A 72089-nucleotide genomic window follows, 5' to 3' on the forward strand; every position below is an offset into this window, starting at 1 on the left:
TCAACAATTAGAATAGTAGCACTCCTCTTCATTAAAATATAATAATTATAAGAAATGACTCTTTTAACCTTGTTGAATTTAATACTGCGCTATACATTGTTGATTTTATACTGCGCCATACATTGTTGGATTTAATATTGCGCCATACCATACACTTTCAAGTTTAATTTCAACTAATAAAAAATAGAGAGTTTATAACACTGCTATAAATAGAATTCTCTAATAAAAAAATACAATATAATCACGCAATTCTCATTAAACAGTAAACCATGATAACATTAAACAATAAACTAAAATAGTATAATAGATCTCAAAATAGCAATAAAAAATAAATTGTTGAACAACACCGGTATTATTGATGATAGTTTCAGTTCGATACATATCGGATACACCGTAACAGTCGCATCACATGCATCACATAAGCACAGATGCCGACACTGAAAAATCAATCTGGTCGTTTCCTTCCGGCACAATCTACACGCAAATGGACCTACTGGCGAATCATCCTGACACGTCGACTGGAACTCATCGGTATCAGCCATTCCCTCGTCTAACACATTCTTGTCATATCCATTTTTGAGAGCATGTTCCCTTTTGGCGTGCAACTTGCTTACAATCGACTCATTGTTCCACAAGTAAATGATGCATTATAGCAATTGGATCTAGATTATCGGGTCACTGGTATGAGTCCTAGGATGAAAGTTGAGGAGAATACTCTATTCTTTATTCTCTAATCCAGCTAATTCTAGATCTGTTCGGTAAGAATAGAGATCTAATTCCCTTCAATTCCTTTATTCTGCACCACCTGAACAGGAAGATTGGCACGCATATAACTCGATACATGCTCATTTAATTTATTTTTATAAAGATACTATTCAGAGCGAATATTAGATATATCTATTCCTAATAAATATTAAAAGAGGAGGGTTCAAATGCCTCCATGTTTTTGTGCCTCCATCATGCCTCCATCTCTCTCTATCATTTTCAAAGTTCAAACAGTCGATCTGAACCGCTCAATCTAACCTCCATACTAAAATATGTTTGGAGACCAAATTTTATATTTTTAGGAATTTTTTTACTATTTTTTTAGATAGGTACAAAAATACTGTTTTTAGATGGTTCAGATTTACTGATTTTGTACCTATCTAAAAAAATAGTAAAAAAATTTCTAAAAATATAAAATTTGGTCTCCAAAAATATTTTAGTATGGAGGTTAGGTTGAGCGGTTCGGATCGACTGTTTGAACTTTAAAAATGATGAAGAGAGATGGAGGCATGATGGAGGCACAAAAACATGGAGGCATTTGAACCCTCCTCATATTAAAATGTGTTGGTTAAACTCAAGAATTTTGTTTTGTGTTTTTTTTTTTTTTAAACTATGACAGAAGCTGTCACTGGGAATGCATCAAACAGTAAATGAGTTTTTTTTACCACACAGCACACATCAATCGATACAGGAGTATAACTGTAACAGAATTAAAAGACTTAACTAGTTCTAGATAGCAATCACATCAACTCAACGTGCGCCTCAAAGCTACAGTGGCATGCAGCACCTCACATTAATTTCTATCTCACTCCATGACCAAATATTGTACAAATTTTGAGATGCTAATAGTTGCTATTAAGAGTGAGACAGACACCGAAAATTCTTCTGCTATATATGCTCCTGTTCATCAATTCCTCTAAAAGAAAACATTGCTATCCATATTTTAACCAAATTAAGCTTCATCTCATGTTCACATCTTAACGCCATAGAATGCGCCTCCAGTCTGTATCCAAATGGGCGGAGCTTTACATTTCCAAATGTAGTCACTACAGCAAAAATGAGCATCAGCTATAAAATATGAAAAATTAATAGATATTAAACTCCCAATCAAGATTCATTGATTTAAAAAAAGTTGAAAGTATAAGTCTTTATACTTAACATATCAAATTATCAAATCATTATAGTTATATACTTTTTAAGTCTTATACTTGAAATTGTAAGTCTAAAAACAAAGTTTTCAAATCTTTATATTTAACATATTAAGTCTTTATAGTTTATACATTGTATATTAAAAAACAGAGAAACAAATATAATAAAAAAAATTAATATAGACCTCATTTGAAAGAGAATTGAGTACAAGACATTCGTAATTTTAAATTTACAAAAACAATTTCAAAAATTGTTTAAAATATGAGCGAGATTGAACGGATGAAAAAAAAAATCTCTTCTTCCTCCTCCTATGAAAATGTGCAAAAAAAAATATAGGTGATGAAAGAAAGGGATAAAGTATAAAAAAAATTGTAATCGATCAAAAAAAAGTTACGTAAGTTAAAAAAAAAAAATTAGAAAATTATTTCGGAGATTGAGATCCAAGGTCCAAGAAGCAGAACATTTCTCTAACTAATAACCACAAAAAAAATAATATAAAGAACGCATTAAATAACTAACGGCTCACGTGGGTCCAGGAATTACTGTGCAGAATTATCTGTGCAGACTGGTGTACACAGAACCAAGTCTTTGGAGGCGGGAGAAACTTCCCGGTGGTCAAAAATGGCGTCCGTACAGTAATTTTACAGCGTCTCACAAAATGGACCAATTAGAAGTTCTAGCTTTCAAAAAAAATATTTAAGTTCTATGTATAAATTTGAGATAAAAATATACTCTTCTAGAGGGGTAACGGGGTGTCCGATGGGCATCGGACCAAATCCTGTTCGATGGGTTGTTGGAACCGTCGGATCTGCTTTAGGATTCGCGTCCGCAATTTTGCGTCTGCTTTAAAATCCGTACACACAAATCCTAAAGCAGATCCGACGGTTCCAACAGCCCATCGAACAGGATTTGGTCCGATGCCCATCGGAAACACCCCTCTCCCCTTCTAGAGATGACTCCTGCCACAAAAAAAATATTTGAGTTCATGTTAGCTGATATTTTTATGTGAATTATAAATTTAATTATATCTTTTTAACCTTGACCCAAAATTGTGTAAAATTGTTAAAGTTGATAGATTAAGAACCTGTTCGGCTTTTACTTTTTTTGTGGGGAAAGAAAAAAAATTCAATCATAGTTTATTTTTTTTTTCCCACGAAAACAATGTTGATCATTTTAATTGGATTCAAATCCAAATCCATTTTTGTTTCCGACTGGCAGCCGAACAGGCCCTGAGAGAGATATATTATTCCAAATTAATCTCTGTACATTAAGCATATAACAAGTTGTAGTCAGTTAAAATATGGCAGGCAATATTGCCCATTTCTAGAGCATAGAAATCCAACTTTTACCTTTCCATATATAGGTACCGGACCAATGAAATTTGAAATGTCTAATTTGTAATCTTCTATTGGAGTCAAGCTACATGCATGCTGATGCAATGTATGATGGATCGAATTCTTTGGTCGTTTGAACCCAAGAGAAACAAATGTAAATATAATCAGTGGCGGACTAAGGATTTTTGTGGAGGCAAAAAAATATCGAATCGGATTTAAATAGTTTATCGGATTTAAACTCATTAACTAATTGTGTACTCGATAAAAAAAATAATACTTTAATTTATATTTTTCTATGCATGCTCTGACTTATAATTTCCGATACTTTAACTTATAGTTCTAATTACCAATCATAATTTAAGAAATTTATTTTAATTTTAACACTAAATTTAACCCGAATTGTGAATCAAACATTCAGAGGGGGGCAAAAAAATTTCCAAGGAGGGACAAAAGTCGATCGGTATCTATAGATCACCACTAAAACTCAAAATCCAAGGGGACGACTGCCCTGTTCTACTCTGAGTCCGCCCCTAACTATAATGCGTTTAACTCTTTTAAACAATGAGTTTGAAAATAAGGAAATTCCTTCTCTTCTGTTGCTTTTACATTTTTGAAATTTTAATAATTTATAATTTTAATGTTAAAATAAAATCTTAAAAATGATATGTGATATTTATCATTCTCTCTAATTCTCTATACATATAAGATATTGTAACATTTCTTATTACCAAAAATTTGTAAAAATACACTGATTTATATAATTTTTGAACGTTAATTTTTGAAATTATTAATTTATGTAAAAACAAATTCGAAAGGTGATAATTAATATTTTATATAGAGAACATAATATAAACACATCTAACAAATATATAATTTTCAAAATTTTGTTAATAAATAGATCAAGAGGGTTCAAATGCCTCCATTTTTGGTACCTCCATCATGTCTCCATTTTTAAAAACTTAAATAACTCAAAATTTGAAACTTGAAAGTCAAAATAAAACCGTTGGATATGATCTACATCATTTAATCTACGCACATGTAAAATATTATGACATTTCAACTTTGTTTTGGTTGTCATCAATAGATTGTAAAAAACTGTACTAATGTGGATAGTTTCTAGACGTTGATTTTTCAACTTATTAATTCACATAAAAACAAAATTAAAATATGGTAATATTTTATGAGCATATAAAGAAAATAACATAGATCACATCTAACGGTTTTATTTTGATATTTATAATTTAAATTTTGAGTTTTTGAGTAAAAGTTGGAGGTCAAGCCACCCAACTATTTAATACCCTTGTAATACAACAAATGATTTCCCCCATCCGGATTTCGAACTCATGACCTCTCATATAGAGACCATATGCTTTTGCCACTAGACCAAAGATTATTTCTTAATTTAAATTTTGAGTTATTTAAGTTTTTAAAAATAGAGACATGATGGAGGCACAAAAAATGAAGGCATTTGAACCCTCCTCTGATAAATATTAGAGAATAAAAAAACGGAAGTATAATAAAAAAAATAAAGACATTTAAAGTTTAAACCATTCTCTTGAGAATAAATATTAATTGGTACATCGAGTTTTGCTTAATTCAATTACTTAGGTTTCCGGGTACAAACTTGAAAAGTAAGCATAAATTTGGTAGGTTCAAATAATTGGATGGTCAAGCATGCATTCGGATTGCCTTGAGCTTGAATCATCCAGATTCTTCCAATTTCAATTAAATTTTCACAACCTGACCACAGGTCAAACTGCTTATTGTTGCCAGCTACCTAATTCTGAAATTAGTCCCCATCAGCTAAAAAATAAATGATCAGACAAGCAAATATATATTTGCTTAATATTTTGATACTAAAAGGTTTTGAACAATTAAACTAATTTAAATGTCTCTATTTTGTTTGTCTCTATTATATATACTTTCATTTTAAAATGACAATAACATAAAATTTAAAACTTAATGATAAAATAAAATAATAAAATTTGATCTATATTATTATTTCTGTGTACACATAAAAATTAAAATATTTTAATTAGTATCAAAGCTAAAATTCATACTCCTTTTGCCTCTTGTAGAGGTTGATGCCGACTAAAGGAAGTGATTTGACAATAAAAATTATAAATATAATAAAAAGACTGAGTCTATGGTACTATGCATATCACGGGTTGGTCCGTAATATGGCTCAATATTCGACTTTTCAAAATTCTAATGGTCGATCCGAACCGTTCATCTTGTTCTCCATATTAATTAATATGTGTTTGGAGACCAAATTTTATATTTTTTGAATTTTTTTTTACTATTTTTTTAGATATATAGAAAATCACTTGATCTGAAAATTCTGGACCATCCAAAAACAATGATTTTCAATGAATCTAAACAAATAGTAAATTTTTTTAAAAAGATGTAAAATTTGGTATCCAAACATATATTAATATGGAGAACAAGATGAACGGTTCGGATCGACCGTCAGAATTTTGAAAAGTTAAATATTAAACCGTATTTCGGACAAAATCGTAATATGCATAGTACCATAGACTCACTCTGAGAAAAAAAACAGCCTATTTTGTTTTGGTGGCAACCTATTTCCCCACGCTTACAGATCACACCGCACTTGTATTATTGTCTCATCCATCTTTTGACCCTTGAAAATCTTGACCACCTCCACAAGTCAATATCTCTCTCTCACTCTCTCGTGCGCCACATTTCATCGTAGAAATTATGAAAAAGTCAGACATCACAAACCATGATCTGATAATCTCTTCTTTACCAAACTATTAAGATGTCAACCCCTCCTATGGTTGACTCCATTACCTATATATATCCCCATGCATTTCAACCCCTCTCGTTCTCACTTCAAATTTAAAGAAAAATATAAAACTCAGAAGAAAATTAAAGAAGCTGAATCACATGAGCACCGAGAAGAAGTACAAGGGAGTACGACGAAGGCAATGGGGGAAATGGGTTTCTGAGATCCGCGTACCCGGATCCAAAAACCGCTTATGGCTTGGTTCTTACACAACACCCGAAGCGGCAGCTGTGGCCCACGACACAGCTGTGTTTTTCCTCAAGGGATCCGGCCCGCTTCCGGCTGAGAATTTCAATTTCCCAGATAGAGTGGAGGCGGCGTACGCATGGGCCCCGCTCTCTCCGCATTCTGTGCAGAGAGTGGCTTCTGATGCTGGGATGTCGGCAGATGCCCGTTTAGTTGACAGGCAGCAGCGCAGTCAAGGCATGTCTCCGGTGGGTCCTGCAGAGGGTAGCGGGCTGGCGCCGGGTGGCAGGTTTGTTAATCAGTTTGAGAACTTTGAAAGAGGAGAATTTTGCATGGATCAAGATTTCTGTGTTGATGATATGGAGATTTATATGTAGTATATATATTGAGATCAGGTGTTTTATGATTTAAAAAAATGTTGTTGGATATATCGATGCTGATCATCGCCATTACAGGTCTGAACTATCCAATATGGATTTGATGGAGGAGATGCATGCCATGTCAGCGTAACAGCAAAGCTGTTCGAATGAAAACAGAAACTAGCTAGAATAGGAGTTTGGAATTTGGATTGTTTTGAGGTTGCTATCCAGGAATAGTTTTGGTATAATATGTCCATGTCAATGATGTCATAGCGCAAGTGACCAGCAGCAGTGCTGTTTATACAGCGTGAACAATAATAAGATTATATGACTTAAAAAGTCTAGAGATCATAATTTTGACTCGTTTTCATTGAGTGGAGCATTATTATTGTGTTATCAACAATTAATGCTACAAACACTACAAACGCGTGGTTGCAATTGTACAAGGGCTGCAAATGAATTAAACCAAATCAAACTTATCTCAGTTTGAATTTGAGTTTGAATAAAATTTGAACAGAACTGATTTGATTTGCTTTAGAACAAACTTCAATCGAACGAATTAATTGTGATTTTTTTTCGATTCGATTTGAAGTCAATTGAATCATGATATACGGATTTTTTGGCAGCCACCTGTAATTTGTGCATTAGTTTTCTTCATGCGGAACAAAATTCACGCATTTTTTTTACCTTTAACGAATTAACACTGATAAATTATGGACTAGTCCAAAATTATCTTACCTTTTACGCTGTTGGATTGATTAAAATCACGTCATGGACCTAGTCAAATGAAACTTATCATTGTTAATTTGTTAAGCTCCTAATTAATGCATTTTTCTATTATAAGTTACGAGTAGAACTAGGGTGTTTTTAAGTTCACCAAGTCCTTTGTGAACTCAAGTTTTAACTCATCGGATCAGTTTCAAACGACAAATCTAAACCGTTGAAACCCGTCAATGTTATGAGTGATGCGTTTACTTGCAAAAATTTAAAATTTTGAAACTAATTTTACATAGAGTCAACTGGTAAAAAAACATCAAAAAATTAATGCATTAAAATTAATTTATTAACTTTTTAATTTTAACCGCTTTACTTTATACTAAATAAATTTGAAAGTTTAAAATTTTTATATGTAGACATATCACTCGTAAGATAGACGGATTTCAATAGTTCGGATTCGTCATTTGAAGACGATTCAATGAGTTTTACACTTGAGTTCACCAAGAGACTTGGTGAACTTAAACTTAAGAAACCCTAGTTCTACTCACAAGTTAACCATTATATTAATAATTTTGAGTTCTGATATAAGTTTGGTTCTTACATTAAAGATTTATGATTGAAGCCATTAGTTGCATTATTTGAAATTTGAATCTTAATAGTTAACGAACCAATTTCGAACGAACTATATCCAATTTGAATTTGAATAAGATTTGAACCGAACGAATTTGATTTATTTCAGAACAAACTAATTTCAAATCAAATTAATTACTAACTTTTTCCGAATTAAACTCAAATCGAATCTCGATGTGCATCCCTATGTACAAGTGAGGAACCCGTCAGAATTCTATCACACATTCTCATCTCACCTTTCTAGTGTCAATTTTCCATTTTCATCCCTCATTTCTTGATTCTCAGAAGCAGTCAGCGCAATGTCTAAGACAGAAATCAAATCTCATATCACTGGTATTTATGAAAAAAAAAAAAACACAAATTAAGTTTTGAATACAACCTCTATTTTGAAATCGACATAATTCATCAACTGAAAATAGATGCTACTGTTCATAACATAACCTCCTACACACCTTATTTTTAAATCATCTATGTACAACCATTCCACCGAAACAACCTTCCTGTCGATCCCCGTTCAAAATAGAACTAAATACATTTTAAGTCCTGGCTAATCTTGTTTCGGTTCATCTAGTCTTGCTTTCCTACTCAAATCAGCATACTGTCCTCCCAGCATCTCGAGCACCTCCTGCCACATCTGATCCGATGTGCCAGTTACTGCACGGCCAATCACGTGTGTGCTGCATGCGGCCACAATCCAATACCCATTTTTTATCTCATCCAACAGCTGGTCATAAGTCCAACATGAATAACCAGCAAAAAACTTAAAATCATCAGAACTCAAAACACCTCCCTGCACCAGAGCAGCAGCCTCTTGCATTCGTTTTTCACCCCCAAAATGCACCCCTGAAACCACCTGCTGGAAGCCTGATTGAAGCGCAATTCCGATTACGCCCCCTCCGGTTTTTACTAGAAACATGGTGGCATCTGGATGGAGCGGCCCGCCAAAGTGCAACTGGTGGTCCCCAAAGTTGAATTCCGTACTAGGGTACATAATATCTGTTTCTTTTACTTTTTGGTTGAGGGGGCGGTTTAGTATGAGGCCGAACGGGCCATGGCCAAGCGGGTCCGGGGAACCAAGTCCAAGGAGAAGAACGACAGTTCGTTGGAAGTTGTTGATGTTGTCAATCTTTTCAGTGGCAATTAATAAGCAGCCATTTTCAGGCATGGGGATTGGGTGGGCCCACACCGGGCTTATCTGTGAGGACCCTTTTGGTAAGTCTGGGCTGGGGCCCGATTTGGGTTGCTGTTCTGGTTTAAATAGAATGTCCTGCTTGAGACAGGAAGAAACTTTAGTGAGCTGTAGCAATTGCTGGTAACAGTATGTACCGGTGTACCAGTAGACCCCATACGGCCATAATTCATAAGCAAGTATTTAAATTCATGGTCATGTCCAGCTTCTTTAAGAACTCAATTTTCTATCAGTTTCTACTAATTATCGAAATCTAAAAGGGTTCTTCTGATCTCTATAATCTGTAAATCTTTCAAGCCTATGTTGGTGCCAGTACAAGTATGCAAGTGAACTAACCTGTTCTCTGGCAACAAGGTTAGCTCTAAAATCTCGCCAATCTGACACCACACGATATGACTCGGGTTCATATGGTTCTGATTTTTCATGCGGTTTTTTAGGTACCTCTGGGCCATCTCCTCCTGGTACCGATGGATCATTATTTCCTGGAAAAAGAGCATGAAAAAGAATCAATCAAAGTATAAACCATATTCAATTGTGGAATTTTATTGCACAAAATAGTGCAACCAAAATAAATAGATCAAATAAGATATAAATTGTGATTTGCTGTCCGGGGGGGTGGGGGGGTTCAAAATCAAGCAAAAATGTATTAATTTATACGGCATCTTGCTTAATTTGCAGTGCCCAAACTTGGGCCCCGTCATGCTAATTTTATGGATTGTTCCACATGCTAGATTACGCTTACTAATCTACATAGAATGGATGCTATACCAGCAAAATATGTGTTTGCTTTCCTAAGTTGGTTTTGCCAAGAGAAATTTTTTTTTTTTTTTTTTTTCTTTTTAAGTTCTGTTAATTATATCTTTTATTTGTGCGCTTGCTAGTTACACTGGAAGCATTTTTTTTTCCAATAATTATTTAAAAGTTTTATTTAGAAAACCTAGCTGTTCATCCAAAATGAAATGCTAAGCCTTTATCTTTTTTTCTATTTGAGAAGGGATTAAACAAACAAGTTACCAGCACAGAAATTCTTTTTTTTTTCTTTCAATTAGTCATAAACCACCACTCACCCCCAAATTTGAACTGGAGATCAAGGTCAATAAAGGATGTTCCTATCCCCTTCCCTTCCTATTACCTCATTCCATCAATAGATATTAGATCCTCTTAAGTCTTAATTATGATTGGCTTACATACATGTAATGAAAAGACAGCAAACTAAAGAAGGGTCCCATAAATGGCAGTACTGCGTGCATCATTTAGAAAATAGTTGGTTTCTAATTAGTAAACTTAGCTAGACAAAGGACTTAGCTTTCTAATTAGTAAACTTAGCTAGACAAAAACCAACTTTAAAAATAAAAATTCAACAAGAACTAATTGTAGATTCTCCTTTGTATACTGATTAACTTTTATTTTGTAAGAGAAAAGTTTTATTCTGGTTATCGGGTTCTTGATGAATATTAATCAAAGCTAAACTATAGAGTGAGGATTAAGTACTAATTAATTAAAAAAAGTACTCGTTATTAGTCCTAATTTCACAATCTCTACAATCTCAAATAGATGGCAACAAAAGTTAGAAATAGTTGGTTTTGAGGACCTGAAAAAGAGGGATCGTTGCTCTTTTTCTTTCCTGAAGCGCAAACCACAGCTAAGCTTAAAGATCTCGACTTTCTACTCTTTCCAGTCAACCTCCCCCCAATTCTCGTCGACCATTGCCACGTGGCTGTTGGTCGAGGGTTCCGACCAGAAACTGGAGAGAGGCAGCCAGTTTTCAAGTTGAGAGCTAGTACATCCATGGCCACCGCCATGGTTGAGCTGATCTGAATTGGATTTAGAGAGGTGGGGGGCTGGGGATGGGATTAGAGAGATGATTGGAAGAGTGAAGTGGTCGGAGAACCGGAGGTGATTTTAAATAAAAAAAAATCGATAAAGAGACCCACTGAATTGTGGGGCCAAGAGAACAGGTGTTTGCAAGACTGGTCAACGGAGAGAGTGAGTATCCTCTGAGATATCTCATATTTTGCGTAACCGACGTGTCCGGTGCCTATTCGGGGTGACGTGGGGGCCAGTATTGTTTTAGCTTTGAGATTCGCGCAGAACGTATTGCAACAGTTGATATTTTCCAAAAAAGTCACGCAAAATATGAGATATCTCAGAGATGCGAATTCCAACGGAGATATGTGCTGGTGTGAATCTGTATCCTCTGCATTAACTCAAAAAGGGAATCTTTTGAGTCTCAACCGTACGATTTTAAACGGAGCCAATCCGACTCTTACCTATAACATGGGGACACTTAAATATTAGTGCGAATCTAATTCGTACGAATCTTAAAGAAGATCACATGGTCGAGATGCATTATTCTCTTTTGAGTTAATGCAGAGGATTCGAATTCGTGTTGGTGCGGATGTCTAATAATATCTTGATCTGGTAAATTTTTTATTTTTTTAATCTAGTAAATGAAATAACAAAAATTCGTCATTTGATTTGACAGTTACTAGTCATTATAAATTTGTAATTATTGTTGATTGAATCCGCTCAACTACTTAGATAGAGGTACAAACGGATCGGATACGGGTCGAGTACTGGTAATTTTTTTATTTTTTTTTAACACGGATATGAATATGAATACCTGTTTTTTTATAATTATGAATAACATAATTTTTTTATAATATATATTAAACTATACAGTGCATATCTATTGTTTGAATATAGATAATTAATATTTAGAATTATATCTGTATATGTATTCAAACATTAGATACCCTTATTTAATTTTCAGATACGGATCTGAATACTCTCGAATAATATTCTACCCGTTTGCACTCCTAACTTAGAGACTACCTTTCCTTTTTGCGTGGAAGGGAAGATATCAGATGTTAATTATTAATACTATTAAAAATTGAAATAATGCATTGCAAATAGTAACATATTGCTAATGAGTTCCAGTGCGGTGATATAATACGTTGATGTTACATTATTGGAAATTTATATTCTGAAAGCCGAACTTCAAAGCTTCGGAATAAAAAAAAAACATTTTGGACTTAATTCATTCCAGATTTAAAAATATATATGAATATTTTAAAATTAGGATATGATAAAATAACAAACAGATTTATTCGAAAAATGTGACAATAAACTTCAAAACTCGTTAAAATTTAAGAAATTAAAAAATATAGATATTATTTACCATCAATGAATTTTTTTTTTTTGTTGTTGTTGAAGTTTTTCATAATTATATTTATGACGTGTTATATCTGATTGGATCCTTTATTTACTTTAGATTAATGATTAACACTTTGTTCATAATTTAGGATTTAATGTTGTTTAGATCATATAACCTCAATTACAGATATAATTAATGCATCTCATATTTCGGCACCGCATTGGTAAAACTTGTTATTCTTGCAATCAGCTGATCATTTATTACAGCTCTCCAATTAACACATCAATCATTATCTACAAATTCATCTTAAAATTGGATTGGTATCAGAATCAGATCAGACTGATAAGTTGAATTGGGAAAAAATCAAATCCGATCATCTGTCCGATTTAATTGTGTTGAAAAAATGTTTAAGCTAGGGGGTACATCAAAATCGATTTAACCAATCAGGTTTTATTAAAAACTGTTGAACCAAATCGATAAAAAGATTCCTGTTCAAATTATATTAATTGCAGTTTCAGCTTTTGTATATTTCTTCTTTCTCTTTCAATTTTTTTTTTAATCTTTTTCTTCACTCTTTAAGATGGAAAGCAGTTTTATTGACAATTTGTCTTTCCTTTCTTCTTCAATCACCTCTTTATTGTATTCAATTTCATCTCAAGGCTGCTCATTCTGAAGGAAATAAATCAGCTGAAATTCTGAGATCGGGTACTGTTCATTCTGAAATTCCTGCAATCCGAAATCCAGCCATCAAATTTTTTTTGAGAACGCATCTTGAAACAGCTGGTTTTTCCTTGCACGTCTTTCAAAACAGTTCAACGGCTGGATTTGGATTGCAGGAATTTCAGGGTGAACAATACTGATCTCGGATTTCAACAGATTCCGATCCCATTCTGAAAACTACCAAAATCAAATATAGTAAGTAATGTAATTGGTGAAATGGAATCCATCTTGGGTGTTCGTCTTATTTCTAGATATGAGACAGTAAATGATACATGGAAAGGATCAATGGTGAATGCGACAAATTTTGGAATGAGGAAAAAATAGTGGTCAGCATACTTTGTATCAACCTGTTGGTCGATTTGGAAGCAACGAAACAAAAATATTTCTGAAGGAAAGGAAGTGCCGTTCAAATGGATAGAGGCATTCACATTGCATGAGGCCAAACTTTGGATACAAAACTGATAAAAGTTTGTACCAGCAATTGTTGGCAATGGACATTGCACACTGGTACATACTGTTACCAGAATAGATCAAGAAGTCCTCACTAAAAGAAGTTCCCAGCTAGAATATGTACATTGGTACATATTGTTACCAGCAATTGCTGGACCAAGATATCTGGGTGAAACTAGTTAAGGATTTAGAGACCCAATGAGATAGCACATCTAAGGAGTGAGGCTATGATACTATGCACATCAAGGATTGGTCCCTACTATAAATCAATATCTTCACTTTTCAAGTCTAAACAGTCGATCTGAACCATTGAACATGATCTACATATGAAAATGTACTTGTAAATAACATTTTACATTTTTTACTAGCTTTTTAGATAGGTAAAATATCAATTGGATCTATTGAACAACTATTTGAACTTTGAAAACAAAGATATTTATCCTATTACGGACCAATCTGCGATTTGCATAGCACCGTAGCCTCACTCTACATCTAAGTATATGCACGACTATGCGTTTTTGAATTATGTTAGTAAATAAGGTTGGCAACTGATCTAGTCAGGTTTAGTCAAGTCATACACGCATGTCAGTTTCTTAGTTCAAAACTAAAATCCGGATGACCCAATGTGATTTGCTAAGTCAGTTTATAAAGGTTTTTGTCCATGATTAGCTTTATTTGCATTTAGTTATCATAATTCGCCTAATTTTGAACAAGTACCACAAGCCGCTATGTCATGTGCCAGTCCCAAGTTGCCTGCTTGTCCTCTTCTCTTGGAAGATCACTTTTGGAATATCAAATAAAACAACACATTTCAGTTGTGATATAATAACACTTATGGATAAGAGATTCATAAGAAAAGAAGGAGCATGCAAAGCATTAGACAAAGTCAAAGTGTTAGTATATTTTACGGTATCCTTACCAACCACGGGCTGGATCGTACCATCGATAATTTGAATGCTCTATAGGACTGTTAAGTGAGTATAAGAATAAAATTCCCTAGCAGCACCTGTCAGGCCGTCACACATGTTGAGATGCACCATATTCGACTATCCAATCTGGTGACCTAGTGGTGGATATAGAGGCAAGAGAAAGTGTATCACAAGTACCTTTGGCTGAGTGAGCAAAATAAGCAAAGTTACCCTAGATGAAGATGAAGTGGATGCATCATCGATCACACTCTTTCCATCACTTGCTCCTTTCTGCTTCCTCCTGAGTATCTGTGAGCAAGCATCTATGATCGTGAGATCCTCCTTCATAAAGCCCACACCAGCTTCTTCCTCTTCTTTTGCAACCATCAGATTTGTCCGGTTTCCTCCTCTTCCACCTCTCCGACCTCCACGGCCGCGACCATAACTCCCAAACTGCCCCCTTCCACCTGCATCTCGCTCCTTTGGTGGCTTAGGGCAAGCCTGTTTCAGGTGACCTACCTCAACACAGTTGTAGCACTGTCGAGTCTCGCCCATGTACCCTGTGTTACCTGAGTTGGAGACTGCTAGTTGACTTCACCCCTGAAAGTCCTGCTGCCCTAGCCTGTAGCCTCATTCAGCTCTCCTCCTCTATCATGGCTGAGACCGCCTCCTCGAGCGAGAGAATCATCGTCTGAGCCAGTAGCATAGCAGCTTTCTGCTCAAATGCTGGCGCCAGACCCTAGAGGAACACCATAACTTTATCCTCCATGGAGATCTCAGAACACACTAGGTCAGTGAAACATCGTCATCGGACCTTGAAATGGTCATGATCTAACCATAAGTGCTCCAGCTTTATGGCATACTCCTGCACAATTCTCTCCCCTTGTATTGCAGCAGCTATCTCCCTCTTGATCTGGTACACCCTCAGGTTGTTCCCCACACCATCGTAGGTTCTCTTTAGCTTTTCCTAAACATTTTTTACCTTCTTTATGCCATCCGCTGTGGATGCAATAGATGAAGTTAGTGAGCTCAGGAGCTAGATATACACCTGTATGCGAGTGGACTTCCACTCAGCTCTCCCCGATGCATTCCCAGCTGACTCTTCCTTCTCCACAGTCAAGTACCCCTCTGGATCCTTCTTTTCTAGAGTGTTCTTCACCCGACGAACCAGCTCAGATACGTAGCTGGCCGATTGAGTTTCGTATCAATAGGTGGAAGCTCAATCCTCTGCAGCTTCAGCTTGCTCTCACTAGCTGCCACACTGAAGGCTCGCATCAGGATCGAGACCTCATCACCGCTCAGCTTTGACATGATCTCGATAAACGAATTCGTGTTACCACTCTCAATCCCCTTCTCCTTCTTCATCAATTTGACTTAGGTCTACTTCTCACGCACCGATCTAAGTCCAAATCCCTCATACTTCTTCCTTAGACCCGATCTTGCACTCTCAAGATCTAGAACCACATCACCTCCAACCTCTTGCTATTCTTTTTGACTCGATATTGATTTAACTCATCAATATTCGAGTTGAAACCCGATCAAAACTCAATCCAAACTTGCTTCTCGGGTATTGTGGGGGTATAGGCCCCCTACATCGGCCAATCAACACAAGAAATGAACCTTTAGGACTTGGTCGGCCTAGAGAAGAGAGAGACCGGCCGAAAAAAAGGAGGAGAAGCTCGGCCTAGGGTTTCAGCCTAGAGAGGAGAAGAGGAGCGGCTGTTGTCGACTGTCGGAAATGGAGAGGAAGATGGATGTTGCTGTGGACGGAGGTGGCCTGGCAGAGGGCTGGTCGAGAGCTGGAAGGAGAGAGCGAGGCTGCGGAAGGTGCAGCGGTGGAGCTGGCGGGAGAGAAAAGATAGAGGCGGCTAGGGTTTTGCTCTGATACCAAGTGAAAAATCAGAAAATGAATTGTTATTTTATTCCTTAGCCTCTTGGGCTTATATAGGACTTACAACTTGCATCCGAGTCTTTATACTTCTCTATTATTCTTTTTATTATAGAAGGAAAAATCGGTTGGGTTGGATCGGAATCGGACACCGGGGATCTGATTTCGGACCGAGTTCCTCGGTTTGTGCTTTTTAAGCGAAAAACTGGTTCAAACCGGCCAAGTTAAGAGTTTCTCGGCCGATTAATCATCGATTCTTGATGTTTCTCATTGATTCTCACTATTGGCAGTGATTTTTCAGAAGAAGTTAACACATTTGATTGTGCGACGGCCTGGCTCGTGAGGGAAAGAGGCGAACTTGATTTTGACTCGGTCAAAGGACCGATTGGGAGAGATGATATCGTGGTCAGGAAGGAAGGTGTCTTGGACAGGATTCTTTAAGAAATAGAAATGTTGTAAATGGGACCCACCTTTAATAAACTGACTGCTATTCTGAATTGAAGAGTTGCCGTGTTATATGGATCTTTTAATTAGAACTTTTGAGTGGACTTGGTGCATACGTTTTGTACATTCTTTTTTGTTTACATCAGCTATTGGCTCACTGTGAACCCAGATCAATTCTATAATTAAATAGTTAAAATAAGCATTTAACATTGAGATGAACTGTTTTAATAACTGTGCTGTTATTAGTATTGTAGTGTTAGAAAAAATGTTTAGTTACGTTTTTCTTTGAAGTAGTGAAATTTTTTTTGTGCCGAATTATATATAAATTACTATTTCTTAATTTTTTTTGTTTTTTCTATGCTTTTTAATTTAAAATTAACTCTATTATGTTTGTTTAATGTTTGTGTTATATTATATTAGTGAATTATTTGTCTAAATATATATTGTTGACAAATTTTTTTTTACTTTTTTAGCATAAAACAAGCTTCTGACAAAAAAGTCCAAGTTTCTGAGCCGAATCGGCCGATTTCGGATCGGAATCGGCCAGGACCGATCCCAATCCCGATTCCGGTTCCAATTTTCCCTTCTATGCTTTTTACCAAAATGACCCTATCGAAACTACATATAACAAAAACATACAATATCTCAACAATAACAACTTAACAGAAGGTGATAACAGTGCAATAATATTATCATTGGGTCTGGAGAAGGTGACATTGGCAGTTTTGCTGAAATATCCGAATGCTTGCATGAACTAACAAGATACGAGAAACAGGTTAAAGTTTTCTTCAAGTGACTTACAATTGTCTTCTTTAATATAAGCAAATTGTATTGTAATAAGTGAGCTAATTGAATGGTGGTTAATTGTTCGCAACGATAGCTTGTCAGATCTCACTTCTGTGACTATGATCTCATGTTTGTCGTATGTCATTTGGTCGTAAAAAGAAAAGCACATGTAAAGTAAACATTGAATGAAGTAAACTTTTAGAAGCCATGATTGTCTTATTTTGTGCTTTTGTCTCATGTTTCTTAAGTTATTTCAAATTGGGACACTTCTGGAGGAAGACTTAATGAGTTGATGTCATCACTCGAATCCATCAACTGTGTCTGATAGTATACTTCAATCCTCTGCTGGTGATGAGGTAAGAACATGTAACAAATTTCTCTTTCAATTTTTCTAGAAAGTGACAAACAGACAAGACACACATAAAAAAAAAAAATAAGAAGGTTACTAGGTTTAATCTATATCCAATTTTGGTCATTCAGCTTAATTAAATTCATATCTCCACAGTGAGTAGGGTTCACATGCCTCATGTTTTTCATGTCTCAATTGTGCCTCGATCACATTGTTACTTTCATTTTTAAATTTCAAACTGTCGATCCGAGCCACTCAACATGATCTCCATATTAAATGTGTTTGGAGACCAAACTTCATATTTTAAGAAAATATTTTTTTAGATAGCTACAAAATCACTGTTTCCCAAAGATTATAGGGTTGGCGAATTGTGGGGGTGAAAGGATTGGGTGCTCCAATGTCTACAGGTTTGCAAAAGGAGCAGTAAAATAACAGGACTACAATCCAAAGTGCTCCAGTGTCTTTTCACTGATCATGTTTTCATTATGAATTTGATTTTTACCCATTTGAATTATTTTTTGACATATTGTTCTCGGGACAGGAAGGTGAAATTTTACCAGCAACTTCATTTGCCGATGATGAATCAAACGCTAGCTGACAAAAAGGCTGAAATAAAGGAACGTTAAATGCAAGTCTTTCATGTATTCTCTTGCTTCTTTTTTGAAAGCTTGGCGAAGGCTGCCATTGTTTTCTTCTTACACTCTGTATTCGTTTCCTTTTGTTTGGTTCTCGCAGCTAATTATTAAGAATAAAATGTTTCCTTGTAAGTTTAAGTAGTGGTCCATTTACGATATCATTGAAGACATTCACTTATTTTAAAGCATTAAAGTTGTCTGATATTTATACTTTTACTGGGCGATCTTATTGTTAGTTTCTAGAGCATTATATCATTAAAGCATTAAATTTTAAAGCATTAAAGCATTAAAGCATATGAAGGGTTTAGTTTGCCAAATAAATGAATATGTCAGTTTTATTTTCAGATTAAATAAAAATAATTCATGACATCTATATAAAATAAATCTGATAAATATGTAGGATTTCAATTTTATAAATATAATAATAAATCAAAATATTTAATATTTTGTTGTCAGGTGAGATATTTTATTATAACTAAAGTAAATTGAAAATATTTAATATTATTTGATATAAGAAGAAAGAGAAATGTGGGGGTATAATTAAAAATAATAATTAAAATAATTGTGATCAATTTTATTGATTGAGGTTCATTTTAATCAATTAATCATGGTGACTAATTAGCATACATGATTCATAAGATGTCAATCTTATTATTTGATATATAACAAAATAATATGAGGGTTCGAATGTTTATTAAAATATTTATAAACCTATCCTAAGTCATATATGGCATGAAAGTCATAAATGTATTAACTAACTTTTAATTGCACATTGTTGATTATGAGTTTCATAAAATAATAGAATGATTTATTATAAGTAAATTGTGGGGATTAAAATGTTATAGAAATATTAAATTAACCCTACGATATGTATGGCATAAATATTGAATATATGTCCTTAATTTTAATTTTATAAGAAATTATGATAAAGTTTAATAAGAAAATGAAATGTGGGGGTGTGAAATAAAATGTACTCATTTAATTGATTATGATAACTAATATATATTTGATTATGATTATGTCTAATATGTATTAAATGAGATTACATTATAGTTTTCTCGTATATTGTAGAAAATATGAGAATTTAAATTATCATATATCATGATATGAAGTGATAAAAATTTATTGAGATATACTATGCTTGATCTATCCTGATATCTTAAATTACTCTGTTTGTATTAGAATGCATGTCTTAAATTACTTTGATTGTATTAAAATGCACGATTTTGACATTCTATTGAAAAATACTATTGTTATTAGCTCATATATTTTATCCTAAAGTATGTGTGATTAATTTTATGTCACATAATGCTACAAAATTAATGATATATTTTTGAAATAATTATTTCTAATTATAATTATTTGGTGAATATTATTTTGCAAGTTTTTTTTTACAAATAATAAAAAAAATACTTGCATGCTCGAACAATAAATGATAATTTATTGACATGTGTTGATGATGGACTAAAAATTAAAATCCTTGTGTATATAGGATGAAAGTCCTCGAGTCATCGAGAGGGGTGAGATTTAGCCTAATGGGCCAATCTGGTGTGGGAATCTAACCTCTGTGATGGGCGATCCCCTGAAGGGGGTTTGATGGGTAAGAACAAGCAGATAGGTTGGCCAAGGAGCACAAGAATATTTTAGATATGAAACTTTCGTTCCAAACCCATCCCTATAGTGATCGGTGCTTCTATGTACTATAATAAGATGAGTCCCAAGTCAGTAATTCGCGAGATGTGACTCTACACATATCCTGGAGGGAACTCTTCTATATGAGAATGACCGTACAAGGCCACAACTACTGAGTTTAGGCAACCCGTGGAATATTCTCATGAAAAAATCAAGTTAATGTGCATGACCTCAAACGCACAACCGCGATGTAGTTTTCTGTACTGTGTGTGTAAAATGTAAGTTCTAATAAAATGAATTGTTATTCAAGACCTGGTTCACTCCGATCTCATTAGACTGAAATTATTGACACTAAGCGAAATCAAAACATTTTGCCCAATGCATAGTGTAAATAATGATAGCATAAATATTTATATATATGTTTTAGTTTATTTTTTTTATTTTTTATTAAATTTTGAGTTTTGTGGAGATTGTTAGAAATATATTTTGAATATACAAAATTTATTTAATAAATATTTATGTTAAAATTAACGTTTTAACTTTATGAATTGTGAATTATTTTTTTAATCCAATTTCTACACATAAATTCACTGTCCACAACCACAAAAGATCGAATCAAATATATATATATATATATATATATATATATAGTGGCTAATATGCATTCGGTTGCATATGGACCGAAGTGCTTACGGTCCAAATTTGATTTTTCAAAATCCAAACGGTCGATATGAACCGTTCATCTTGTTCTCCATATTAATATGTGCTTGGAGACCAAATTATATATTTTTCTGAATTGTTTTACTATTTATTAAGTATTTTACAAAATTGTTGATCCAACGGTAGCTTAACAAAACAGTAAAATCAGCAGCCACCGTTGGATCAACAATTTTGTAAAATATTTAATAAATAGTAAAAAAATTCAGAAAAATATAAAATTTGGTCTCCAAGCACATATTAATATGGAGAACAAGATGAACGGTTCAGATCGACCGTTTGGATTTTAAAAAATCAAATTTGGAACGTAAGCACTTCGGTCCATATGTAACCGAATGCATATTAGCCACTCTCTCTCTCTCTCTCTCTCTATATATATATATAGAGAGAGAGAGAGATGGGCTACGGTGAGTTGCGAAGTAAAGTGACTATTTTACTTCACGCTCATATTTTGCGATTCTAAAGTTCAAAACGTCGATCCGAACCGTTCATCTTGTTCTCCATATTGAAATGTGCTTGGAGACCAAATTTTACATTTTTTGGAATTTTTTTTACTATTTATTAAGCAATTTTGAAAGTCGCTGATCTGATGGTCCAGAAAATTTTATTGTTTTTTACTATTCACAGCAAAACAACAATTTTCAAACATGCTTAATAAATAGTAAAAAAATTCCAAAAAATGTAAAATTTGGTCTCCAAGCACATTTCAATATTGATTAAACATCTAACGGTTCGGATCGGTCATTTGGACTTTCAAAATAAAAATACGGCGTGAAGTAGAAACGCGTTTTACTTCGCAACTCACCGTAGCCCATCTATATATATATATATATATATGAGGAGGGTTCAAATGCCTCCATTTTTAAAAACTTAAATAACTCAAAGTTTTAAACTTAAGCGTCAAAATAAAACTGTTAGATGTGATCTATGTTATTTTCTCTATGTGCTCATAAAAAATTGTCACATTTTGATTTTGCTTTTATATGAATCAATAAGTTGAAAAATCAACGTCTAGAGATTATCCACATTAGTATACATTTTTACAAGCTCAAGATGACAACCAAAACAAAGTTGAATTGCCAAAATTTTTTACACATGCATAAATAAAATGATGTCGTTTATATCCAACAGTTTTATTTTGAATTTTAAGATTTAAATTTTGAGTTATTAAAGTTTTTAAAAATGGAGGCATGATGGAGGCACAAAAAATGGAGGCATTTGAACCCTCCTCTATATATATATAGAGGTTGGCTAAGATCAAAGTGGTAGTTCCTGAGCTTTAGTGCTACCAATTTGTTTTTCAATTTTCTAAGTTCAAAATATCGATCCAAACCGTTCAAGTTGATCTCTATATTAAAATGTGCTTGGAGACCAAATTTTATATTTTTTTGAATTTTTCTACTATTTATTAAGCCACTTTGAAAATCGCTGATCCAACGGTGGCTTCTGATTTTACTGTTTTGTTAAGCCACCATTGGATCAGCGATTTTCAAAGTGGCTTAATAAATTGTAAAAAAATTCAGAAAAATGTAAAATTTGGTCTCCAAGCACATTTTACTATAGAGATCAACTTGAATAGTTCGGATTGACATTTTGAACTTTGAAAATTGAAAAACGAATTGGTAACACCAAAGCTCAGGAGCTATCACTTTGATCTTAGCCAACCTCTCTCTCTCTCTATATATATATATAGAGAGAGATTGGCTAATATCAAAATGTTTGTTCTTGGACTCAGGAACAAACAGTTCGGTTCTCCAATTTTCAAAGTCCAAACAGTCGATCCAAACCATTAGATATTCAATCTATATTAAAATGTGTTTGGAGACCAAATTTTACATTTTTAGAATTTTTTTTGCTATTTATTAAGATGGTTTGAAAATCGTTGTTTTTATTAAAATTCTGCACCACTGGAAATAACGATTTCAAACCATCTTAATAAATAGAAAAAAATTCCAAAACATGTAAAATTTGATCTCCAAGCACATTTTAATATAGATTGAATATCTAACGGTTTGGATCGACTGTTTGGACTTTGCAAATTGGAGAACCGAACCGTTTGTTCCTGAGTCTAGGAACAAACGTTTTGATATTAGCCAATCTATATATATATATATATATAGAGGTTGGCTAAGATCAAAGTGGTAGTTCCTGAGCTTTGGTGCTACCAATTCGTTTTTCAATTTTTAAAGTTCAAAACGACGATCCGAACCGTTCAAGTTGTTCTTCATATTAAATTGTGCTTGGAGACCAAATTTTACATTTTTCTGAATTTTTGTACTATTTATTAAGTCACTTTGAAAACATCTGATCCAACGGTGGCTTATGATTTTACTGTTTTGTTAAGCCACCGTTGGATTAGCGATTTTCAAAGTGGCTTAATAAATAGTAAAACAATTCAGAAACATGTAAAATTTGGTCTCCAAGCACAATTTAATATAGAGAACAACTTGAACGGTTCGGATCGACGTTTTGAATTTTGAAAATTGAAAAACGAATTGGTAGCACCAAAGCTCAGGAACTACCACTTTGATCTTAGCCAAACTCTATATATATATATATATATATATATATATATATATATATATAGGTTGGCTACTATGCTTATATAAGCATATCCCCACATATGCTTATAACTCATTTTTGCGTTTCCAATGTCCAAACGACCGATCTGAACCGTTAGATGTTTAATCCATATTGAAATGTGCTTGGAGACCAAATTTTACATTTTTTGGAATTTTTTTACTATTTATTAAGCATTTTTGAAAATTGTTGTTTTGATGTGAACAGTAAAAAAACAGTAAAAATTTATGGACCATCGGATCAGCGATTTTTAAAGTGGCTTAATAAATAGCAAAAAAATTTAGAAAAATGTAAAATTTGGTCTCCAAGCACATATTAATAATATGGAGAACAAGATGAACGGTTCGAATCGACCATTTGGACATTGAAAACGCAAAAATGAGTTATAAGCATATGTGGGGATATGCTTATATAAGCATAGTAGCCAACCTATATATATATATATATATATGAGATGGGCTATGGTGCATTGCAATGCATAGGCCATGGTGTGCATTGGACCATAAATCACCGATTCAAAGTCCAAATGACCGATCCAAACCGTTCATCTTGTTCTCCATATTAATATGTGCTTGGAGACCAAATTTTACATTTTTTGGAATTTTTTTACTATTTATTAAGCCATTTTGAAAATCGCTGATCCAACGGTGACTGTTTGGAACAGTAAAATCAGAAGCCACCGTTGGATCAACGATTTTCAAAGTGTCTTAATAAATAGTAAAAAAATTACAAAAAATGTAAAATTTGATCTCCAAGCACATATTAATATGGAGAACAGGATGAACGGTTTGGATCGGTCATTTGGACTTTGAATCGGTGATTTATGGTCCAATGCACACCATGACCTATGCATTGCAATGCACCATAGCCCATCTCTCTCTCTATATATATATATATATATATATATATATATATATAGGAATATGCTAGCATAGAGCCCCTCCATGCAACGCCTTGGATTTAGACTTTTCAAAATCCTAACGGTCGATCCGAACCGTTCATCTTGTTCTCCATATTAATATGTGTTTGGGGACCAAATTTTACATTTTTTAGAATTTTTTTACTATTTCTTTAGATTTATTGAAAATCGCTGTTTTCAGCAAATCTGGACCATAAAAAAACAACAATTTTCAATAAATCTAAAGAAATAGTAAAAAAATTCCAAAAAATGTAAAATTTGGTCTCCAAATACATATTAATATGGAGAACAAGATGAACGGTTCGGATCGACCGTTAGGATTTTGAAAAGTCAAAATCCAAAGCGTTGCATGGAAGGGCTCTATGCTATGCATAGCATGCTAGCATATTCCTATATATATATATATATATGAGTAAAGATAGGGTGTAATGTGTTTACCAAGAAAGTTTGGTGAGCACAACTCCAAAAGTTCATCGGATCGACTTCAAACGCCGAATCCAAACTGTTGAAATCCATGTACTTCATGAGTGATGCATGTACATGCAAAATTTTGAAAGTTTCGAGTTACATGCATCACTCATGAAGTACATGGATTTCAACGGTTTGGATTCAGCGTTTGAAGTCGATCTGATGAACTTTTGGAGTTGTGCTCACCAAACTCTCTTGGTGAGCACATCACACCCTAGCTTTACTATATATATATAGAGAGAGAGTAGAACTAGGGTGCTCTTAAGCTCACCAAAGTTTTGGTGAGCTTAACTCTAAAACTTATAAAATTGATTTCAAATGACGAATCCGAACTGTTGAAATCCGCCTACCTTACGTGTGATGCATCTACATATGAAATTTTTAAACATTCGAATTAATTTAGTATAAAGTCAAGCGGTCAAAATTAGAAGGTTAATAAATTAATTTTAGTGCATTCATTTTCGAACGTTTTTTGACCGCTTGACTTTATACTAAATTAATTCGAATGTTTAAAAATTTCACATGTAGAAGCTGTTGGGTTTCGAGGAACGGTTCAAACCCATTTAATTAGCTTAAGCTGCGGAAAGAGTAAAACAAAAATTTTTACATCTAACTTAAGCTACGGATTAAATGAATCAAGAAGATTCGTTTAATCCTATTTACAGATCTACTCCATAATTGATTTCCTAAAGCATTAAATCTATTTACAAATTAAATAGATTAATATAACAATTTATACCTTGATTCCAAATCTTAGTTGGAATGCAGACCGAGCGAGTAGAGCCTCACCAGGGATGGAATCGACTCGCAGTATCACATGTGTGATACTTCTATTGGTTATCCACCAGGACTAACCGGAGAGCGATTTACTTCTTCTGCCAGAAATACCGTAAACCGCAGAATTCTGCAGAAACACTATTCACCGAAATAGGGACAGATTAAATATATTTAAGACTCCAAGTTATTCAGTTTCACTTAAAAAGCAAAACACGAAATACCGCAGAGTTTGCAAAAATATATTTTTCCGAATCTCGTAATAACTGAAATCAGGGAAGAGAGAAAAATCGATTAACAAAGTAATCAGATTAACATGTGAATTAGCAAATTTTCTCTCTACCCTCACCCCTCTATTTATAGTGTTTTGAGGAGGTTCGCAAAAGACCAAAATACCCCTCAAAACAAATCTATTTACCAAAAGCCCTTGACACCTCATCCTTTAATATGTGAAAAGACCAAAATACCCCTTCCACACCCTTCCACACTCTTCTCCATGTTTCTACACCCCTAAGGTGTCATGCAAGGTGGCATAGGTGTGAAATGACCATTTTTGCCCTTGGCCCATTAAGGCATGAATAGTAAAAGGCTTTGATTTTGGGCTTTGACTTTGGGCCTTTAATTTTAATTAAGGCTTTGATTATTTTGGGCTTTTAAACCCATAATTCAAATCCATAATTAACAATTAAAATTCCAAATCATATATATATAATTGTCATGTACAATTATATTTCTTTTCGGTTATTGTTCGGTAACTTTTATACAACGTAACGTGTACGTTTATAAATTAACCATTGTTTTTGCTTGTCATTCTAAATGACATTTATAATTTAATTATATCACGTATAATTAATTATAACCATCTTAATATTAATTATAATCAATTTATAATTAATCAGTAAGATTCTCCGAGTAGCTCCTATATGGTGTGACCCAATAGGATCTGTGTTATGTTGGTAAACAGAGTTAAAACTGTTTTAACTTCTGTTAGTCATGGGTGGCATCTGGCAACACATCATGACCATCCAATTACACAGATGATGCTGTACTGTACAATATCACGATCCAGTAAACAATTTACTTGTGTCAGTTCTTCTGTCTCATAGCTATCAGATCAGTTTTAAGGTAGATATGTGTCATCCTTGTTAACTGTATCTTTTCTTGATCTTGAGTAGATTATCAAATATAATTACTCTTGTAATTATACCGCATGCAGATAATCTAACTCTATCAAGGGGCCCAGTGATGCTATAGCTCGTATAGAGATACGAGGGACAAGTAGTATTCTTGGCAGACTATCACTTCCTCAGCTAAGTTATATATATGGAAATGCTACCGTTATGGCTGCTTTTTACGGACAGCGTTAGATAACACTTACTCATATATATTTCTTAGTGGGAACGATAAATACCTCATACTGTAGAACTTTGACACTGAATGAAAACATTAATGACACGAACACAATTCTATTTAATGTTTCATTCGGGGTCTGTCAAATACCATGTTCCTAGAACATGTATCTATGTGATTAAAATGACATCTCGTGTCAGGTGGTTTGTAAAACTTAACCATCTTTTAATCCACATACTAACCTTATAGCGGTAATTAGTGTTCCTGCTAATTACCTTGGTCAGTGACCTTTTAAGAGTATATATCATCTATATTATGGAGTTTCACAATTTCAGTCATGAACTCGAAATGATCCATAAATGCAATAATACTCAAGGCAACAAAATGATATATAAATAAACATTCAATTCATGAACAAAGCTTTATGATTAATTTATCGTATTATTGACTTCTAGATTATTACAAACTAACAATCTCCCACTTAAGCTAGGAGCCAATCATCGTAGGCCCTACTTATATACAAAACTCTATATTCTCTAAGATCTCGTAGATCATGAGAAAATCTCACAGCCAATCTTCTATGTGTTCCAGACTCATAGAAGCATTAAGCATCTCGTGCTTGGCTTGGGAAGAGGTTTTGTGAGTGGATTAGCTGTTTTGCTGATTGTGTCAATTTTTGCATATCTTTACATCACCTTTATATTAATTATATCTTTTATAATTAATTATAAACATCTTATTATGTTTACAATCTTAGGTGATAACGTCGTAAACAAGAAACATATCCTTAGTTCTCCTCAAGAACTTAAGGATATTCTTTACAGCATTCCAGTGTTTTATGCCTGGATTAGCCTGATATCTACTCGTCACACTCAAAGCGTACGAGACATCAGGGCGAGTGCACAACATGGTGTTTATGATAGAGCCAATAGCCGAAGCGTATGGTACTCTACTCATAGTGCTTTGCTCATCAGTTGTCGAAAGATACTGAGTCTTGCTAAGCTGTGTACCATGATCCACTGGCAGGAATTCTCTCTTAGAATCCTGTATGCTGAACTGATTCAGCACTTTGTCAGTGTAACCACTAATCACAAGCTCGGAATCACCACCATAGACGAGAAACATATCCTTAGTTCTTCTTAAGTACTTAAGGATATTCTTTGCAGCAATCCAGTGCTCTTTGCCTAGATTAGCCTGATATCTACTCGTCACACTCAAAGCGTACGAGACATCAGGGCGAGTGCACAACATGGCGTACATGATAGAGCCAATAGCCGAAGCGTATGGTACTCTACTCATATTGCTTCGCTCATCAGTAGTCAAAGGACACTGAGTCTTGCTTAGCTGAACACCATGAGACATTGGCAGGAATCCTCTCTTAGAATCCTGCATGCTGAACCGATTCAGCACTTTGTCAATGTACGTGCTTTGACTTAAACCTATAAGTCTATTTGATCTATCTCGGTAGATCTTTATGCCTAATATATAGACAGCCTCGCCCAAGTCCTTCATTGAAAAGACTTTCTTCAACGAAGACTTGGCTTGTTGCAAAAGAGGAATATCATTTCCCATTAGTAGTATGTCATCTACATATAGGATAAGAAAAGCGATGACACTCCCACTAGTTTTTCTGTATACATAAGATTCTTCTTCGCATCTGATGAAGTCAAGCTTTTGACTTCTTCGCCAAATCGAAGATTCCAACTCCGTGATGCATGCTTCAGTCCATAAATGGATTTAAGAAGCTTGCACACCTTCCCAGCATTCTTTGAATCCTCAAAACCCTCAGGCTGTGTCATGTACACATCCTCTTCTAAATTTCCATTTAAGAAGGCGGTTTTGACATCCATTTGCCATATTTCATAATCATGAAATGCGGCAATTGCTAGGAGTATCCGAATTGACTTAAACATAGCCACGGGCGAAAAAGTTTCATCATAATCTACACCGAGAATCTGTTTGAAACCTTTCGCTACTAGCCGTGCTTTGTATACAGTCATCTTACCATCCATGTCTGTTTTTATTTTGAAAACCCACTTGTTAGCTATGGGTTTTATCCCATCAGGTGGTACAACTAGGTTCCAGACCGTGTTGTCATACATGGACTGTATTTCGGATCTCATGGCCTCCAGCCATTTATCAGAGTCGGGCCTATCCATTGCTTCCGCATAGGTCAAAGGATCTTCAGTGTCATAGGATGAGATCTCGTGCAGTCCCAAGTACCTTTCAGGTGCATGGACTACTCTTGTTGACCTACGTAGTACTCGTTCTTCGGGCTGTTGAACTTGATCCACAACTGTTTGCGGATCCAGTTCTACTTCAACTTGCGTTGAAGTACTTGAGCTCGGGACTAGAACCTCATCCAAAGCTACTTGTGGATTTGGAACTTCCAGATGCTCATCAGCCGAAGTATCAAGAGGTGGGTTAATCTGATCTGGTTCAGATATTGTATTATGTGATGTATCTTGAATTTCTTCAAGTATTACATTACTCCCACTACTTCCTTTTGCGAGAAACTCGTTCTCCAAAAATATACCATGACGAGCAACAACTATTTTGTTCTCGGATTGGTAATAGAAGTAATATCCTTTCGTTTCCTTAGGATACCCTACGAAAAAGCATTTGTCAGCTTTGGGATCAAGTTTGCCAGACGTCGGACGTTTGACAAATACTTCGCAACCCCAAATTTTAAGATAAGACATAGTTGGGATTTTCCCAAACCATAACTCGTATGGAGTCTTTTCTACTGACTTGGATGGAACCATGTTTATTGTTCGTGCAGCAGTTTCTAGTGCGTGCCCCCAGAACGATTTCGGAAGGGTGGCTTCACTCATCATGGAACGAACCATGTCTAACAGAGTTCGATTCCGTCTCTCAGAAACTGATATCTCCATATTATGTCTAATTTATAGCCCTAATTTGTACTTAAACCTGTGTTTTAAAGCCTATAAATGTGGACTTTTTACTTATATTTCGAAGAAATGTGGTACTGCTATGTTTTGTTTGGTATTTTGCAGGAAAAAGGGCGAAAAAACTGGATCTGACAATTTTTCATACGGCCTGTATGACATACCCTACGGGCCGTACAGGATCTGCCCAACCACACAGAAGATTCCACAACAGAGGCACATAGTCTCCAAGACAAAACACAGACCTACGGGCCGTATGGGGTCCCCTACGGGCCGTAGGGTGCTAAATCGGAAAAATCCAGCAGGATCTGAAATCAGCTGAAATCAAGGAGGCCGAAAAGGAAGCCTCTGCACACGCGATCCAGGGCATTAAATGAGATATTTCCTCACCAAAAAAAGGGGGATTCACCACTGGAACTTGGACAACCTTTCTTGGAGCAAAAGACAAGAGGAGGAGAGGAAGAAGAGAAGGGAAAAACGCGAGTTTGCAACGGATCTTCAGATTTTCCACTGTTTTGTCATGAACTCTTTTATTTTCTGTTATTTGTGTTATCTTAGGAACATGAGTAGCTAATTTACTTTGTTTCTAGGGCTAAGATGTAGTTTCTAGTTTGGTTTTGTTTGCATGCTACTTGGATTTTGTGTTGAATGCTTTGTTTTTACCTTGTTGAGTAGTATTTTGATTGCTTTATTTGTGCTTGCTTGAATTGATTAGTCATCCCGTTAGATGAATGCGCACATCTAAGTGTTAGGAGCCAAGTCTATGACATTTAATCCAACTGAATAAAGTATATGAAGTAGGGTTAAACCAAGGAGTACCCGAAAGGTGAAACTTTCCTTGAGGCGAAAGTCCTTGGATACTTTTAGTAAACCAACAAGTAACTTAGATAAATTAGGCCAAAATGCGAAAGTTGAGGTTTAACGCATCTAAGAGGGAAGTATTTGAGTCCGGTAATCGGGTACTAGGCCAAAATGCGAAAGTTGAGGTTAGGTATCTAGATCTGGTTGATAGAAACCCTAAACATTAGTATCAACACAGAAAACAGTAGCTGCAGCATTAACTCGGGGTCCCCTACGGGCCGTATGGGAAGCCATACGGGCCGTATGCCTCGGGGCTGAACAGAAATGAAATCTGAACCCTGGAAACGCCTTTTTATTAATTGAAAACAACTTTAATTTTTTTTATTGCTTTTTTTAAACTTGTCATAAATCATTAGAATTGTTAGAACTAAACCAAATCAATTTCTCTCACTTCTAGAATTTTAAGTAACTTTAGGATAAGTCCGGTTATTTTCTTCCGTCCCTGTGGATCGATACCTGAGCATACTCATCGATAGGATAGTACACTTGCTATCTGATTTGACAGAGTGTAACAAAGGTTTAAAAGGTATAGCTTGCTATACTGAAACTTTGTAGCATATATTCTGTGCGAACAAGTTTTTGGCGCCGTTGCCGGGGAACGGCAAAGAAAATTTTAGACTTTTTCTTATTTTTGCTTGATTCTAGATTTAAATTAAAATTTTTCTTTTTCTATCTTTGCAGGAACATACTGGAAGGGTCACTGCCCAAGAACCACTATCAACTCAGAAGCAAAGGGGAGACTTCCAACTCATTTGTTCCAGCACCACCGCATCTGTCACCTCTCCGTACGGCCCGTAGGAGATTCATACGGCCCGTACCAGCCGACAACAGAGGCCAGACAGACCTAGAACAGGACACAATGAATAACGGCGGAGTTAATCCACCCATCACTGATCCACCCGTTCAGGATCCACCCATCCAGGACCCTCCCGTCCAGGACCAGTTCTCTGATGATGAAGGAGCAGACTATGCGCCCAGGACATTGCGAGAGTTTAATGTCCCGAGAGCTGAAGATGTTAGAGGAGCAATCCGATTGCCAAGGATTGCTGGCAACCAGCCTAACTTCAATCCGGGTGTTGTCAACATCGTCCAGCAAAACACATTCCATGGCATGGATCATGAAGATCCACATGCCCATGTTCAAACTTTTCTTGAGTGTTGTGCCACCATTAAAATTAATGGCGCAACAGCTGATTACATTAGGCTTGCTTTATTTCCTTTCACTCTTAGGGATAAAGCCAAGAAATGGTTAGGGTCACTACCAAGGGATTCAATTACAACTTGGAGGGAACTGTCCAAACTGTTTTTGACCAGATTTTTCCCCCATAAAAGAACTGCCGAGATTAGGACCCAACTGACCAGTTTCAGACAAAGGTTTGATGAACCACTGAATGAGGCCTGGGAAAGGTTTAGGGAATTACAATACTCTTGTCCACATCACGGTATTCCCGAATGGTTACTTGTTCAGTCTTTTTATTCTGGTTTAACTGATACCACTCGTACTTCTGTTGATGCAGTTGCAGGTGGAGCTCTCATGGATCGAGAGGCTACCGAGGCAATGAATTTAATTGACAATATGGCAACTAACCAACAATGGTCCGGTCGAGGGAGCACTCGAGGAACTGGAGGAGGCCGAATTGAGGTCGATCAGATCACCGCTCTCACCGCCAAGATGGATGCCATGCAGAAGGCTTTTGACAAGATGAGTGTCAAAGCGCTTGGTAATCAGCAACCACAACCTTGTGTTATGTGTGGGGATGATAGACACGAGTATGAGAATTGTCCGCTTGCGCAAAGAGATGAAGAGCCCGAGCAAGTGAATTCTCTCAACAATGAGCCATCTTACTTCCCAAAACCTCCTTTCACCCGAACCTATTCTAAGGACCCGATTGAACAACAGAACTGGAGGTGGAAGCAAAGCAACCCCCCACACTTCAATAACAACCCTTCTGGCAGCAACAATAACAACCGCAACTTCTACAACAATGCTGCATTCAATAACTCGAACAACCGTGCACCATACTCAGGACCATCTAAACCCTATGTTACCCCTGCTGTGGAGAACTTTATGCATGAGCAAGGGAAGATGAATCAAATGCTCTTCGAACAGATGCAAGCAATCAACGCTCAGTTGGCTAGTTTGGCCGCCCAAAACAAACCTCAAAATGGGAGCCAAACCGCACCACCACAACCTGGAATGCTACCAGGCCAACCAGAGATTAACCCCAGGGAAGAGGCTAAGGCAGTGACATTGCGAAGTGGGACACAGTACCAAGGACCAACCATGCCTGTCGAGCCAGAAGCCGAACCTACGGCCCGTATGAATCCAGTACGGCCCGTAGAGACAACCCCTGAGATTTCTGAGCAGCCAGTATCTGATCCGATTGAAATTGTGAATGAAGAGACAGACCATACGGCCCGTACCAGACCCGTACGGCCCGTACCAGATGAAGCTGACAAGCAGAAAAAGAAGGTGACCGAGAAGCCACCGCCCTACCGGCCACCAGTTCCATTCCCACAGAGATTAGCAGAAACCCGACTCAATGAACAGTTCTTCAAGTTTATTGAAGTTATGAAGCAATTGCACATTACAATTCCATTCACCGAGGCATTGACCCAAATGCCCACCTACGCTAAGTTTCTCAAGGACATCCTATCCAATAAACGAAGCTTGGGGGGGCGTGAGACGGTGAAATTGACTGAACAGTGCAGTGCTATACTGAGGAGTGAACTTCCACCGAAATTGGAAGATCCGGGTAAGTTCTCTATTCCATGCACGATTGGCAAGGCCACCATCCGACGAGCTTTGTGTGATTTGGGGGCTAGTGTGAGTCTCATGCCGCGAACTATCTTCGAACGACTGGGTATGGGCGAGCTTAGACCCACACGAATGACCTTACAACTTGCGGATTCTTCGGTGAGACTACCACTTGGCATAGTGGAAGACGTACCGGTGCAAGTCGGTAAGTTCTATGTGCCCGGTGATTTTGTTGTGATGGAAATGGAGGAAGACAAGGAGGTCCCTATCATTTTGGGACGACCATTTTTGAGGACCGCTGGGGCGCTGATTGATGTGAAAAATGAGACTTTAACCTTGAACATCGGAGATGAGAAAGTTCACTTTCAAATCGACCGAGCAATGAAGTACCCCGCTCAACCCGAATCGTGTTATATGATCGATGTGGTTGATGAATTGGTTGAAGAGAATTTTCTGGAGCAAGTCGACAACTCGCTAAGGTATCATTTCGATTTTTTATCTGATTTGCAGGATAAAACAAGCGAGCTTGAGACGATTTACACGGCAGACGCAGCACCTGTCTGTCTGGAAGGATATCCATACGGGCCGTACCCAGATCATACGGGCCGTAGACCAGAGGAATTTCAAACAGAGAAGCTAGAGATTGAGAAGGAAACGAAGGCTCAACCTGAAGCTGAAGCATACGGCCCGTACCCAGATCATACGGACCGTACGACCAGCCAGACAGAGCAGATCACTCCCGAATTAAAACCTCTCCCAGCCTCTCTCAGGTATGAATTCCTTGATTCAGAAAAGAAATGTCCTGTTATTGTAAATGCAGGATTGACCCCTGACCAAACCGCCAAGCTCATGGAGAAGTTGAGAACCCACAAAGGCGCGATTGGATATTCTATCAAGGACTTGAAGGGGATCGATCCAACCATTTGCACACACAGGATCTTGCTAGAGGATGACCACAAGCCTTCAGTTGAACACCAAAGACGGCTCAACCCAAATCTGAAAGAGGTAGTAAAGAAAGAAATTTTAAAACTTTATGAAGCAGGTATTATCTACCCGATTTCTGACAGCAAATGGGTGAGCCCCGTCCATGTGGTTCCCAAGAAAGGAGGAGCAACAGTGGTGAAGAATGAAAAAGATGAGATGATCCAAACACGCGTTGCAACCGGTTGGAGGATGTGCATTGACTACCGGAAGCTCAACGCGGCTACACGCAAAGATCACTTTCCCTTGCCATTTGTTGATCAACTCCTTGAAAGGCTTGCTAATCACTCATATTTCTGTTATCTTGATGGTTATTCAGGTTTCTTTCAGATTCCCATTCATCCGCAGGACCAAGAGAAGACCACATTCACATGCCCATACGGTACCTATGCATACCGTAAAATGCCCTTTGGTCTTTGCAATGCACCTGCGACTTTTCAGAGAGCCATGATGGCTATTTTTTCTAATTTTATTGAGAAGGAAGTTGAAATTTTTATGGATGATTTTTCTGTATATGGTACTTGTTTTGATTCTTGTTTGGCTAATTTGTGTAAGATTTTGCAGAGATGTGAAGAAGTGAATTTAATCCTCAATTGGGAAAAATGTCATTTCATGGTTCAAGAAGGAGTAGTCTTGGGACATGTTGTCACCTCAAGGGGGATTGAGGTTGACAAAGCAAAAATTGAGGTAATTGAGAAACTCGAAATCCCAACAAATGTCAAGGGGGTTCGAAGTTTTCTCGGACATGCAGGTTTTTATCGCCGTTTCATAAAGGATTTCTCGAAAATTGCGAAACCATTAACCAATCTACTTATTAAAGATTCTGATTTTGTTTTTAATGATGATTGTGTCAAGTCTTTTTGCAGTTTAAAGGAAGCCCTTATCTCTGCACCTATCTTACAGCCACCCGATTGGTCACTACCGTTTGAGTTGATGTGCGATGCAAGTGACTATGCAGTTGGGGCAGTTCTGGGGCAGCGGAAGGACAAGAAGCCATGTGCTATCTATTATGCTAGCAAGGTGTTAGATCCGGCCCAAATGAACTACACCACAACCGAGAAGGAGCTTCTCGCCATTGTTTTCGCCCTTGACAAATTCAGATCATATTTGGTGGGCTCGAAGATAGTGGTCTACACCGATCATGCTGCACTAAGGTACCTTTTGACTAAAAAAGATGCAAAACCAAGGCTAATAAGATGGATTCTTCTTTTGCAGGAGTTTGATCTTGAGGTAAGAGATAAGAAAGGAGTCGAGAACTCTGTGGCGGATCATCTGTCCCGGCTTCGTTGGGAAGAGGACACCACAATCGAACTCCCGATCAATGACTCATTCCCCGATGAACAGCTCCTCGCATTCAGTTCTGACCTGGAGGACATCCATACAGGCCGTACAGAAGTTCATACGGTCTGTATGATTCAGCATACGGCCCGTACGCACTTCCATACAGGCCGTACGCAGACCAACCAGAGCAAACAGCAAACTCCCTGGTATGCCGACATCGCGAATTACCTGGTCTCTGGAGATTTGCCTGGCACAATGTCCCACCAGCAGAAGAAGAAACTCAAGTCTGATGCCAAGTACTACTTTTGGGATGAGCCCTACCTCTTCAAGATTGGAATTGATGGCATATACCGACGCTGTGTTCCACACGAGGAAACAAGTTCTATTCTTGCACATTGCCACTCATCCCCTTATGGAGGACACTCTTCATACTCCAAGACTACTGCCAAGGTATTACAATCTGGTTTCTTTTGGCCCTCTCTTTTCAAAGATGCAAGATCTTTTGTTCTAGCTTGTGACAGGTGCCAAAGAACCGAAAACATGACGAGACGAAGTGAAATGCCTCTCAACTTTATCCTAGAGGTAGAGATTTTTGATGTTTGGGGCATTGATTTCATGGGTCCATTCCCTTCCTCTCGAGGGAATGAGTATATTTTGGTGGCAGTAGACTATGTGTCGAAGTGGGTAGAGGCAATGGCATGCCGCAAGGCTGACTCGAATTCTGTGAAAAGGCTTTTCAATGAGATCATTTTCCCTCGTTTCGGGGTACCTCGAGCTGTTATCAGTGACGGAGGCAAGCACTTCGTCAATCGACAATTCAACAGTCTCTTGAGCCGACATGGGGTGACTCATAAGGTATCCACTTCTTACCATCCTCAAACTAATGGCCAAGCCGAGATTTCTAACAGGGAAATCAAGTCGATTTTAGAGAAAACGGTGGCAAGGACAAGGAAGGATTGGGCTTTCAAGCTGCATGATGCACTTTGGGCCTACCGCACTGCATTCAAGACACCAATTGGCATGAGTCCTTATAAGCTGGTGTATGGAAAGTCGTGCCACCTCCCTGTTGAAATTGAGCACAAGGCATTCTGGGCCACAAGAGCAATCAACATGGACCTACTTGCAGCTGGAGAAAAACGTGTCCTCGACTTACATGAGTTGGAGGAAATGAGGCTGCATGCGTATGAGAATGCTAGGTTTTACAAGGAAAAGACGAAGCGATTGCATGACCAACGCATTTCGCCTCGCCAATTCAAAGAGGGAGATCTTGTACTTTTGTTTAATTCTAGATTGAGAATTTTTCCAGGTAAACTCAAGTCAAGGTGGTCCGGCCCATTTCAAGTGAAGAAAGTGTATCCTTTTGGAGCAGTCGATATCTGGAGCACGGAAAGTGGTACCTTCAAGGTGAATGGTCAGCGCCTCAAGCATTACGTTGCTGACCACCTGATGAATGAGCGGAGCGTTCAGTTTCTTTCTGACCCCGCTCCGATTGAAACTTAATTTGCAAGGTGGTCTAGCTAAGGACCTAAAACAAGCGCTTCTTGGGAGGCAACCCAAGCACTTTTTAATTTATTTTTATTTTGTTTAGTCATTTCTTTTATTTTAGTTTCAGTTTTTGCATGTTTAATTTCGTATTAGTTTAATTCTGATTCTTTGATTTTTAGTTATCTTTCAAACCAGATCAGATAGGAGAAAAATACAATTCTGGGCGTTCATACGGCCCGTACCAGTTTCCTTACAGGCCGTAGGGCATCCATTCGGCGCGGACACCCAAGAGTCGCGACTCTCTCTCTTCGCGTCCCTCCAACTCACCCGTCTACCTTTTTATACCCCCCTCCTGACAGTACCCGACAAACCCTGACCCACCAAACCCCACCTTGTCGTCTTCCTCCTACGGGCCGCACGAGAAGCCGTACCCCTAAACCCTAGCCGCCGCCACCTTCTCCTCCGCTCGCCTCCGCCACTAGCCGCCCGATCTCGCCACTGCAGAAAGGACCCGCGCTGTTCTCCACGCTGACCCGACCGCCGCCGTCTCTCTCTCGCCATTTTTTCCACCACACTCACCCGCCGGCCGCCTCCCCTCCTTCTTCTCCAAGGTAAGCACCCTTAGCTTTCTCCTTTTCTATTTTTACTCATTTTCTACCATTTTTCTTTGTTTTTCCACCTTCTCCTCCGATCTCTCGGCCACCACTGTCAATCCACCAGTCGAAACCCAAACCCCAACAAAAACCACCAAGACCCTACGGCCTGTACACCAACCCTTACAGCCCGTAGACAATCCCTGCCGAGACCAACCAAGTCTACCATAACCTTACAGGCCGTACCCACAACCTTACAGGCCGTACCAGAGGTACCTGACAGCTATGTCTAGCGAACACCGCAGAAAGAGCCGCCAAGACCGCACACCACCACCACCACCCCATCCAGTCCCTGAGCCATATGACTCTGGCTCTGATCAAACATACTCTGGGGAATACACCGACCGATCCAACCGCTTCACGGAACGGTATTTTGAGATGCCCACTCGTCGGATGTACGAAAACTTCATCAATCTCCAAAAGAAGAAGTTTGAGAACACAGCAATGGTAAACCTGGACACACTCCACAGTTTTGGAGTGGAGGATGATTTCGTCCTCCTCACTGCTGGGATTGGATTTGGCATGGATTTTTGGAACCTCCGCCTCCCAGCCTACGCAATGGACACAAAGGAATTTCTCTCTTCTCTCGAGCTTAAGAGGGACAATCAAGATGTCCCCTTTATCAAATTCCGGCTGTGCAATAGAACTCACCGAGTCTATTTTCCTACTCTTCGCGAGTGGTTCAGTTTCGTTAGAGAGCCCACTACTGACACTCTCAGTTTCCGTGAGGGGTGGGATAGGGATACCTTCTGGGGCATGATCACCGGCTGCCCTAGATCAGCCAGTTCAGAATACCGAGCCCGCTTCATCCCCCACCCCGTTCTCCGTATCATCCAGCGCGCCCTCGCTTCTACCATCTTTGCGCGAGGAGAGACTCTGAACCGCGCCAACACATGTGATCTCATGCTTATGGACACTATGCTCCGTCCAGACCCCGAGTATCCGGACTTGGCCCTTTTCATGGTCCAGCACTGGATCCAGCAGCGAGACAACAAGAAGAGCGGTGGCAAGATTAAGATGGGGGCCTATGTAGAACTCATCAAGCGAAAGCTTGGATTGGGAGCAATACCAGGTAGAGAGCCATGCACCGGTCCCACCATTATGGATGCTGACAGCTACCGCCAGGGCCTATTCCTCTCTATCTCCCGTGGCCCAGCGGGTCACCAGGACCTCTATGATTGGCGCTTTGAGAATGGTGCCTCACGCAGGTTACCATTTGGCCCCTCCATCTCACCACATGACCCATCCACCTGGTTGATCACAGCTCCTCCACCACCGACCTCTGATGCACCCAGCTCTTCTACCCAGCCACCACCATCACAGTCTGCACCCCCACACCTGGCTGACCCTACTCTTAGGGATATCTACTCCATCATGAGGGACATCAGGGATACTCAGCTGGAGCAGGGCCGTCACATCACAGCTATCCAGCAGCAGACGGACATTCACGGCGAGCGCTTGGATGAGATCAGTGGCCACATGTTTGATTATGCTCAGCGCCTTGGTGACATTGAGGACCAGTTTCGTGACTGGCGCTTCGACCCCTCCTATGACTACTGATCAGGTTTGTTTTCACTACCCCAGCTTTTATCTTTTTATCTTAGTTTACTTGCTTGCATGTCTTGAAGCATTGAGGACAATGCTCAGACTAAGCTTGGGGGGGTGATTAGTTGATTTGTTTAGTTGCATGTAGTTTTGTTCTTTTTGTTTTTGTGTTTGCATGTTTCGAGGATTAATTTGTGTGAATTGCGTGAATTAGGGACCAAATTGAGAAATTTTGATTGAGAGATGGTTGAATTTGTGAAATTGGAAGTAACCACACATTTGGTTGAAAGAACTGTATATGATAGTTTGTTTTGGGACTTTGTAGAGCTGAGAATTGAATTGTACCAAGAAAGCATTTAAAACCGAACTGTGCCTTGTAAAAATAGAGAAATGAGATTTGAAAATAATAGAAAGGTTGGGATATCCATTGGTATGAGAGAATACCATTGGATATGTGTATTCATGATATGTGCAAACAAATTAAAATATATATATATATATAAAAAAAAAAAAAAAAAAAGATGGAGAAAATAAGAGTACTGGCAATAAGTCCATTAAGGGCGCCTTTGAGCTCGTCTCCCAAAAAAATAAAAAAAAAATCTTTGCACATGTCAACACATGTAGTCCGCGACTTTCTGACCTAAGCTTGTTCCAAGCTTGGGGGGGGTATCAAAGAAAAACAAATCACTACAAATGAGGGCATAAACTTGGTAGAAAATGAACTATTGATGCGTTTGATTACTTGGTGCTTACAAATAGCAATACATTCTTGAATATGGGGTTTTGATTGATTGAATTGTGGGGTGAATCAAAATGGACCAAAAGAAACCAAATCACTATCCAAAATGACTCTAATAGGTTTCTAACGAACGAAAGACCATGCAAATTTTCCTCTTAGTAGATTAACTTGCATTTAGGTAAGTCCAACAACCAGAATCACACCTAAGTTAGAATTTTTGCTTGAGGACAAGCAAAGTTCAAGCTTGGGGGAATTTGATATCTCCATATTATGTCTAATTTATAGCCCTAATTTGTACTTAAACCTGTGTTTTAAAGCCTATAAATGTGGACTTTTTACTTATATTTCGAAGAAATGTGGTACTGCTATGTTTTGTTTGGTATTTTGCAGGAAAAAGGGCGAAAAAACTGGATCTGACAATTTTTCATACGGCCTGTATGACATACCCTACGGGCCGTACAGGATCTGCCCAACCACACAGAAGATTCCACAACAGAGGCACATAGTCTCCAAGACAAAACACAGACCTACGGGCCGTATGGGGTCCCCTACGGGCCGTAGGGTGCTAAATCGGAAAAATCCAGCAGGATCTGAAATCAGCTGAAATCAAGGAGGCCGAAAAGGAAGCCTCTGCACACGCGATCCAGGGCATTAAATGAGATATTTCCTCACCAAAAAAAGGGGGATTCACCACTGGAACTTGGACAACCTTTCTTGGAGCAAAAGACAAGAGGAGGAGAGGAAGAAGAGAAGGGAAAAACGCGAGTTTGCAACGGATCTTCAGATTTTCCACTGTTTTGTCATGAACTCTTTTATTTTCTGTTATTTGTGTTATCTTAGGAACATGAGTAGCTAATTTACTTTGTTTCTAGGGCTAAGATGTAGTTTCTAGTTTGGTTTTGTTTGCATGCTACTTGGATTTTGTGTTGAATGCTTTGTTTTTACCTTGTTGAGTAGTATTTTGATTGCTTTATTTGTGCTTGCTTGAATTGATTAGTCATCCCGTTAGATGAATGCGCACATCTAAGTGTTAGGAGCCAAGTCTATGACATTTAATCCAACTGAATAAAGTATATGAAGTAGGGTTAAACCAAGGAGTACCCGAAAGGTGAAACTTTCCTTGAGGCGAAAGTCCTTGGATACTTTTAGTAAACCAACAAGTAACTTAGATAAATTAGGCCAAAATGCGAAAGTTGAGGTTTAACGCATCTAAGAGGGAAGTATTTGAGTCCGGTAATCGGGTACTAGGCCAAAATGCGAAAGTTGAGGTTAGGTATCTAGATCTGGTTGATAGAAACCCTAAACATTAGTATCAACACAGAAAACAGTAGCTGCAGCATTAACTCGGGGTCCCCTACGGGCCGTATGGGAAGCCATACGGGCCGTATGCCTCGGGACTGAACAGAAATGAAATCTGAACCCTGGAAACGCCTTTTTATTAATTGAAAACAACTTTAATTCTTTTTATTGCTTTTTTTAAACTTGTCATAAATCATTAGAATTGTTAGAACTAAACCAAATCAATTTCTCTCACTTCTAGAATTTTAAGTAACTTTAGGATAAGTCCGGTTATTTTCTTCCGTCCCTGTGGATCGATACCTGAGCATACTCATCGATAGGATAGTACACTTGCTATCTGATTTGACAGAGTGTAACAAAGGTTTAAAAGGTATAGCTTGCTATACTGAAACTTTGTAGCATATATTCTGTGCGAACAGAAACACCGTTCCACTGCGGTGCCCCCGGAGGTGTGAGCTGTGAGACTATCCCACATTCCTTTAAGTACTCTTTAAACTCAAAACTCAAGTATTCGCCTCCACGGTCAGATCGTAGAGCCTTAATACATTTGTTCAATTGATTTTCTACTCCAGTCTTGAATTCTTTGAACTTGTCAAAAGATTCAGACTTATGTCTCATCAAGTAGACATAACCGTATCTACTGTAATCATCAGTAAATGTGATAAAGTAAGAAAAACCATTTCTTGTACAAGTACTCATAGGTCCACATACATCCGTGTGTATTAGACCTAATAAGTCACTTGCCCTTTCGCCCTTTTTGGAGAAAGGCGCTTTGGTCATTTTACCTCGTATACAAGATTCGCATGTGTCAATTGATTCCAAATCAAATTTACCAAGAAGTCCATTTTTATGTAACTTCTTGATGCGTTTCTCATTTATATGACCAAGGCGACAATGCCACATGTAAGTCGTGCTTTCATGTGATGTTTTGAGTCGTTTGTTATTGATATTAAACACGGGTTTGTCCATTTCCAGTATATAAAAACCATTCATCATATATGAAGATCCATAATATAATTCATTTTTGTATATAGAACATCTATTGTCCTTTATTACAAAAGAGAAACCATTCATCTCTAAACATGAGATTGAAATGATGTTTCTGGAAATGCTAGGAACAAAATATACATTTTCTAGTTCCATTACAAGCCTGCTGGGTAGACACAACTCTATATTACCAGCTGTTACGGCTGCAACTCGTGCTCCGTTTCCAACTTGGAGTTGTATCTCCTTGTTATGTAGCTTCCTCCTATTTTTCAGTGCTTGCACATTTGAACAAATATGAGCACATGATCCGGTATCCAGTACCCAATCATTAATAGAGGTTGCAACGTTAACTTCAATAACATTGATACCAGAAACTGAAATTTCTGAGACTCGCCCAGATTTCAGAACTTCCAGATCCTTCAGGCAGTCTCTCTTCCAATGACTTTTGCTATTGCTGAAATAGCAGTCAAAGTTAGCAGAAACTTTTATCTTGGGAGAGTTCGTTCCTAGAACCAACTTCCCTTTGCCTTTGTACTTCGGAGCCACCTTCTTTGGGGCTTTCTTTATCTTCCTCCCACCTTCTTGGATCATGAGGACATGAGAACTATTCTCAATGTCTTTATCAGTGATCCTCAGCATCCCTTGGGGCTCCTGCAAGCTCTTATCCAACTCTTGCTTATGGGAGTTCACAATGAACTCCGAATAGCTGGGAGGAAATGAGTTCAGGATAACTTCCGTGGCCAACTCGTGGCTCCACGGACAGTTAAGCTTCTCCAGTTTCTCATCATCGCTTGTCATACGAAGCGTGTGAGTACTGACAGAGCTGCTCTCTACTATTTCAGCAAGGACCGGTGTATTTCGGATATATTCCCTTTTCTCACGTGTTTGTTTTTCGAGCAGGGAGCGTAGAGAGAAGGACGTTTCTTTAGCCATATTACTACAATGTTAAATGTAAAGATTTTAGCTTTGTTCATGTAATGTTTTATTCTAATGATAAAACTCCCACTACAAATTTGTTCTATTCCCGTTTTGCAGTAGGACCAAGATCTCTATTTTCACCAATAACCAAGGCAGTGTATGCATATCATGGCTATTAGTTATCTTAGGTAAGCAAACTTGCTAATCATACCTCTTTGTGATTCTTGGTTTCGTTAAAACATCACGTGTATTTAACGAAGACTTTGCCCCAAGCCCAAAACTGTTTTGGAAATCATTGGTAAGTAACCTCACTCTATTTGGTTTGATATGTCGGACATAACCCTCGACCACCAAAGGTAAAAGGCGATGTCTACTGAGTAGTTTAATCATCAACCAATGAACAATGGTTTGAGGAGGATAGAGTGGGAAGGGCATACTACTTAGTATTTAATGGGTTGGTGTTTATGCTTAACAGTGCCAGCAATCTCTAAAAGAGATATGTCAGGAAGAATGATTAATGTGATTCTATTCGTATCTTTAAGCGACCTCTTTCATATGCTTCATTAAGCAGTCGTGGAAAGGAAGTCTAGAGTACGAAATGTGATCACATTATTTTCTATCCTTAACGTGCCAGAAAGAACGACTAATGTGATTTTATTCGTATCTAAAGAGACCTCTTTCATATGCTTCATTAAGCAGTCGTGGAAAGGAAGTCTAGAAAGGATACCGAATATGATCCCCATTACTTTCTATTCTTAGCGTGCCAGAAAGAACGACTAATGTGATTTTATTCGTATTTAAAGAGACCTCTTTCATATGCTTCATTAAGCAGTCGTGGAAAGGAAGTCTAGAAAGAATACCGAATATGATCTCCATTACTTTCTTTTCTTTTAGCAGTATCTCTTTCATATACTTAGCTTTTGTTAAGCAGTCAGTTCTTGCAACTGACTTTAGACATTCTAGCGGACACGTGAAAGTCGTTTGCCAGAAAGACAACGGTGAGTTCCTTCACAAATCTTTCTTTGACATCACGTTCTTTCACGGTTCCATGAAAGCGATAAATCTAATTTATTCAGTTCATATCAAAGCAGTAAATCTAATTTACTTATATACGGGACCAAGTCAGGTATATTTATTTATCAGTTCCTAATTCTTTATTTTGCAGCTATGCTCAGTTCTTTATTCTATACCGTTTAAAGCATATAAACAGTTTACATGTTTTTAAAACAGATATTCTTTTCGTTCCATAAAGCAATTTGGTAACGTGACAAAGTTCCTTTTCGGCCAGCCATTAGGACATGTAAAAGGGGCTCCCAGGAAAGATTGGGGTCACGAGGACCACTTAGACTCAATCTTTCCTAGACAGAACCATCTCTTTTACGGTGTGGAAATGACAGTTCTTACTAAGGTACTTTATTGCTTCATCACATTCTTCGATGAACTTTATTTTCCGAAGGTTTTCGAAAAGGCGAAAGATTTACACTAAATTTTGTCATTTCAAAAGCGTTAAAGCAATTTGGTAACGTGACAAAGTTCCTTTTCGGCCAGCCATTAGGACGTGTAAAAGGGGCTCCCAGGAAAGATCGGGGTCACAAGGACCGCTTAGACTCAATCTTTCCTAGACAGAACCATCTCTTTTACGGTGTGGAAATGACAGCTCTTACTAAGGTACTTTATTGCTTCATCACATTCTTCGATGAACTTTAACGCGATCAAAAGTTTTTGAAAACGAAAATATAAAGAAAGCATAAAGAAAGCGTAAATCTAATTTAACTTTCTTAGTCGGAAAAACCGAACCAAAAAAATCTCATTTCTAATCGGTTTTGGACTTGTGCTGCAAATGTAAGAATTTAAACCGATACGCGGTACATGCACCTTATTTGCATAAGTTATAACTTTAGAAAATCAATCAGCGGGAGAGCCTTGAGCTCTGATACCACTGTTGGGTTTCGAGGAACGGTTCAAACCCATTTAATTAGCTTAAGCTGCGGAAAGAGTAAAACAAAAATTTTTACATCTAACTTAAGCTACGGATTAAATGAATCAAGAAGATTCGTTTAATCCTATTTACAGATCTACTCCATAATTGATTTCCTAAAGCATTAAATCTATTTACAAATTAAATAGATTAATATAACAATTTATACCTTGATTCCAAATCTTAGTTGGAATGCAGACCGAGCGAGTAGAGCCTCACCAGGGATGGAATCGACTCGCAGTATCACACGTGTGATACCTCTATTGGTTATCCACCAGGACTAACCGGAGAGCGATTTACTTCTTCTGCCAGAAATACCGTAAACCGCAGAATTCTGCAGAAACACTATTCACCGAAATAGGGACAGATTAAATATATTTAAGACTCCAAGTTATTCAGTTTCACTTAAAAAGCAAAACACGAAATACCGCAGAGTTTGCAAAAATATATTTTTTCGAATCTCGTAATAACCGAAATCAGGGAAGAGAGAAAAACCGATTAACAAAGTAATCAGATTAACATGTGAATTAGCAAATTTTCTCTCTACCCTCACCCCTCTATTTATAGTGTTTTGAGGAGGTTCGCAAAAGACCAAAATACCCCTCAAAACAAATCTATTTACCAAAAGCCCTTGACACCTCATCCTTTAATATGTGAAAAGACCAAAATACCCCTTCCACACCCTTCCACACTCTTCTCCATGTTTCTACACCCCTAAGGTGTCATGCAAGGTGGCATAGGTGTGAAATGACCATTTTTGCCCTTGGCCCATTAAGGCATGAATAGTAAAAGGCTTTGATTTTGGGCTTTGACTTTGGGCCTTTAATTTTAATTAAGGCTTTGATTATTTTGGGCTTTTAAACCCATAATTCAAATCCATAATTAACAATTAAAATTCCAAATCATATATATATAATTGTCATGTACAATTATATTTCTTTTCGGTTATTGTTCGGTAACTTTTATACAACGTAACGTGTACGTTTATAAATTAACCGTTGTTTCTGCTTGTCATTCTAAATGACATTTATAATTTAATTATATCACGTATAATTAATTATAACCATCTTAATATTAATTATAATCAATTTATAATTAATCAGTAAGATTCTCCGAGTAGCTCCTATATGGTGTGACCCAATAGGATCTGTGTTATGTTGGTAAACAGAGTTAAAACTGTTTTAACTTCTGTTAGTCATGGGTGGCATCTGGCAACACATCATGACCATCCAATTACACAGATGATGCTGTACTGTACAATATCACGATCCAGTAAACAATTTACTTGTGTCAGTTCTTCTGTCTCATAGCTATCAGATCAGTTTTAAGGTAGATATGTGTCATCCTTGTTAACTGTATATTTTCTTGATCTTGAGTAGATTATCAAATATAATTACTCTTGTAATTATACCGCATGCAGATAATCTAACTCTATCAAGGGGCCCAGTGATGTTATAGCTCGTATAGAGATACGAGGGACAAGTAGTATTCTTGGCAGACTATCACTTCCTCAGCTAAGTTATATATATGGAAATGCTACCATTATGGCTGCTTTTTACGGACAGCGTTAGATAACACTTACTCATATATATTTCTTAGTGGGAACGATAAATACCTCATACTGTAGAACTTTGACACTGAATGAAAACATTAATGACACGAACACAATTCTATTTAATGTTTCATTCGGGGTCTGTCAAATACCATGTTCCTAGAACATGTATCTATGTGATTAAAATGACATCTCGTGTCAGGTGGTTTGTAAAACTTAACCATATTTTAATCCACATACTAACCTTATAGCGGTAATTAGTGTTCCTGCTAATTACCTTGGTCAGTGACCTTTTAAGAGTATATATCATCTATATTATGGAGTTTCACAATTTCAGTCATGAACTCGAAATGATCCATAAATGCAATAATACTCAAGGCAACAAAATGATATATAAATAAACATTCAATTCATGAACAAAGCTTTATGATTAATTTATCGTATTATTGACTTCTAGATTATTACAAACTAATAGAAGCATCACACATAAGGTAGGCGGGTTTCAACGGTTCGGATTCGTCATTTGAAATCGATTTGATAAGTTTTAGAGTTAAGCTCACCAAAACTTTGGTGAGCTTAAGAGCACCCTAGTTCTACTCATATATATATAGAGTAAGGCTACGCTACTTCGCGAATTAAACGGGCTGTTTTAATTCACGCTCATATCTCTAGTTTCGAAGTCCAAATAGCCGATCCAAACCGTTAGATGTTTAATCTATATTAAAATGTGCTTGGAGACCAAATTTTACATTTTTTGAAATTTTTTTACTATTTATTAAGATGGTTTGAAAATCGCTATTTTTATTAAAATTCTGCACCATAAAAAACAGCAATTTTCATACCATATTAATAAATAGTAAAAAAATTCCAAAAAATGTAAAATTTGGTCTCCAAGCACATTTGAATATAGATTAAACATCTAACGGTTTGAATCGGCTATTTGGACTTCAAAACTAGAGATATGAGCACGAATTAAAACAACCCGTTTAATTCGCGAAGTAACGTAGCCTTACTCTATATATATATATATAGAGAGAGAGAGAGAGAGACTAATATGCATTCGGTAGCATATGGGCTGAAATACATACGGTTATACATATGAACGGTAGCATATGGTCTCCGAGCCTTACTCTATATATTTATTAAGATGGACAACAAGATGAACGGTTTGGATCGGTTATTTGGACTTTGAATCACATGATTTATAGTCCAATGTACAAAGAAGGTTATACATTGCAATGTACCATAGCCCATCTCTCTCTCTCTCTCTCTATATATATATAGAGTTGGGCTAAAATAAGCCATGGAGCAAAACAAATTTTTACTTCATGGCACTATATTTTTATTTTGAAAATTCAAACAACCGATCCGAACCGCTCAACACGATCTCCATATTGAAATGTGCTTGGAGACCAAATTTTACATTTTTTGGAATTTTTTTACTATTTATTAAGCCACTTTGAAAATCACTGATCGACGGTCCAGAAATTTTTACTGTTTTTTTATTGTTCACAGTAAAACAATCATTTTCAAAGTGGCTTAATAAATAGTAAAAAAATTTCAAAAAAATATAAAATTTAGTCTCCAAGCACATTTCAATATGGAGATCATGTTGAGCGGTTCAAATCGGTTATTTGGATTTTCAAAATAAAAATATGGCGTGGAGTACAAACACGTTTTACTCCATGGCTGACCCAAATCAACCTCTATATATATATATATTTGAGCTTTGTCCGTGGCCTCAACAGTAACACATTAAATATCCTTATAGTTAATAGGCATTAGCTTGCACCAGTTATATGATCCGTTTCAAAAGCATGCTTAACAATATTGGTATGCAGTTAATTGCATTTTGCCGTTTGAGCTCATTTGATTGAATATAAAATGGTAAAATAAATATCATTTTAATTGTCATGAATGTACAAAATTACTGGTGTCTAGCTATGTCATTTGTCTATAAATAACACATGATATTTAGATGGTTAATCATCTAATAATCTATCCAATAATTCATATTCGCTAGCTCTTCCTCTTAGCTCTATAATTTATAAAACTCAATTTCTATTCTCCCACAAATAAATATTTTATTTAAAGAAATAATATTATTTCGCTATCATTGTTGAAAGAAGCTATATCAACCTCTACCACAGTTGCGCCCGCAGTTAGAGGAATACCGGCATAACTTGGGGCAAGCTTATCTGATTATTCGTGCGCTTAAGACGGGAAGTTGTCTTAGATCAGTATTTTGCAGTTCCGGGTAATAAAATTTTAATTATATTCTTGATTATATTTTGTTATATAATTGTTATTTATTTAGTGATCAAAATTCAGATTTCAAACTAATTGGTTACTTCATATTTTTCCAACAGATGTGTCAAAAATTTGGTGATGTTATATTCTTCTTCTTTACTTCACAAAGAGTAGCGAAAATTTGTTATCTTGATTTTTTTCTCTGTCAGGCACAACGAGAGATATTACTGAATGTTTCCAGTTTCCTTTTGTTTGGTTCTCGCAGCTAATTATTAAGAATAAAATGCTTTAAATGGTGGTCCATTTACGATATCATTGAAGACATTCACTTATTTTAAAGCATTAAAAGGGCGATCTTATTGTTAGTTTCTAAAGCATTAAATCATTAAAGCATTAAATTTTAAAGCATTAAAGCATTAAAACATTAAAGCATTAAAACATTAAAGCATTAAAGAATTGAAGTTGTGTGATGAGGGGATGAGGACTTCTTTTTTCTATTTAAAGCATTAAGTTAGTTTCTAACAACATGTCTGTCATTAATCAGGAAATTATGGCCAGTGCGAGGAGAGGAAGTGAATTAAAAGACCGAGATCTTATTGTTGCAGCCTTACAACTAGCGGAGAGTGCCGAACGACTGGCAGCCCTGCTCCAGGCACCGGTTGATCCTGTTCAAAGTGGAGCTAATGTTCCTATTGAAATAGGAAGTCAGCGAGATTTTATGTGCCCTGATCTATACCGAGCCACTGTATCTGGATCCATTGATCGTGTCAACGGTTTGCTAGGGCTGATAGAGGAGACCACTTCCATACATGACGGAGCTCATGGTATAAATGCATCAATAGAAATGTTATTATTATTATTATGAACTTTCTTTGACAAAAGTATTACTATGCTAACAGATGTAGCAGTTTCTTTGGAGGACAGTAGTGAAAGAAATGGGTCGAGTAAGCAATGGGGGTGTAGGCCTCACGGTGACAGTTTATGTATGCTTCAAGAGGTCACCGCCGAAAACAATACAGTGCTCCACATAGCTGCAGAACAAGGCCATGTTGAACTTGTAGAAAAAATCATCCGGAGAGACCACACTCTTTTGATGTATGAAAACTCTAGGCATGAAACACCATTGCACCTGGCCGCAAGAGCAGGAAACCACCAAATTGTCTCCCTTATTGTATCGCTAGCTCAAGAATCTGGTATAGGAGCACATGAAATCCTCACAAAAAGAAACAAGGATGGTGATACAGTTTTACATGAAGCAGCTCGTCATGGTTACGATGATGTCGTGCAAGTACTGATGTCAGTTGCCCCTGCACTGTCAGCTGAGGTGAATAATGCCTCCATGTCTCCCTTGTATCTTGCCGTGGCTAGGAATTCCGTTGGTATTGTAAAAGAATTATTACAATACTCACACTCCTCCGCTATTGGGCCAAACCAGCAAAATGCCTTGCATGCTGCTGTCCTACAAAGTCAAGGTAAAAACCGCACTCTACTACACAATTTATCTAATTAGTGAAGAACTTGACAATACAAAGTTATAAGAATCTGGAAAAAAAGACTCAATTGTTTTGTTTTTGTTTTTTTTTTTTTTTTTAATTGTTTAATTTAATTTTTATTTTTGCTACTATATATCAGAAATAGCATCCATGTTGCTTGATTGGAAAGATGAATTGGCGAATGAAAGGGATACCTCAGGAAGCACTCCGATGCACTATGCGGCATCCAATGGGAATGTCACTGTAGTAAAAAATATTTTGGATAAGGTACCTCTATGTGTATACATTCAGGATCAAGAAGGATCATCACCTTTACATGTTGCTGCACAAATGGCTCATTATTCTGCGCTTCTCTGTATGATAGATCATTGTCCTGATTCATTTGAGCTTCATGACAACCAAGGGCGGAACTTCCTGCATATTGTGGCTCAGAATGGATATGGCTTTAACATTAATCTTGTTTCCCGCAGTCCTGATTTGAAAAAAATAGTTAATGAGAGGGACAATGAAGGAAACACACCCTTGCATTGTGCCTCTACAAATGGCTTTTCAAAGACAATTTCGCATCTTCTTAGAGCAAGCAAAGCAGACAGTACACTAATGAACAATGCGGGGAAGACAGCACTAGACCATGCAGTTTCAATAAGCAGTTTCTTCCTCATGGTAGAATCTATTGATTCCAATTTTACTGTTAATTACAGTCACCTGATAATTTTATGTTTTCTTATAATTTTTTGAAATAAGCATGAATTTAATTTTTTTTTTTTTTTTTTGAAACAACTGAAAAACATAGTTAGCTTCTAAGGTTCCATGCATATGGCCAAAAAATATTATCATCTCTTTGGCATATGTGTTGTTCTTATGTCCCATTTGAGGTCCGCCTCCTCAACTTATTTTTTAACATAGTTTGCAAAATTACAGTAATTCATACATTTTTGAAAGTAGAAAGAATTTTGTCCCGTAAATCATAAAAACTGAAATGCACTCGTTTGCTTTGATCTTATCCTTTATCTGACAGGCAGGTGCTACAGCAACACTGTCTGCTTATGGGGCCACATTTAGTCCTCAGCGACGAGACAAAATGAAGAGTGCCTGGAAAGATGAAATGACAAAATGGATAGACAGAACTTCTAAGAACCTAATAGTTGTTTCAGTTTTGATCGCTACAATTGCATTCTCTGCCGCTTTTAATGTGCCGGGATCGTACCATGATGATGGACTAGCAAACCTCCGCCGAAAAAGTCAGTACAAGATGTTCCTCATACTCGATACTTTCGCCATGTCAACCTCTCTATCTGCCACAGTTTTGCTTGTGTTGACAAAGGTGGCTAATAACAGGGACTCTTGGTACAGTTCTGCAACAATTTTCGGCTTGTCCTTGTTGTTCTTGTGGATTTCCCTTTGCACCATGCAATTGTCCTTTGTCCAGGCAATAACAGTAGTATTGGGGAGTGGTAAATTGGCAACCAGATTAATCATTTTTTATGTTTCATTCATTTTATTCCCCTTTACTATCGCAATTATCGGCATATATATCTCACCAGCAAATTTCATGACAATGATCATGATGTTTCTTGGTACCAAAAAAAACCAATCACAGACAACACCCAGAATAGTGACCTCCTATATTCGGGGATTATTTTGGTTTATATTTTTAAGCTTGAGTTTCATCCTTCTGTTCGAGGTGCTTTATTTGCAATATGCTTATAAAGAATATCATAAATATTATCATTATAATTAAATAGGGATGTTTAACTGCAGAACTTGAGAGGTTTTCAAAATATAGCAGTTACCGAGGATAGCAAGATTTTTATGAGTTCAATAATGTTTTACCTTTGTTTTAAAGTTGTTATGTCATGATCCAAACTACTTTTGGATTCACTGGGCTATGTATCTCATTTATTTTGTTGTTATATGTAGTATGTAATTTACTCTTTGTCAGAGAGAGATTAATATATTCAGTTTATTCAAATTGCCTGTTACTTTTCTACTGTCTTCTTCTTCACAATTGATCATATGCCACCAATTTTCATTCAGAAAACCACACGATTCTGTGAAAATGGTACCAAGCCGGCCGGTACCATCCCACATAAGTTCTTACATCACAGTTATTTATTTCTTCAAAGTATACTAACAATTGTATCTCATGTATTACTTTATTAGTCCAATCATAAATTTAAGCAGTGATATAAAACTTAAATATTCCAATTTATCTAGGGCTCGTAGAGTACAATACTACAATTTCTCAATCAATTAAATATCTATGTATCAACATAGATGGTTGAAAGCAAAAATGCTATGCACCAAAATTCAAAACCAAGTGAGCTCTTTGTTTTGTTACAGCTTCATTGAAGCTTCTTTATTTAGAAGTCTATGAAAAACAGTTCTATTTATAAACTCTAAAGCTTTCAGTCTAGTTATAAAATATTACTGTATACTTTGTTGGAAATTAATTCGGATTGTGGTATTGGATATAGAAGAGAGGAGTTTATATAATATAATTTTTTATATTACTCAAGAGGAGTACAAAGCTTTGAATATATATTTTCACTCACTCAATAACGCCTCACTTTAATATGCATGCTCTCTGATTCTTGATTCTATTTTCACTTTATTTACACACCTCTCCTATTTATACATATAACAATGTCGGTTATGATTTCTCTAGAATATCTTGATACAAGGGTATGGAAGCTTCTAAGTACACTATATAATAGTAGTATTTTCTAGTATGCTCCATTATAACCGATCATATAAAGTTGGTTTCTATTTCTTGAATAATCCAGAAGAGTATAATTGGATTTGGGCCTTTTCCAAATATTAGTTGGGCTTTGGGCTTCGGTGTTGTTATCTTCAACACTCCCCCTCAACACCGACTTGATTCTCTTTAAATTTAAATTTGCCGATCGATTTTCTGTATCTCCATTCACTCCCCCTTGAGCTAAAATTCCATGTGGTTGCTTCACGTAACTTTCTTTGTCAAGGTAGTTATTTTGTAATACCGATTTAACGTCAAGCTGATATGATCGCCACTTCTCTAGCCTTTTCATCGGAGGATATGTCTTCCAATAGTTGATATCGGGTTCTTGTTTGAAGCCTTTTATCATCAACCTTGTTTTGTAGTTTTTGACTTCACCACCGGGATTTAACCTTGTCTTGTAGATGTATTTATCACCAATAACTTCACGATATTTTGGTTGATCTACAAGCTTCCGAGTGTTGTTCTTCTCAGTTATTTGCATTTTGTTCTTCATGGCCTTTATCCAATTTTCGTGCTTCTTGACCTCTTCAAGACTTTGAGATTCAACTATTGAAAAATTAGATAACTCATAAATTTCGGATAAAAATCTTACTTGCTTGTTGGATGACCCTGATATCTTAGACCCTTCTTTAGCTCTTCGCCTAGCACTCTGGTTTGAACCTGGACTTATAGTGCTTGAACTTAACCCATCTTGGCATTTTGTATCTCCTTTCTTTCGTGGCTCGATCTCCTCATTTCTTAGCGTCAAATGCGGAGCGTAGCTTATGCGGAGTGGGAAGCTTCTAGACTTCTCCATTTGAATTCTCGCTATCATTTGATTTTTATTTCTTCGATCGAAAATTTTGCAGCCTCCATCTTCAAAATAAACTGCATACCCATTTTTCATTAATTACCCCACACTTAGCAGATTTTGTTTTAGGTCCGGAACCAACAATACATCTCGGATAAATTTCAAACCCATCTTGGTTTGTACGGCAATACTTCCTTTTCCTTTTGCTTGAACAAATGAACCATTTCCCATACGTACCTTTGTCTCATACGAAGTGTCGATGTGATGAAATAATTTGCAGTTTCCGGTCATATGGTTCGTGCAACCACTGTCAATGAACCATATATCGCTCTTTTCTTCCTTGGCTGAGTGGCACGCATAGAAAATACTTTCATGACTCTCATTTTCTTCTATGAAGTTTGCTCGGTCGTTAATTCTTGTTCTGCACATTCGTGCTATGTGGCCGATCTTCTTGCATTTGTTGCATCTCTTTGTCGACCAACATTCAGATGTACTATGGTTCGACCTTTTGTGTATATCGCACCATAAATTTGAATAACTCGAACCTAGTGCATTCTCCTTGTGCGCCGACTGCTTTTCTGCATCTTGTCGCAGACCGCCGCCTTGTTGGTTATTTTGTTGACTCGTGGGGTTATATCGTGGTCTGAAGCTCAGCTTGGAGTGGAATGCGTCTTCCACCAAATTTCCTTCGCGTTGGAGCTTTCTTTCTTCATGTGACTCCAAGGAGCTCATCAATTGTTGAATCGAAATCGTCGATATATCTTTTGATTCTTCAATTGCTGTAACGATGTAGTCATACTTGTCAGTGAGGCTAATTAAAATTTTCTCAACTACCTTCTGATCGGAGATGTCTTCTCCATACGTCCGCATTTGGTTGACAACTTCGACAACTCGCGAGAAGTATTCCTTGATCTTCTCCGACTCCTTCATTTGAAAGTTTTGAAATTGCCTTCTTAGCGTTTGTAGCTTCACCGCTTTTACTTTCTCGGAGCCTTCAAACTCCTCCTTCAAAGTCTCCCATGCTTTCTTGGATGTAGTTGCTCCACTGATTCGTGGAAATAGACTTTCGACAATACCCTGTTGAATTAGAAACAGGGCCTTGGCATCCTTCATTTGTTGTTGTTGCTGAACCGGCGTCAATACTCCTGTTGGCGCCGTAAAACCTTGTTCGACGACATCCCACAATCCCTGCGAGAGTAGCAGCGTCTGCATCTTGATCTTCCACATGGCATAATTTTCTCCAGTAAATATAGGAACCATCGATTGCTCCATAGTTACGTCAATACCTGAAGACATCGTCTTGAGATGCTTCTTATGTTACACGAACGCCCTTGTCTACTTCGCTAACTCGAACCTAAAGCTCTGATACCAAATGTTGGAAGTTACAATCGGATTGTGGTATTGGATATAGAAGAGAGGAGTTTATATAATATAATTTTTTATATTACTCAAGAGGAGTACAAAGCTTTGAATATATATTTTCACTCACTCAATAACGCCTCACTTTAATATGCATGCTCTCTGATTCTTGATTCTATTTTCACTTTATTTACACACCTCTCCTATTTATACATATAACAATGTCGGTTATGATTTCTCTAGAATATCTTGATACAAGGGTATGGAAGCTTCTAAGTACACTATATAATAGTAGTATTTTCTAGTATGCTCCATTATAACCGATCATATAAAGTCGGTTTCTATTTCTTGAATAATCCAGAAGAGTATAATTGGATTTGGGCCTTTTCCAAATATTAGTTGGGCTTTGGGCTTCGGTGTTGTTATCTTCAACATACTTAATCCTACCTTGTTATTCCACTGACAAATGCAATTAATTTTCATTTGTTCTATACGAATGCACGGCGATGAATATATAGGTGATACAAATTATATATTCATATGGATTCTATTGAGAACACCTTATCCTAGGTAAAAGATGGGGGCAAAGCAGTCTTACTATTGCTTGCTATTGAGAAGTTAAAGCTGATGAAGACAACGCAGAGAAGAGAAGAAGTTACAGGAGAAAGGCGTCGGTTGGTTATTCTTCCTCTGTTGCCAACTGTAGGAGAAGAGTTGCGAGGCACGCGCGGAGAATAATTCGGACCGTTCGATTTGGACATAATATTTCTGTTTAGATTTGGACCATTCGATTATAATTCGGGCTAATCCAATTCACATGGAACGCACGGGATCCTTTAATATGCGTGCAGATTCTGTTTGGATGGTCTGGATCCAAACGGAAATATTCTGTTATACCTTTCAGGTGATACGAATTCGGTAGGGACTGGGGAATTCGCATCCTCTGAGATATCTCATATTTTGTGTGATTTTTTGAAAAATCTCAACAGTTAAAATACGTTCTGCACGAATTGCAAAGCTCAAATAATACTGATCCTCTACAGTGTCCCCGAATAGGCACTGGACACGTCGGTCACGCAAAATATGAGATATCTTAGAGGATACGCATTCCAAGAGAGCGAACGACGGAGGAACGTAACTGATTATTAAAGCGGACTTGAGTAGGATATATGCAGACTGTCAGGATCTGGGCCAATCTGGCTTAGGTGAAATGCACAGACTTCTTTAATATTCGTTCTAAAACAGATGTGCTGGTTCGGATCTAAATTCAAAAACTCATGAATAGTCTTATAAAAAATTTGAAATTAAATATTTCCTCTTATAGAATTAATAATATCTTATTTACCCATTCAAATTTAAAGAACTTGCAATATCCATTTTATTGTTATTTTTTTATGAAAGCTAATTTAAAATTTATAATGGTTTCATTTTACTCTTTATTAAAAAAATAAAAAAAATGTAATATATATAAAAGATATAATTGACTAGTTAGTTAGAGAAAATGGTTTATTTTTTTATTTCTGTCGCATACACAATAACATTTAGGTACACACTTGTGTGTGCGTAACAAATTAAAAAAATATTATTTATCCACACAAACTGGCCAATTAAATAATAGAACACATCTTACACATAGAAATTTATTAAAACCAGTTAGTTCATCTTACACATGTTTTTTTTTTATTAAAGGATAAAATGAAAATTTAATAAATTTAAAACGAGTTTTAATAAAAAGGAGAATAAATTTCATACATTTGTCAGTTTTTGAAATTTAAAAAGGTAAACTGATATTACTTTTAGAAGAAAAATTACTTAATTTCAAACTTTTGAGAAATATGCAAAAGAAATTGCCCTATTAATTATTTACTGTTTCTTTCTAGATGTGAAATGTTTTTTCGGCATGAATTAGCATTCTATAATTACTCAGACGGCGGCAGAAAACATCCAAAAGTTGCAAAAAGTTAGTTTCAAAACAATATATATTAAAGTTAGAAAAACTATATTTCTGAATGCTTTAAATTTTAAAAGATTTAATAGGTATATAAAAATTATACATGCCTCCACGCATGTAGGGATGCAAACTAATAGGATATTATTCGTTCATATCTGAATTTCCATTCAAATTTTTAACGATTTGGATATTCGCATGGATAATTTGCGAATAGGAATACAAATATAAATTTGATTTCTGCATATAGGATGATTCAGATACGAATATTTGTATTTTTTTTAATATTTCATATTTACATTTATGTGAATACATATATAAATAAAGATAATTATTTTTATCTGCAATTTTAAACTTTTTTTTTCATTATTTTAAAATTATATATATTATTTTCATAATTTCACCACTATCTAATTCGCATTTGATTTATTTGCACCCTACTGCTCCAGCAAGTATTAATTGGGTGTCTGATCTTGAATAATTTTTTGACATAAGGTGAAATTTTACCTGCAATTTCATTTGCCGATGATGAATCAAACGCTGACAAAAAGACTGAAATAAAGGAAAGTTAAATGTGAGTCTTTCATGTATTTTCTTGCTTCTTTTTTGAAAGCTTGGCAAAGGCTGCCATTGCTCTCTTCCTACTTCCAACTCTCTCTCTCTCTCTCTCTATATATATAGAGAGAGAGAGAGAGATGGGCTATGGTGCATTGCAATGCATGAACCCTCCTATGCATTGCACTATTAATCATGGATTTAAAGTCCAAATGAGCAATCTGAACCGTTCATCTTGTTCTTCATATTAATATGTACTTGGGGACCAAATTTTACATTTTTTGGAATTTTTTTACTATTTATTAAGCAATTTTGAAAGTCGCTGATCTGATGGTCCAGAAAATTTTACTGTTTTTTACTGTTCACAGCAAAACAGCAATTTTCAAAAATGCTTAATAAATAGTAAAAAAATTCCAAAAAATGTAAAATTTGGTCTCCAAGCACATTTCAATATGGATTAAATATCTAACGATTCGGATCAGTCGTTTAGACTTTAAATATGTGATTATAGTGCAATGCATAAGAGGGTTCATGCATTGCAATGCACCATAGCTCATCTCTATATATATATATATATATATATATATATAGAGAGAGAGAGATAGGCTAATATACAATCGATTGCACCACGCCTCCCGTGCAACCAAGTGGTTTTCCGATTTTTAAAGTCCAAATGATCGATCCGAACCGTTAGATGTGTTCTCCATATTAAAATCTGCTTGGAGACCAAATTTTACGTTTTTTGGAATTTTTTTACTATTTATTATGCCACTTTGAAAATTGCTGATCCAACGATGGCTTCTGATTTTTACTGTTTGGCAAGCCACCGTTGGATCAGCAATTTTCAAAGTGGCTTAATAAATAGTAAAAAAATTCCAAAAAATGTAAAATTTGGTCTCCAAGCAGATTTTAATATGGAGAACACATCTAACGGTTCGGATCGATCATTTGGACTTTAAAAATCGGAAAACCACTTGGTTGCACGGGAGGCGTGGTGCAATCGATTGTATATTAGCCTATCTCTATATATATATATATATATATATAATTCCTAAAGCTTCGCAGAAACTGTGCATAGTCGTGAGTGGGGCTCGAACTCTCGACCAAACTTTGGGTAACCAATAAGTCCTAATGCTTTGATTGCTTCTTTATTTTATGGTCTTTTTATATTCCTAAAGAATTAGATGTCATTTTCAACTGTCCGTTAGCAACGAATGGAGGTCTCCATTATTTAATTCAAATTCTTAATTGCTCAATGAAAAAATAAGTAATTGCTAAATATTTTAAAGTAAAATGCTCATCTGAACCGCTGTAGAATTCACCATGTTTAATACACTTTCTGGTCCATACTTGAACTCAAGCAGAAGGAAGATCGTGAAATTTAGGATTGCTAAAAAAATAATTAGAGTTTGAATTCATTAATAAAGTTTTCTTTAGCTCTTCAATAGAACAAAAGAACCACTAAAATTCTCGATATGAATAAGAAACGAATACAGAGTGTATGAATATGTGTCAAAACTTTGGAGATGTTATATTATCTTCTTCTTTACTTCACAAAGAGTAGCGAAATTTGTTATCTTGATTTTTTTATGTCAGGCACAACTCGGAGAGATATTACTGAATGTTTCCAGTTTCCTTTTGTTTGGTTCTCGCAGATAATTATTAAGAATAAAATGCTTTAAATGGTGGTCCATTTACGATGTCATTGAAGACATTCACTTATTTTAAAGCATTAAAGTTGTCTGATATTTATACTTTTACTGAGCGATCTTATTGTTAGTTTCTAAAGCATTAAAGCATTACAACATTAAAGCATTAAAGAATTGAAGTTGTCTGATGAGGTGATGAGGACTTTTTTTTTTCTATTTAAAGCATTAAGTTAGTTTCTAACAACATGTCTGTCATTAATCAGGAAATTATGGCCAGTGTGAGGACGAGAGGAAGTGAATTAGAAGACCGAGATCTTATTGTTGCATCCTTGCAACGAGCGGAGAGGGACGAACGACTGGAGCCAGATTTTATGTGCCCTGATCTATACCGACCCACTGTATCTGGATCCATTGATCGTGTCAACCGTTTGCTAGGGCTGATAGAGGAGACCACTTCCATACACGACAGAGCTCATGGTATATATATATGCATCAATAGAAATGTTATTGTTATTGTTATTATTATGAACTTTCTTTGACAAAAGTATTACTATGCTAACAGATGTAGCAGTTTCTTTGGAGAACAGTAGTGAAAGAAATGGGTCGAGTAGGCAATGGGGGTGTAGGCTTCACGGTGACAGTTTATGTATGCTTCAAGAGGTCACCGTCGAAAAGAACACAGTGCTCCACATAGGTGCAGAACAAGGCCATGTTGCACTTGTAGAAAAAATCATCCAGAGAGACCAAACTCTTTTGATATATGAAAACTTTAGGCATGAAACACCATTGCACGTGGCCGCACGAACAGGAAACTGCCGAATCGTCTCCCTTATTGTATCCCTAGCTCAAGAACCCGGTATAGGAGCACATGAAATCCTCACAGAAAGAAACAAGGATGGTGATACAATTTTACATGAAGCAGCTCGGCATGGTTACGATGATGTCGTGCAAGTAATAATTTGTTGAAATAAGCATGAATTTATTTATTTATTATTTTTGAAACTGCTGAAAAACATAGTTAGCTTCTAAGGTTCCATGAATATGGCCAAAAAATATTATCTCTTTGGCATATATATGTGTGGTTCTTATGTCCCATTTGAGGTCCGCCTCCTGAACTTATTTTTTAACATAGTTTGCAAAATTACAGTAATTCGTACATTTTTGAAAGTAGAAAGAATTTTATCTCGTAAATCATAGAAACTGAAATGCACTTGTTTGCTTTGATCTTACCCTTTATCTGACAGGTAGATGCTACAGCAACACTGTCTGCTTATGGAGCCACATTTAGTCCTCAGCGACGAGACAAAATGAAGAACTGGAAAGATGAAATGACAAAATGGATAGACACAACTTCTAAGAACCTAATAGTTGTTTCAGTTTTGATCGCTACAATTGCATTCTCTGCCGCTTTTAATGTGCCGGGATCGTACAATGGTGATGGACTAGCAAACCTCCGCCGAAAAAGGCAGTACAAGATGTTCCTCGTACTCGATACTATCGCCATGTCAACCTCTTTATCTGCAACAGTTTTGCTTGTGTTGATAAAGGCGGTTAATAAGAGGGGCCCTTGGTACAGCTTCGTCTACTCTTTGTTTTTCTTGTGGATTTCCCTTTCCACCATGGAATTGGCCTTTGTCGAGGCAGTAATAGTAGTATTGGGGAGGGGTAAATTTGCAACCAGATCGACCATTTTTTGTGTTTCATCCCTTTTCTTCATCGGGAATGCCGTAATTCTCTTGATATATATCCCACCAGCAAAATTGGAGACAATGATGAAGTTTCTTGGTACCATAAAAAAACAATCACAGACAACATCCAGAATTGCTAATCAGTTGCTAATGCTGGCCTCCTATATTGTGGGAGTATTATGGTTTATATTTTTAAACTTGATTTTCTTCTGTGTTGGAGCTTGTTTTTTTGCTTTTTGATTATAATAATTTATCTTTACAATTAAATGGGGTTGTTTAACTGCAGAACTTGATATATAGGTTTTCAAAATATAGCAGTAACCGAGGATAGCAAGATTTTTGTGAGTTCATTAATGTTTTACCTTTGTGTGAAAGTTGTTATGTCATGATACAAACTACTTTTGGATTCACTGGGCTATGTATTTATTTTGTTGTTATATGTAGTATGTAATTTACTCTTTGTCAAAGAGAAATTAATATATTCAGTTTATTCAAATTGCCTGTTACTTTTCTATTGTCTTCTTCTTCACAATTGAGAACCTAGCTAACGAAAATCCTAACAGTTATTTTTTTTTGAATAAAAGTGGTCATATGCCACCAATTTTCATTCAAAACCACACGGTTCTATGAAAATGGTACCAAGCGAGGTAGCTACTGTTAGAGAGCTCTCCAGTTAGGCGATCATGGGGCGATTTAAGGGGATTTCCACTGAAGATAGCTGGAGGAAAATCATACACATCTAGCCTCCACCACAATCACATCACTCACATCTGAAAAATCATCAAAGGCGCAGAGCAGGTACTCCATCTCATTCTCATTCCTTCTCTAGGAGGTCAAAACGTCCTCTCAACAAACACTGGAACTATTCACATCACATCAAAAGCCATGGCGATAGTTAAAATTTGTACAGACAACCCATGCCCTTCACTTCACTTTTCCCTTGCACAAAAGCATTACCTGCCACCAATCACATCCACTCCACAACCATTCTACACAACCCTTATAGATCACCACCTCTCAGCCTCATTTCCACCCCCCTTTGTCTTCACTTCTTCTAAAATGTCTAAACCTTCTAAGAAAAAGAACACCATTCTCATGCACAACTCCACTTCACCACACACCCCTTCCGTTCAACACACCATGGCCACCCCAACTAGATCGTACGTAAGTGTTGTCACCTACACCATCGCCAACAACATCCATCTCCTTCAAGCTCCCAACCGATTCCCTCAACCCATTTGAAAGAGCTACATCGATACGAACCCCTTTACGAACACTCCAACCGACCTTCACACCATTTCTCATCACAAGGACACGCCCCCAAGCTCTACCACTGCCGCCCGACCCCTCACATCCCCAATGGAGGAGGTGCTGCTAGAATTGTCTCGCTTTAGGTCATGACCAAAGCGAGTGCACCCGCAAGGAGCGCATCTGCGCCAAATGCTGGATTACTAACCACGAGGCGAAGATGTGTGCCTTTGTGCCCCTCCTAAACCCCCACCCTTTGACCCGCTGACCCCAAGAGGCAACTTAGGCGATTCCCTCATGCCACCAAACCACCCTAAAATGGCAATGGTTTTCGTGCCGGAGACTATTCAGATGCAATAAGACAAATGGAGTTACAACGAGGGATTGTCATTGACGCGAGGCTTTGAGAAGTTCACAACCTTAATATACTCCAATCTGTTCTCATGGCAACTAGTGCCACTCCATTTCCATTCCCCATTTCTAGCATCAACACAACACAATACCTGCTTTTCTTGCTGGTCGGCATCAATCATGATGTCTTTCTAACCGCACATGCTAACCACCTTAGAGACATCAGGTTCGTCGCATTCCCATGGAGCCCATCAGTCAACGGCTCCCCTCTTAAGATGAAATACAAAGTCTGGGTTAGCCTCAAGGGTATGTCACCATGTTTGTGGACAGTAGAACACTTGCTATGTGCAACCGGCAACTTCGGCATCATAATTCACCATGCACCGTTGACATGTGTTTCGTCTCTTGCAAGCATGAAAGCTGTGGTAGCAGTTCCGGACCTCGAACTGGTCCCCCAAAACACTTAGATTTGGGTTCATGGCATTGCACGCATCGTTGAAGTAGCCATTGACGAATGAATAGAAGAACCTGTGGTGATGACACCCGCACCTGCTCAATTTTTTTAGCAGGTTCATTACAATTTCGCCTTTATGGCATCAGGCGGCCCCAACTTCATCAAGGCATCCAACCGCTTGCTCGTCAACTTCGAAACTCTCTTTGCCGTTTGGACTTAAAAACCTATTTCTGTGAGCTTGAGTTCCTTCATTGTTGTGAGAGCTTAAAACTTCAATATCCCTTAAACAACCTCAAATCCACTTCACTAATCTTGAGTTAGATTAGGTTAGAGTGAGTTTTTGAGTGTTTCTCTTGCGAACATTGATTTAGAGACTTCGTTCTTTTCTTGAGTTGTCCGTGTGATTTCTCTTGGTTGTAAAGGCTCGCCGGCTCTCATCTCTTGTTGGTCATGTGACTTCCTTTGGTTGTAAGGGCTCATCGGTTCATAAGTTGTAAACATTTCTCGTTGGGTATAGAAAGGCGCACCTAGAAGAGGTTGTGACGCCCCGGAGACGTAGGCCTATGTTTTCCGAACTCCGTTATCATCTCGCGTATCAAATTTCTCTAAACTCATCTATTTACTTTTAATCACATTTATTTTTATTTTTTTAGAGCGATTAGTGGTACACTTAAGAGTAACACATGCATCCTGGAAATTTCAATTCGTAAATAACTCGCTCAATTTAAATTTCACCGCTGCTCTTCAATCCGTAAATAACTCACTCAATACAAGTTCAAAGCATTTATAGAGAAAACCAAAACCTGAAACCTAATCAACAAAACCAATCAGACATTTTTTTTTGAACTTGTATCTCACAGATTTCAACAACAACAAAATAAATTAGGATTTTCAAATATCAAATTCATAGCATATCCAGGTGAACTTATTAATAAAGGCAATGTGTGACGACAGCCCAACTTTTAAAACAAAAGCAAACCACCAGAATCAAAGGTCGAAAAGACGATCCATATATCCCAATCAATTACTCGGATTCACCAGCAGTGGCCATCTCCTTTTCACAGAGCCTCTCTGGTGCCTTTTCATGGGAGCAGCTCTCGATCGTCAGATCAGGCTTCGTATTCAGCCCCACACCAAGGATCACGATCGCGAGAAACGAGGTGACGCTGCAAGGAAGTCCCCAGTCTTCCCACTTGCGTGATTCGCCGGGCGTCAGAGGCGTGCGGTTCAAGTACCCTTTTTCCTTCTCATCGGTGCCTGTGACGCCCCCCTCCCCCAATAAGACAGTTAAAACAAGAAGCAATTTAATTACAGGAATTATAGAGAAGAAATCGACGAAATAGAGAAGAGAAATCTAAAAGAGGAAGGAAATCGCTTCAGCTAAGGAGTAGATCGGGAAAGAAGTTTTTGAAAATGAGATTCAAAAAAAGAAAGAGACAATCGGGGATGGAATGTTTAAATAGGAGGAGATGAGACCCATTAGAAGGTGGAACCGGAGATAGTTAAAATTAGTTAAATGGAAAGTGAATAACGTCTGTGGACAGATGGTGGACAAAACATGGTGAACGAAACCTTTTCTCATTTAATTTACTCTTACTCATATTTGATAGAAGTAGAATGAGGTAATTAAGACCCTGATTCACTTTTATTACACCTATCAAGTACGGACATAACACATTTTATTGTTGTTACTTCACATCACTGTAAATATCGGTATGTGGTTATCAGACGAACATGGTTCCGCTAAGTGACTAATTAGAAATAATCGGTCATAATTAGAAATTATCAGCCGATTAATCGAGTACGGACATGGTTCCGCTAAGTGAGCCAACCGGCATCCTTGCACATCTGATCCTCTAGTTATTTTACTCAAAACTTCCATTCAAGGGATTAAAGTGACTAAACAAAAGATAAACACACAAGGGTTGTTTAAAGTGAGCCATCTGGCATCCTTTGCAACCCTCAACCTAATGATCACTTGGAAAAGGCCTATTTACAATCAAATCTAAAGAAATGGAGAGATTATGCTGCCAAATAGCTAATTTCACTGTTTTTGAAGGGTTTATTTGTAAATAGTGAGAAACTGAGGTTCAAAGTGTAAAAAGACAGCAATTATATTGCTACATGTCATTTACATCTTTGAATCTATGAAGTTTTGATGATAATGCCTCTTGAAACCAAGTGTAAAGGTGTCAAAACATGATTTTTGAACAAACAGGGGCTTTCTTGCAAATGTGCAGTCCTTGGCATGTTAAAAATGTCTTAAAATGATTATTTAATAAATTTCAAGTCCTTTGATCTCTTCTTATGCTTACTGGTACATGAGACAGTGGCTATATGCCCTTGAAATCTGTTATGGACCCAAACCAGAATCTATGCCATGATTAAAATACCTTGTACCAGTATCTGATACCATACCAAGCATGAACTCAGCGATAAATCATGTAAATAATCCAACTGGTACAATGCAATGTGCTAAAAACAGTGAAATGCACTGATCCGACAAATCTGACAATTATGACAAGTACAGGGACTGAAATGCAAAAATGAATTTCACAGTTAAATAGAGGACTCAAAAACACATGGGATAGACAAAAATTTTACATTTTTCGGATTTTTCTACAATTTTCTATGAATTTCTAAAGTTCAGGTTTTAAAAGGTAAAAATGCAGAAATAAATCTGCTAAATTGACTTCCATACCCCTGACATGAATAAATTCCTAGAAATGTGAATAAATTCCCTAAAATCATAAAAATTGGCACATGAGCTCCTGACATAATCCTCTTTGACTCTGTAAAATAAAATTCATAACTCATGTATGAAATTCATGGATAAAGGGATCAAACAGATCTGAATATACATGGTCATATTACCTAAAATTTATCAGAATCCGACTCAAGTTAAATTGATGTTCCTGCAATATGTCACCATCTCTGAAATGATTTAAATGACTCCTCCATGTACCTGACCTAACCTAAAATCATCTGTACCGATCAATGGTATCAAATCGGTACTGGAACCAAAACCCTTAAAACCTAAATTATGCTCAAAGACCAATGAAACATAAAATTGAACTCCTGATTACCTGCCCATGTCACTGTACCTATGTCACTGATGAACTCAGTACTAAATCACCGAAGAAGGAGAACCAATGTCATGCTCCAGTGTCATCTCATGCGATACTGATACTGTACCGGTACCAAATCAAGAAAGATAAGGATCAGTCATGCTCAGGTCTTCACCAAGCTCTAAATTGATGATTGTATAGCTTCATACACTTCTCCAAGACGTCAAACAAGTCTCCAATTGAAGAAAATCTCAACCAAATCAGAGAGATTAAAATCAAACCTCATTGATGGACTCATGCCTCTGCCGGAACCACCACTTCCGATGATCTCTGACCCTCGAAAATATGACCAATGTACTCCTGATGACAAGGCGACAACGATGTTGCTAGCCTCGAAGCTAGAACCGCCGGAACGTGGCCGGAGCGGTGAACTTCATTTGGAACTGGAGGTTTCCAGTGCATCGAGTTTATATCAAACTTTGCACGACATTTAAAGCGATGATGGACCCCTGATGAACGCGCCAAAGTAGAAAATTAAACATAAAAAACGAATCTTGAAGGAAGCTATGCGATCCGATAGCTGAGATTCAAATTCAAATTAAACCAATCTCTAGTATCGGGTCCTACATGTCGGGAGCCCAGTTTGATCCCTTAGCACGATTCTTGATGAAATCCAAAAGCCCAAATCTGTTAAATAAGTGACCAAACACCAAGACCGAAAAGGCGAAAACCCATATCCTATGACTAAGCCCGAACACGATTAGAAAGACTTGCAAACCCTAGCGTCCATCTCTTCGTCTTATTTATCCCTTCATCTCTTCAACTTCTCCCCTTTTCTCTCGTCTCCTTCTGGCGTCTCTCCGCCTCTTCAACCTCCTTAGGCGCAGGTGCTCTTATCAAGTCTCAAGGTATGTACTTAACTTCTTATCTTCTCTTCTGATCTATAAGGTGCTATCATCACCTAGCCCATAACGCAACAGTGTAGATCTGTAGATTAGTATTTCCTCCGAATTCCCTACTTGTTATGTATCTCTTAAAAATTCCCTACTTGTTATGTATCTCTTATAAAGTAGTTGACTTTTTCGGAAGCACTTTTCAACAGTAATTTTTATGTAAGGTATCAGTTTTAAGGGCTTATTATTTTACCAGTGTTGCAAATTCAGTGATAATATTTATCATTTTTATAAGTCTGTCTCCTAAGTTCGTTTAATTACATTTCTTGTTGTCCATGATTAAGTTCAGAAATTAAATCAACAAGGCTTGATTTCACTTTTGCTCGTTTCATCCAACCAGAGATATGTCAACAAACCAGATGAGTGCTGACAAGCCAAGAACCAGGACAGATCTCTTACTAAAAGTCCAAAACAGAATTCAAACATACTGGGATGAGCACAAGATTTTTGAGGTGGAGGCGGGTCAGGTACCTACTAAACCGGGTGAAAAATTCTTTGGCAACTTCCCTTACCCATACATGAATGGTCTCTTGCACCTTGGTCATGCGTTTACTGTTTCAAAGCTTGAGTTTGCGGCTGCATATCACCGCTTGTGTGGCAGAAACGTCTTGTTGCCCTTTGCATTTCACTGTACGGGGATGCCTATCAAAGCTTCTGCAGATAAGATCCAGAGAGAGATTGAACAATTTGGTACTTGCTCCAGTTTTTCATTATTTCGTTCTTAATTGGTTAAGTGGTATGGTACGGGACAGATGCTTTACCTGATAGGTCCGGTTGTAGGAGTCTGTGGATACTGAGTGGTATGGTAACCCTTGCTTATACTCAATGCGGTAGTTTCAAGATTAGTTTGGATTTTAATATGTCAGATCCAGTCACTTTATCACTTTATGATATTGGTATTTGCAGACTGTTATATAGTATGCTTGTGTATCCTAGCTTGATAAAATTCTTTTTGTGTACTGCCTGTTGTCATTGAGGTAATGCCCAGTACTGCTATACACCAGTAATGTCAGGCAGTTCAATGTACCTTCTATTTCTGGTATTGCCACTTTGCACTAACACCTATTTCCTCCTCAGGTAACCCCCCTAAATTCCCTTCGGAAGAGGGTGAAGTTGCCATTGAGACACCTGCAGATTCTACTGAAACTTCGGCAACAGAACCTGATAAGTTCAAGAGCAAGCGGTCAAAGGCTGTGGCCAAGACTGGCACAGTGAAATACCAGTGGGAGATCATGAAGAGTTATGGCCTGACTGATGAAGAGATAGCTAAGTTTAGGGAACCAAACTACTGGCTTAGCTTCTTCCCTCCTCTTGGTGTTGAAGACTTAAAAACATTTGGGTTGAGTTGTGACTGGCGGAGGTCCTTCATCACAACAGACCAAAATCCTTATTATGATGCTTTTGTTCAGTGGCAAATGCGTAAATTGATGGCTCTGGGTAAAATCGTGAAAGACAATCGGTACACAATTTTCTCTCCCTTCGACAAACAGCCTTGTGCTGACCACGACAGAGCTTCTGGCGAAGGAGTGCAGCCGCAGGAGTATGTACTAATTAAAATGGAGGTTTTACAGCCCTTTCCTGAGAAATTGAAACCCTTAGAGGGCAAGAAGGTGTTTTTGGCAGCAGCAACTCTAAGGCCTGAGACCATGTATGGTCAGACAAATTGTTGGGTTTTACCTGACGGTAATTATGGCGCATATGAGATTAATGATACTGATGTGTTTATTTTGACTGAGAGAGCGGCTTTGAATTTGGCATATCAGAAGCTGTCACTTGTACCTGAAAAGCCAAGCTGTTTGGTTAAGCTAACAGGTTACGATCTAATTGGCTTGCCATTAAAGTCTCCCCTGGCAGTGAATGAGGTGGTATACTCGCTTCCCATGCTGACTATTTTGACTGACAAGGGTACTGGTATTGTGACCAGTGTACCAAGTGATTCACCAGACGACTACATGGCCTTGCATGATTTGATCTCAAAGCCTGCTCTGAGAGCTAAATATGGCGTCAAAGATGAATGGGTATTGCCATTTAAGGTGATTCCCATTATTAACATACCCGAATTTGGCGACAAATCGGCTGAAACCGTTTGTACCAATTTACAAATAAAATCCCAAAATGACAAGGAGAAGCTCGCTGAGGCAAAGAGGCTTACTTACCTAAAAGGTTTTACTGAAGGAACAATGCTTGTTGGGGAGTTCAAGGGCAAAAAGGTCCAGGAAGCTAAACCTCTGATAAAGGCTCAGTTATTGGATGCAGGGTTAGCCGTGTTGTACTCTGAACCTGAGAAGAAAGTCATGTCAAGGTCAGGTGATGAGTGTGTGGTGGCACTCACTGATCAGTGGTACATAACTTATGGTGAAGAAGAGTGGAAAAAACTAGCTGAAGAGTGTCTACAGAGGATGAACACATTTTCAACGGAAGCCAGAAATGGGTTTGAGCACACCTTGAGCTGGCTTAACCAGTGGGCCTGTTCACGGTCTTTTGGATTAGGTACCAAAATCCCTTGGGACCCACAGTTCTTGGTCGAGTCCCTTTCTGATTCAACCCTTTACATGGCATACTACACTGTGGCCCATATTTTACAAAATGGCGACATGTATGGGTCTGGAGCTGGCATGATTAGACCGGACCAGATGACTGATGCAGTGTGGGATTTCATTTTTTGCAATGGGCCTGAACCAGAATCTGATATCCCCTCATCTCTCCTAGCCAGGATGAAGCACGAGTTTGAGTACTGGTACCCGTTTGATTTGCGGGTTTCAGGTAAGGATTTGATCCAGAATCACCTCACTTTCTGTATCTACAACCACGTGGCCCTCCTTCCAGAGCGCCACTGGCCGCGCGGTTTCCGATGCAATGGGCATTTAATGCTCAACTCTGAAAAGATGTCAAAATCAACTGGTAACTTCATGACTCTTCGTCAGGCCATAGAGAAGTATAGTACGGATGCAACTCGATTTGCATTGGCTGATGCAGGGGATGGTATGGATGATGCAAATTTCGTTTCTGACACAGCAAACTCTGCAGTTTTGAGGTTAACCAAAGAGATCGCTTGGATGGAAGAGGTGTTGGCAGCTGAGTCGGCTCTTAGAGGGGGTGAACCAAGCACCTACGCGGATCGGGTGTTTGCAAATGAGATCAATTTCGCCATCAAAGAGACTGAGAAGAGTTATGAATCATTCATGTTTAGAGGGGCATTGAAAACTGGGTTTTATGATTTGCAAGCTGCCAGGGATGAGTATCGATTATCATGCGGGGCTGGGGGCATGAACTGGGAGCTGGTGATGAAATTCATGGATGTGCAAACCCGATTGATAGCCCCTATTTGTCCCCACTATGCTGAGTATGTGTGGGCTGATATTCTGAAGAAAAGTGGGTTCGTAATTAAAGCAGGTTGGCCTGTAGCAAGTGACGCCGACCCAACTCTACGGAGCGCAAATAAGTACTTGCAAGACACAATTGTACTAATGAGAAAGTTGTTGCAAAAACAGGAAGCCGGGCCGAAGAAAGGGAAAAAAGGTGGAGCTGCAGCATCTGCTTCATCTGCTTCATCTGCACCTAAATTATCAGTTGGACTGATATTTGCCAATGAATTATATGACGGGTGGAAGGCGGACTGTTTGAATATACTCAGATTGACATTTAATGGAGAAACACGGTCTTTTGCACCCAATGAGGAGATTGACGAAGCAATAAATGTGGGGATGATTGAACAACATCCCGATCCAAAGAAGATGAAGAAAGAGTGCATGCCATTTGTGAGGTTTAAAAAGGACGAGGCCTTGAAGGTGGGTCCACAAGCACTTGATCTGATGCTGCCTTTTGGGGAAATGGAGGTGCTGATAGAGAACAAGGAGTTAATCAAGAGACAGTTGGGGGTAGAACACCTAGAGATCCTTGATGCGAGAAATCCAAATGATGTGGAGAAGGCGGGGCGGCATCAAAATTTGGTTACACAGGCCTCACCAGGAAACCCAGCTGCTGTTTTCATGACAGAGGCTGAATTTGTCAGTATTGGGGCCCAGAACATGGCCATTGCCGGGTAGTGTCTTGTCATCAGGTTTCTTGTTTTGCAAAGTTGATTTAAAGTTTTGTTGTTTAGAGTTATGATCAGTTTATATAGTGTCTTTTAAAATGTTACTTGTTGTGATGTGTGCATTTTGGAAGTAGCTCGCATTGACATTTTGCTTCTAATTATTGATTTAAATTACCAATGGTTGTTTCATGTCATGCAAATTTTGAAATTCAATTCTAGATTTTTCGTGGCTCTAGAATAATATGTAGTCCCCTGTATGTTTCTATTTTGCAAAGGTATGACTGAAGATTTTGTCTTACTAATTTGTTTGGAGTTTCCTTTTTTGTACTTATGTGATATTTGTACTATTATTTCTGTATTTTTTTACTACTTGAATTAAATTAGTTGGATTTTCATGCCACAATCATTGCAAAAAAATAATTATTATTATTATATGTGGGATTTCAAATGAGAATAAATATTAGGAAAAATAAAAAAAAGGATTAATTTTTCATATCCAAGAGAGTTGTTGAATTTCCTATTTACCCCTCTACTCTTAGTTATATCTCACATATCTCTCAACTCTTCTTCTTTTTTTTTCTATTTATCATTTGAATTAATAACCCACAATTAAATATTATCTAAT

The 72089-nt window shown here is 37.4% G+C and overlaps 3 protein-coding genes, 1 long non-coding RNA gene and 1 pseudogene across 5 annotated transcripts; 4 read left to right on the forward strand and 1 right to left on the reverse strand.

Moving 5' to 3' along the window:
* Positions 1–6158: 6158 nt before the first annotated feature.
* On the forward strand, positions 6159–6620 carry LOC144575299 (ethylene-responsive transcription factor ERF020 pseudogene; annotated as a pseudogene).
* A 1633-nt stretch (positions 6621–8253) lies between these two features.
* On the reverse strand, positions 8254–11025 carry LOC144575346 (uncharacterized). Of its 2 annotated transcripts, none has more exons than XM_078325441.1 (3): positions 10730–11025; positions 9475–9620; positions 8254–9216 (listed from the first exon to the last, which is right to left on the reverse strand). In XM_078325441.1, the coding sequence occupies exons 1-3, from the start codon at positions 10938–10940 to the stop codon at positions 8497–8499; spliced, it is 1077 nt and encodes a 358-aa protein (XP_078181567.1). In that variant the 5' UTR covers positions 10941–11025; the 3' UTR covers positions 8254–8496. The 2 variants fall into 2 exon arrangements, with proteins under 2 accessions (XP_078181567.1, XP_078181566.1); XM_078325440.1 differs by having other exon boundaries at positions 8254–9219; positions 10730–11017.
* A 6562-nt stretch (positions 11026–17587) lies between these two features.
* Positions 17588–59164, forward strand: LOC144575884 (uncharacterized). The gene is made up of 4 exons (XR_013518545.1): positions 17588–17847; positions 18199–18385; positions 57958–58036; positions 59083–59164. It is a non-coding gene; the product is annotated as an uncharacterized LOC144575884 (long non-coding RNA).
* Positions 49638–52406, forward strand: LOC144575984 (protein ACCELERATED CELL DEATH 6-like). The gene is made up of 5 exons (XM_078326257.1): positions 49638–49935; positions 50011–50583; positions 50744–51267; positions 51623–52033; positions 52350–52406. Exons 1-5 carry the CDS (start codon positions 49638–49640, stop codon positions 52404–52406), a joined length of 1863 nt encoding a protein of 620 aa, XP_078182383.1.
* Positions 59165–67275: 8111 nt separating the features above from the next.
* Positions 67276–71642, forward strand: LOC144575861 (ATP binding/leucine-tRNA ligases/aminoacyl-tRNA ligase). Its single transcript, XM_078326108.1, has 3 exons — positions 67276–67383; positions 67769–68118; positions 68506–71642. Exons 2-3 carry the CDS (start codon positions 67773–67775, stop codon positions 71472–71474), a joined length of 3315 nt encoding a protein of 1104 aa, XP_078182234.1. The 5' UTR covers positions 67276–67383; positions 67769–67772; the 3' UTR covers positions 71475–71642.
* Positions 71643–72089: the final 447 nt, after the last annotated feature.

The sequence above is a fragment of the Carex rostrata genome, chromosome 24, assembly GCF_964058835.1.
Source record: "Carex rostrata chromosome 24, lpCarRost1.2, whole genome shotgun sequence".
In the NCBI taxonomy this organism is placed as follows: Eukaryota; Viridiplantae; Streptophyta; class Magnoliopsida; order Poales; family Cyperaceae; genus Carex; species Carex rostrata.

Excerpts from the sequence above, each read along its gene's own strand:
- LOC144575346 (XM_078325440.1), bottom strand. The coding sequence starts at position 10,940 with ATGGCGGTGGCCATGGATGTACTAGCTCTCAACTTGAAAACTGGCTGC. Across the intron at positions 9,621-10,729 it reads CAACGATCCCTCTTTTTCAG|GAAATAATGATCCATCGGTA; the intron begins GTCCTCAAAACC and ends CTCTTTTTCCAG. Across the intron at positions 9,220-9,474 it reads ACCTTGTTGCCAGAGAACAG|CAGGACATTCTATTTAAACC; the intron begins GTTAGTTCACTT and ends TCCTGTCTCAAG.
- LOC144575861 (XM_078326108.1), top strand. The coding sequence starts at position 67,773 with ATGTCAACAAACCAGATGAGTGCTGACAAGCCAAGAACCAGGACAGAT. Across the intron at positions 68,119-68,505 it reads GAGAGAGATTGAACAATTTG|GTAACCCCCCTAAATTCCCT; the intron begins GTACTTGCTCCA and ends TTTCCTCCTCAG.
- LOC144575984 (XM_078326257.1), top strand. The coding sequence starts at position 49,638 with ATGTCTGTCATTAATCAGGAAATTATGGCCAGTGCGAGGAGAGGAAGT. Across the intron at positions 50,584-50,743 it reads TGCTGTCCTACAAAGTCAAG|AAATAGCATCCATGTTGCTT; the intron begins GTAAAAACCGCA and ends ACTATATATCAG. Across the intron at positions 52,034-52,349 it reads TGCAATTGTCCTTTGTCCAG|GGATGTTTAACTGCAGAACT; the intron begins GCAATAACAGTA and ends ATAATTAAATAG.